This window comes from Carica papaya, chromosome 3 (genome assembly GCF_054855325.1).
Source record: "Carica papaya isolate Zhongbai chromosome 3, ASM5485532v1, whole genome shotgun sequence".
NCBI classification, from domain to species: Eukaryota; Viridiplantae; Streptophyta; class Magnoliopsida; order Brassicales; family Caricaceae; genus Carica; species Carica papaya.
Window position 1 is genome coordinate 17,216,615 of NC_142311.1, and position 60,948 is coordinate 17,277,562.

General features: G+C 33.3%; 1 protein-coding gene and 1 pseudogene across 1 annotated transcript; both read right to left on the reverse strand.

Annotated features, from left to right (window-relative positions):
- Positions 1-4,710: 4,710 nt before the first annotated feature.
- Positions 4,711-13,699, reverse strand: LOC148266762 (uncharacterized; annotated as a pseudogene).
- A 24,354-nt stretch (positions 13,700-38,053) lies between these two features.
- LOC110824848 (Long-chain fatty alcohol dehydrogenase family protein) lies at positions 38,054-52,288 on the reverse strand. The gene is made up of 3 exons (XM_088216176.1): positions 51,960-52,288; positions 51,623-51,892; positions 38,054-39,955 (listed from the first exon to the last, which is right to left on the reverse strand). Exons 1-3 carry the CDS (start codon positions 52,182-52,184, stop codon positions 38,192-38,194), a joined length of 2,259 nt encoding a protein of 752 aa, XP_088072302.1. The 5' UTR covers positions 52,185-52,288; the 3' UTR covers positions 38,054-38,191.
- Between the last annotated feature and the right edge of the window lie 8,660 nt (positions 52,289-60,948).

Consider the following 60,948-nt stretch of genomic DNA (forward strand, 5'->3'; position numbering starts at 1 on the left):
TCAAGATGTTTAAAGATGATGGCGAACTTCTGAGTGATATCACCAGTTATCGGCGACTGATTGGAAAACTGTTGTACTTAACCATCTCTCGCCCTGACATATGCTACTCTGTCAATAGATTGAGTCAGTTTCTGGCTGCTTCTAGGACCAGTCACCTTCAAGCCGCTTTACGGATTCTCCAGTATATCAAGAGGACACCTAGACAAGGTCTTTTCTTTCCTTCATCATCTGCCATTCAGATTAAGGCATTTTCTGATGCTGATTGGGGCACATGTCCTGACACTAAAAGATCCCTTACTAGTTATTGTGTTTTTCTTGGGTTTTCATTAGTCTCATGGAAATCAAAGAAACAGCAAGTCGTTTCTCGGTCATCTGCTGAAGCCGAGTATTGCTCCATGGCCAACACTACTTGCGAAATCGTTTGGATTCTGAAATTGTTACGAGATTTAAAGGTGCAACATCAAGGTCCTACATTACTTTACTGTGATAATCAGACAGCTCTACACATTGCTTCAAATTCAATGTATCATGAAAGAACAAAACACATTGAACTTGATTGTCATTTTGTTCGTGAGAAAATTCAAGATGGTACCTTGAAGACGATGCACATATCTATTCGAAATCAACTGGCAGATTTAATGACAAAGGCACTTCATCCTATGCAGTTCAACAATTTGTTGAGCAAGATGGGTACAATAAATTTGTACTCTCCATCTTGAGAGGAAGTATTAAGACTAATTAATAAATTAGTTAATTACATTGTAACCATTTTTGCTCTTCCTTCTTTTCTATCAAGTTTCTATCACCATGTTGAAGCCAAAACTTTTTAGCTCTTTGTTTCCAAAAGGTGCTATCTTATTCAAGAATCTGAGTATACTCTTTTGATAATTAGGCCAGTTTGTCACTCCTACCCAAGCGTCTCTCCAGCTTATTTTTGTTTAAAAATGATATTTACTCATTAATTTTAGTTTAAAAAATTTGAGTTAATCTCTTTTATTATTAATTTTTAACACCATCTGAATCTTGATCCGTGAAAGAAATTTATGTACGGACCGGACTTAATAATTAATTGAGGTTCCAACACAACAATAGCAATAGAAAATTTGAGTTGTTTTTAATCTTATATTTTTATATTTAAAATTTTGTATATTTAGATAAGTATGTATCTATTTAATATATATATATGTAATAGGATAAAATTGACTCGACTTTTTTAATAAAAAATATAATCGAATTTAATTGTAATTTAATTAATAAATAATAAAACAAACAATAATTATTGGATTAAATAATATCCGCTGTTATGAATTCAGATTTTATATCCTTCCATACTTCACAAGTAGCAGCTAATTCAAGACACCATTTTTAGCATAACTTGTAATATCATTAATTTCATGAGCAAGATCACATTCCTCGTTACGAGCTTGTACACATTTTTATGTTCTAATTGAACATTTTTTATTTTTGATTATTTTGAAAATAAAAAATTATTATTTTAGTAAATATTTGTAGATTTAATCACACAGATCTTATAATAAGAACAAAAGATTTTCTTCGATTAATCTCTTTGTCCCTCATTTTTTGAGAATCAAATAATATTATATTAAGTTTAAATTTATTTATTTGAAATCTGAATTCTTTTAAAATAAAATAAAAATAGAAAAAGTTTATAGAACAGTAATATGAAAATAAAAATCCCAAAAAATGTTTATTATTATTTTGGAAAGACACATAAAATATATCAAATACAAACGTAATATATAGGCAAAAAATAACTGAAGTTAAATTCTTAAAAATCTATAACCACTATAAGAAAATTTTTAATTAAATAATCTGCAACCACTATGAAAAATTTCAACTAAATTTATAACTGGTATTTCATGATCTGACTTTATATTCCTATAAAATAGAAATTAATTTGTTAACTTGGTAATTAAAAATAAAATAAAAATAAGATGCACTTTCTTTTAACACTTCCCCTTAGTGCATGCTTACGATTAAGAACTTAAAAGTGTAGCTATGAAACTTTCAAACTTAGGCTTTACCAAATTCTTTGTAAATATGTCTGCAATCTGATCAATTGCGAAAATTTTTTTTAACTCAATTTTTTGATCCAACACTTTCTCTTGAATCTAGTGATGATGTACTTCAATATGCTTTGTCCAATTGTAGAAAACTGGATTTAATGCAAGCTTAACAGCACTTTCATTATCGCATTTGATTTGAACAGCATAATCAGGTTTAGACATCATGTTTCCTATTAATCTCTTCAACCACATACACTCTTGTGCAGCCATAGTTGCTGCTATATATTTAGCTTTGTTGCTGGATATAGCGACCCCGGTTACTTCTTGCTGCACCAGAATATTATTGATGAACCAGTACTAAAACAATTGCCTGAAGTTGAAAGTCTATCATCTGCATCTCTAGCCCAATCTGCATCAGTAAAACCACTTAACAAGAACTTTTCATGCCTTTTGTACATAAGACCATAATCAAGTGTGCTCTTTACATAACGAAGAAGTCTTTTTGCTGCTGCTAAGTGAGGTGTTGGACACTGTATAAATCAGGAAACTACACCAACATAATAAGCAATCTCAAGTCTTGTGATAGTTAAATGGATTAAACTACCAGCAAGTTAAAATTTTTTAGTATCCTTCAATGGCTCTTCTTCATCTTTCACCAATTTGAGATGTGGCTCCATTGAAGTGGCTTTCTCTTTTGACTCCCCCATGCCAAAACTTGTAAAAGCTTTCTCTTGTAGTTTTTTTTGATAAATAAAATAATGGTATTATATTATTCTTCAATTTTAAGATAAAGAAAGCAGCTTGGCTCCCTCAAATTTTTCATCTCAAATCAAACCGAAAGTTCATTTTTTTTAGCTAAGCATGTGGTGTTTGCTTAAGGCCACATAATTTCTTCTTAAGCCGAAAAATATGGTAAGGATACTGCTTCGAAACATATCCTTTGGGTTGTTCCATAAATACTTCACGATCTAATTCTCCATAAAAAAAAAAAAAAACATTTTTTACATTAAGTAGCCACATCTTTTGAATGCTGTAAGAGAAAAAATGGTTCTTATTGTTACCATTTTTGCAATTGGGCTGAATGCCGCCTCATAATCCAGCCCATAGTTTTGAGAGAAGTCACGTGCAACAAGTCGTGCTTTGCATTTTTCAACAGCCCATAAACTCATTTGTAGGTGATAAGCTTGCAATTTTCTGGTTTTGGCACTAAGTCCCATGTCTGATTTTTGTTTAAAGCTTCAATTTCTTCTTGCATGGCTGGTTGCCATTTTGGATCTCCATTGGCTTCTTCATAGCTGGCTCTTCATCTAATGCTCTAATAAAAAAATGAAGCAACGATGCAATAATTAAGCTAAACTTCATAATCTTTGAGGTAATTTGGTTGTCTTCTATTCCTTGTGGACCTCATTTTAGCTTGTTTTTCACCATTATTTAGATTGCTTGGAGTTGGAGACTCATTAGTGTTTAAATTACTGTTAAGAACTAGTTGTGAATTTTTTATATCACCATCAAGAATGGTTTTTTGAACTAAAAATTTTTGGGCTACATAATGGGAGGATATTTCATTGAATAAAACATCTCTAGAAGTAACAAACTTCTTGGTTTCTGAATTCATACACCTCCATCATTTCTTTTATGAATCATAGCCAACAAAATATAAACATAATAAATTGAACCAAATACCTGAAAGTAATTTATATTTAGCTTTACATTGTACAAGATCTGAAAGGAGAATGTTCTTTACCTGCCCATGAAGATAAATGATTTATTACATGACATGCACATTGAAAGGCTTTAGCCTAAAGCTCTCAATGGAGATTTTTGTTATTTAACCGTGCAGGACTTGTTGAAGCCATATGTGCCAACTTCCTTTCTGCAGCCTCATTTTGGTGAGGGGTATTGAGACATGTCATTTGTCTCTGAATGTCATTCTTCTCACAAAATTAAAAAAAAAAAAAAAAAACAGAGTTAATATAAATTTACCACCATAATCACTCCTTAAACACTTTATTTTCTGATCAAATTATTTTTTCACATTATTGTGAAACTAATTGAAGTTGGAAAATGCTTCATTTTTCTTCCTAAAAAATACACTCAAGTAAATCTGAAGAAGTCTGTCCACCATTACCATTGCATATTGATAGTCTTTACAACTTGATGTTTTTATTGGTCCCATCAAGTTAGTGTATATCAGCTCAAATGGAGCTGATCTATGGTTGGATGAATTTTTAAAGTAAAGACGATGTGATTTGCTATATTGACAGCCCTGCCAATCACATTTTTGTTTATATTTTTCAAGGTTGGCATGCCATCTATCAACATTTTTGAAAAAAATTATTGTAACATTTGATAATCCAAATGACCCAACCGAGCATATCAAATTGCAGCATTATTAATTTAGCTCGTTTTCTTCACATAACAAATAAAGAGTCTTTCTTTTTTACTAGTTAAAATAACATTCACATTATTAAGCACCTTCATATCATTTGGCCCAAATAACATATACTTTTCAAAATTTGTAATTTGAGAGACTGAAACTAAATTTTTCTTCAAACCTAAAACATGATAAACATCGTTTAATTTGATGTTTGTATCAATAACACAAATCCTCATAATTCCTTTATTCACTACTACTAGATAAGTAAAGTTGTTAGTTATAACTATGACTCTTTTTCCACCATGTTTATATAGCTTCAAAAGTAGCAATCATTTCCAGTGACATGATGAGTGCAGTCAGAATCAATAATCCACTATTGCTTGCAGCTTTCACTGTTGAAAAAAGGTTGAGCTGGTTTAGCAACAACGTTTTTCCTCCCTTCAACTATTTCAGTGTTGAAGCATTACTCCCAACTGAGAGATTTATTGTCTTCATTTGCAATGTTTGCTTTGGAAAGTTTCACCCTACAATTCTTCTTAATATGCCCATTTTTTTCACATCTGTAACACTTGACATATTTATAGTTTTGTGAGCTGCGACCAGTGGATTGTTCAACACTTGACCATTTTTCATTGATCTTGTTTCCAAATGCTAAATTTTATCTTGTTTTGTTTTCCTTTTGAGAAGAGGACAACATTTAAATCAAAACTCTTCACTATTTATTTTGCCAAAGCCTCTTAGTTAGAAAGGAAATTTTCTAACTCTTTTATTGAAGGTTACTTGACCCATCCCTGGATTGATTTAACCAAAGGTGTGCACTCCTTTTTCAGTCTTCGAATGAGAAAACATCGTAGTTTTTCTTCATTAATTTTTTCATCTGGGTCTAATTCTGAAATTTCAACACAAATACTTTTAACTCTGTAATAAATATTCAGAAATAAACATACCTCCTTGTGTTAGCATTGCCAATTCATTCTCCAACAATTGTAATCTAACTGAATTCTTTTGGGAAAACAACCCCTCTAGTGTCTCTCGAACTTGTTTTGATGAAGTAGCATCACGAACGTAGTTAATAAACTCTTTACTGATTGAAATCTTTAAAGCAAAAACAGTTTTTCCATATTTAATCTTTCATTTCCTCCCAAGTTCAACATTTTCTTGATTATCGTCAAGAATTATTGTTTTAGCACCAACAACAAGCTCCCACAGACCTTGACTTTCAAGATAGGCCTCCATACACACTGTCTAGCACTTGTAGTTTCTCCCTACAAGATTCTCAACACCATATTGTGCACCTGAACTATTAACCCCATTTGCTAACTCTATACTGCATAGAAAAGAGCTTCCCCTTCACAACTTTCAGTCTTCTCCAGTAAGACAAACAACTTGATAGACAAGAAAAAAGAAAGAATTATAAAAGTGCCAGAACCTAACTCTGATATCATAAAAAAAATAAAAAAAAAGGAAGTTTATAGAGTAATAGTATGAGAATAAAAACACAAGAGAATGTTTACTAATGTTTTGGAAAGACACAAAATAAATCAGATACAAACTAAATATATGGAGAAAGAATAACTGAAGTTAAAATCTTAAAAATCTACTGCCACTATAAAAATTTTTTTAACTAATCACTATAAAAAAATTTCAAATAAATTTATAACTAACATTTTATTATCTGACTTCATGTTTCAGTAAAATAGAAATTGATTTGTTGACCTAATAGACCAAAAAGAAAATTAAAAAATAAGATACACTAATTTTTAACATCTTTTACTTATTTATTTTTTATTTTCTCTCTCTTTCTTTTATTCATTTATTTTTTTGTTTTATTCCATTCTGTCATTCTTTCAATAAGTCCCATTATTGAGCAAAAGATATGAAATAAATTAAATCAGATAAAACAAACAATGTGAAATCTTCATTCCAACAAATAAAAACCCAAAATATATCTTAACCCTTCCCCTCTAATCCTTAAGTCCCTCGTCTGTCAACCCTCCCCATCTCTGTCTAGTACGAGACAAGACCGGACCTGACACTGTTGCTTCTCTGTGCAACACTGAAGATTATTAATCAAAGACCTTCTTCTTCTCTCTATCGAGCACGAAGAAAGATCCCTGCCTACACATCGTTGCTTCTCTGTGCACAATCAGAGGTTCCCTCCATCGAAGAACTTCTTTTTAAATCCTTCTTTTTCCATTTATTGTGCACAGGTTTATCTTTTTCAAGTTTGAAGCCAAGGCCTCTGTTTCCATTCGTGTGGACCAAATTGATGCTTCTTTTTCCACCAGTCAGTGCTCAACTTTAAAACAAGTAGAAGTTAACCTTCATACTCGACAGAGAGATGAGGAGATAGATCAGATTACGTTCATATAAAAATGCATTAACACATAATAATTATATTAAAGTATATAAAATTAAGCACACAACCAACTAATTAAAATTCTATTAATTTAATCTATAAATATTTTTTAGTATGTAAGAATAAATAATAAATTTTTTGCCGAAATCTTAAATTTTTCCTACATTTTTTCCTATTCTAATTCTTCATCTTCTCTCTTTAGCTCTTTCTCTACCTCTCTCTCTCTCTAGAACTCTTTGGTGGATGGAAGAATGAAGTTGGAGTGGTGAGGAAATGGTGAAAGAGGGATCCTTATTTATGAAAAATGGGGACCGTTAGATTTGTACAAAGTGGTAAAATCTTGTGTGGAGAGAGAAGAAAAAAGTGACTTGACGCCATGCGACAACTGATGGATGACCGACGTGACGACGACGTGATGGCAGTGCAAAGACCCGAGGTATGCAACCTAAATGATGGTGGTGCAAGCCCCCTAAGGGGCAACGCTTGTCGCCCAAGGGGCGGTGTGCACTACTCGAGGCAACACTCGCTACCCCAGCCTGCCGTGCGTAGAGCCGCGCACCAATCTGTGTGTGATGTGGTGCGCGTAGACTGCTCGCCTCACTCCCCGCGCGGATTGGATGGACGCATAGGCACATGTCCCACATTGGCCACATATGGGGCCCGTGCTAGCGGGGAGGCCTTCTCGTGGGCTTTTTTTGTTAGATTTTTCTACCATTTTTTCTTGGAATATTTTTAAATCAATTTAGACAATGTTAATATAATCTTAAATAGTTAAATATCCAAAAAATATGTTAGTTTTTGTAGAAATTCGTAAATACAAAATTTAAACCATTTCATTTAGAAATCAAAGCATAGAATTTAAAGAGTTTAAATGGCCTTAGAACACGAATAATTAGGGGTTTTACAATATAATTAAGCACAAAAGTTTTCGAAGTGTTACATTCCCCCCTACCTTTAGAAAATTTAGTCTATCAAATTTGTAATGAATAAATGAAGAAACCTCTCTCGCATTTCACTCTACAGTTTCCATGTCACCTATTCTACAATGTGATGTTACCACTGCACCTTCATCATCGAGATCTTTTTGTTGCGTAGAACTTTATCGATCCAACTAAAGATTTTTGCGAAAGTGCTCCTCATAAGTCATGGATGCTTGGACCTGCATTTCTTATTGAAAAATAATGTGAGAAGGGCTAGTGTGGTATCTTTTGGGCATGGAGACATGGAAAATATCATGTAGCTCCACAAACTCTAGAGGCAGAGTGAGGTGATATCACACGGCTTCGAACATTCCACGATCTAAAAAGGTCCCACATAGTGGGGGCTCAGTTTACCCTTCTTACCGAATTATATTTTTTCTTTATCAAGAAAGATCTTAAAAAAAATATGATCGCCAATAACAAACTCTACGGGTTTTCTACTGTTATCGGCGTATCTTTTCTGACTACTCTAAGTGGTGGCTAGGTTCTTTTGAATAATGGTGACTTTCTCAATAGTCTCTTAAAAGTAAACTAGTCTCAAGTGGTGCTGGTTCCTAACTTCATTCCAGCAAGTGGGGGAACAACAAGGTCTACCATACAGGGCTTCATATAGAGCCATGCTGATACTGGAATGATAACTGTTATTATAAATAAATTCACATAAGGGAAGGTACTCATACTAATTGTCACCAAAGTTGAGGATATAAGCATGCAACATATCTTCGAGGGGCTGGATGGTACATTCAAAATGACTATTGGTTTGAGGATGATAGGCAATACTGAAACACAATTTCGAACCAAGTACTTCCTGAAACTATCCAAGAAATGAGAGCTAAATTGGGGATCTATGTCTGAAATGATAGATGAGGGAACACCATCGAGTCGAATAATCTCCTCAATCTATAGACGGATTAATTTGCAGGTGGAGTTTGTTATTCTGATTGGTAGGAAATGGACAATTTTGATCAACATGTCAACAATGACCCATATTGTGTTGCGATTGGAACATGTTCTGGGTAAACTGGTAAAAAGTCCATGATCATATGCTCACATTTCCATTTTAGAATAGGGAGACCTTGCAACAAACTGTCGGGTCTCTGGTATTCAACCTTAATTCACTAACAAGTAAGGCATTGAGAGACATAGTCAATAATATCTTTCTTTATTCTAAGCCACTAATATTGACGCCTCAGGTTCTAGTACAACTTGGTACTTTCGGAGTGGATAGATAACTTAGAGGCATGGGTAACCTTGAGAACATCCATCCTAATAGTGATATGGACCCAAATACGATCTCAAAATTAACACAATTCATCATCGATGAGCTTGAAATCAAAAAATTCATCAGAAGTAAACTTACTCAAATTTTTAGTTATCTCTAGATCGATAGATTGAGCTTCCACTTTATGAAAAGATCAAGTAAGGCCTGAATCTAGGTGAGGTAGGCACCATTGCCATAATGGTTAAGGTAGAGTGCCTGCATTACATCAACTAGCTTCCAACTAGAGGCCATTGTCTGAGTTAACAAAGCAGACCCCTTCTGGGTTAAGGCATATGCAATCACATTACCTCTACCGAGGTGGTAGATGATCTTGCAGTTATAATCCTTCAGGAGGTCCATCCAGCGCCTCTATCTCATATTTAATTCTCTGTGTAAAAATATATATTTTAAACTTTTATAATTAGTATAAATTTTAAATATCTGACTATACAGATAATAGTGTCATATTTTCAGAACAAAGACTATGGCCGTCAACTTCAGGTCATGAGTGGGGTAGTTACATTCATGAGATTTTAGCTGTCTAGATCCATAAGCAACTATCCGACTATGTTGCATCAAAACACATCTCAAACCTACGTGAGATGCGTCACAGTAAACCTAAAATCATTCAGTATTGTCAGGAAGGATCAACATTGGAGCAGAGGTGGGACGATACTTCAACTCAACAAAACTTTCTTCATATTCATAATCTTAAACAAAAGGTACACCTTTCCTGGTAAGACGGGTCAATGGAGTTGCAATCTTTAAAAATCCATCAATGAATCGTCAATAATAACCAGCTAAACTAAGAAAATTATGTACCATAACAATATTTATTGGTGGGCTCCAATTAATCACAATTTCAACATTGGATGGATCCACAGAAATACTTTCACCAGATACAATGGAATGAGACTTGATTCAAACAAAAAGAGTATTTGCTGAAATTTGCATACAAATGATTTGGGTGGAGGTTTTCCAATACTCAGAAAAAGTGATCTGTGTGTTCTTCGTGACTTTTAGAGTATAACAGGATGTCATCAATGAACACGAAAACATATTGATCGAGTGAGTGCCAAAAAATCCTGTTCATAAGATCCATGAAAACAGTAGGGGCAAACCTAAACAGCTGGATAAATCAAGTTGCATATTAGGCAACAATCATTTTTCTTTCGCAGAGGTCCTGAAATTCCTCATTTTTTTTTTCGAACATAGACAGGAAAGAAGTTTTCAAGAAAGGTATCCATAAAAGCCTCCCAAGTTGTTGGGGTAAGTAAAACTTCTTTCTTAAGTCGCCACCAATGTTTGACTTCTTCGGTTAATATAAAGGCTGGTAGGGGAACCTTTTATTCCTCAATTAAATCTAAGACAGAGAAAAACTTCTCTATCTACAGGATCTAGACTTTAGCTACTAAGAGGTCGAGGCTTCCTTCAAAGTGAAGTGGGTTAAGTTTTCTAAACTCAACTATGTTATGGGAGATAGATCTCTTAGCTAGGCGATTGTTAGGGGCAGGAGGGTGTTGGCAGTGATTTGCTTAGTTTTAGCCTACAGTTACAGTTAGATCTTTATAGCTTGGAAAAGCTTGGTAAATTCGGTCGTAGTTTAATGATCTTGGATCTTGGGTCTCCCGGTTTGTTCTACAGAAGGTTTTCCTCGTGTCATTCCTACAAAAGAAAAGGAAGACACAAGTTGGTGGTCTAGTTTTTAAAAAGAAAAAATATCCTAAGTATTCTAGAGTGGTTTTCTAACTACAGCCTCAATTGTAAGAGATTATTTTGCGTAACTACTCTGATACTATTTGTGACATCCTGAATACTAATTAAATTATAAAGGTGCCAGATACAGAAATAGATACGAGCGCATATAAGATTAATGTGTGCAGAGGAATAAAATATTACAATACCTTACAAAATAATAATAGAGTTCCCGTGCTTACAATATTAAGGCAAAAACAAAATAAATTACAAGCTTATAAAAAAATGGACTTATCAGAGTCTGGGACAAAGTATGCACTCATAACGGTTCACAGATCTATTGAATTCTTGAAGGCTTTAAGGGGTAGATCAACGATCTATTCCTCACTATCTTTCTCATATGAGGGGAGCATGTAAATCGGTGAGTTGCACATACTCCCCTCAGATGAAAAAGATAATATTTAAATAACATCACTAGATTTTAAATATAATTTAAAACTTGAATAAAGTACCATAATCACTTACCATCGAAAATCATGTCAAGAGTCAATTTCAATAATTATAAAAATAATTTACTTTATTAAAGAAAATATCAAATCAATCATGTCACATCATGTCATATTTGTATCACATCAATTAATCTATTATGCTGAAAATAGAAAAAATCAAATAAATCATGTCTTGCTTTTATTTAATTTATTTTTTGCATAAAGTCATTCTGACTTCCGTCTACTGAAAGTAATACGGATTTTCGACTATTCATGTGGAATGACCAATTCATTTTATATTATGTCAGTAATTTGTGGTTTGCTAAACCAACAACACATTTATAATTTGCCAAACTATGACACAATCTAAAACTACGATTGTACCAACCATATTGGTCTTACATGTAAGCTATGGTCACAGTCGTACTTTGCCAAATGTGACCTCTACAATCATATCGTGTCAACACTCTTGTCAAAGAGTATGTTGTTATTCACAGAGAGCGGTCCTCTCACATCTTTTTAGACCAGATAGAGGAGAAACAGAAACTTTTCAGAGATAAAAACGCTAATAAAATGTATTATCTATGAACATACATGCCAATATCGATAATTATTTCTTATACTTAAGGCACAACATCGTATTTCATTACTTCATCTTGCCATCATGCATTAACATTTATCATATGCACAATAATTATTATAGTTAAACATGCAAGTAACCGGTTTACATACATTGATATAAACATGCATTGACACATAATAATTATATTAAAACATATAAAAACAAGCATACAACCAATTAATTAAAATTCCATTAATTTAATCTATAAATACTCATTAGTATGTAAAAATAAATACTAAATTCTTTACCGAAATCTTAGAGTTTTCCTACAACTTTTCATATTTTAATTCTTCCTTTTTTATATCTATCTCTCTCTCTCTCTCTCTCTCTTTAGAACTCTTTGGTGGATGGAAGAATGAAGTTGGAGAGGTGAAGAAATGGTGAAGAGGGGTCCTTATTTATAGAAAAAGAGGGCCATTAGATTTGTGCTAAGTGACGAAATCTTGTGAGGAGAGAGAAAAGAAAAAAGTGACTTGATACGACGTGACGACTGACAGACGTGACTAATGGATGGTTTACATGACGATGATGATGTGACGGCAGTGCAAAAACCAGAGGCATGCCACCTAAATGACGATGGCATGCTGCCCAACTGAAAGTGGTACGTCGCCTAACTAGCGACTCACGACCCCCAAGGGGCGGCGCGCACTGCCAGAGGCAGTGCTCCTTGCCCCAGCTTGCCGTACGCGCTGGCTCGTGCACATGGATCATGGAGCCACACGCCCATTTGTGCGCTATGTGACCCTCGCAGACCACACGCCTCATGCCCCGCATAGAGTGGGCGCTTGCGAGCAAGGGTCCCGCACGTCCCGTGTTGCGGGGAGGCCTTTCTACGAGCTTTTTTTGTAGAATTTTTTAGTTGTTTTTCTTCTCCGTTTTCTTAAAATTTTTTTAAATAAATTTAGACAAATTTAACAATTACTAAATAATTTTAAATAATTAAATATCCAACAAATATGTTAGTTCTCATAGAAATTCGTAAACACAAAATTTAAACTGTTTTATTTAAAAATCAAAACATGGAATTTAATGAGTTTAAATAGACTTAGGGCCCGAATAATTAGGAGTTTTACAATACAATTAAGCACAAGAATTTTTGGAGGGTTACAAGCCTCTACATAGATACAATCATGACTCTTCATCCCAAATAGTCTATAATCTGATATCAATACATCTCAACATATTTAAAGCATAGACATTAGGAAACCTCAATTCTATGACTTACTCAGCACGAGAGAGCATAACTTGCTTTGGGTATTTATTGATTAGCCCCATCAGCTTCGAGCTTAGAACGCTTATAATATAATTTATGTCCTATATAGCCTTATGATTATCCTGAAACTTAACTTTCACATATATTATTTTGTTAATGAGATTGTCAAAAAAGTTATCCTCAATGTGCATTACATCAAAATTATGTCTTATTATTAGATTCTTCCTATAAGATAGATCCCAAAAGATACTTTGTTTTGTCCAATTATGTAACTGCGCAAATCTTTCTTCCTATTGTAGGCGATGCTATATAATGTCATCAACATATATACTTTTTGGTATATTTCATTTCTTGATAATCTCTTTGATATGATGTCACGTCCATTCTGTTTTTAGAAAGTGATGTCTTGTTATGCCACCATGGATGATTTTTTAGTAAAAAATGATAACTACACTAACAAACACTACTTCTTTGATATAATCGCTCATTTTTCGTACCAAAGATGCAAGCATCATGAGATTTTCTCTTGTTGACACACCTCATATTGATACACCATGACAAAATGACATATGCAACTCCTTTAGTAGAGGTTTGATATAGACAACTATCTTCTTCTTTAGGTTATATGGTATAAAAATAATCAACTTTAGGAATATTACAGAAGTTTTTGTGCACATTAGTGGTGACAAGCTTTAGGGGAACACAATAACGGGCTAACATGAGTAAGGCTTTGCATTTTGATCAAATGGCCTAAAACCATCTATGTAGAGACCCAATCCTATATTCCATGGTTTCCACATAAAATTTGGATACCTATGATTAAGTGTTTTCATGCCTTTCCATCAAACGAGTGTACCATTAATTCATGCAGATGATAAAAATGACATATCATGTGTTACGTAGTTGAAGGAATACATACAACCATTACAATCAGGGCATACATGCCTAATATCTAAGGTACTTTTGTGTTACTTTTTTATCCTACCTTATATTTTTCTTATTTTTCTCATTTTGTACGGATCTTCAATATAAAAAAAATAGTCTTAAGTTCTTAGACCATTTCTAGTATCTATTAGGGTGTGAATCAATTTTCTCAACTAGTAAAACAATCTTGCAACCAACTTCTTTGTAGTATAAAAATCTTTGGCAAAACTTGTATCTTTTGGATTTGAATAAATCACTAAGTAAATAATGCAATTAAAGAATTTTGTTGGGGGGTTAAAATAAACCTTGATAATTAATAATTGAGCAACTATTGATAATTGAGAGTATGTTTCACATCTCGATCATAAAGGTTCTTTAGTAGCTCTATCCATACTGTAAAATCTTATAAGAATATAGATTCAAATCCCCTTCTAAATATTGATTTTTAGGCTAATCCCAATTAGTTTCTTTATCTCCATTCTCTCACACATAATGAAATCTTCATCCTACTACATCCATTACCATTATGTGGTATTGTGTAACACCCAATTAATTTTTATTATTTTTATCTTTATTTTTCTATATAAATATAAATATGTATTAATTGAATTGAATTGAATTGAATTTATTTTAATTTGATTAAATAAAAATAATAGTAATAGTAATAATAAAAAGAGTAAAAAAATAATTGAGAATTTAATTGAAAATAATTTTGAGAAAAAAGGAGTGAAAATTTGGATTCTGGGGGTATTTTTGAAAGAAAAATAAAAAAACGGAGGTTAAAACGCAATTTAGAAAAGTTACGCTACATCAGCTGCCCGGTCAGTAGCCCCGACCAACCAGGACGCACTAGGTGGTAGAGATATTGATGTGGGAGGCCACGCGGGGAGAGCCACGTGGGCGATCCGCGTGCTCGTGATCGAATGACTGAGATCCGTTCCCCTGCACACAGACGACCCAGATAAAAAACACGCACGGACGGCCCAGATTTCATCATGCACGGATGGCCCAGATTGAATCGTGCACAAACAGCCCAAATTGAATCGCGCACAAACAGCCCAAATTGAATCGCGATGAACGGTGCAGGTTCACTCCCTATTTAATCGCGATCGGACGGTCTAGATTAAAAGCGATGGACGGCTCAGATCAAAAACAGATGGGTATAAATAACCCTATTCGCACCCAAACCCTAACCCTAGCCGCCAGAGCCCCTCGTCGGATAAGACAACCCAACCGCCGGGGAGCCGACCGCTGCCACCCGCTGCCACACCAGAGCAATTTTCGACTGCAAAACGAGGCAAAAATTCTACCATTTGCTCAGAATTTGATTTCAAACCCACCCATGGCCAAATCAGAGTGAAAGAATTGACCAATTAACCGAAAGATGCCTCCGAAGCTCAACAGCGCCGTCGTAGGGTGTTTCAATTTTGCCTCCGATGAAGCCCTTCTCGATTCCTGTTCGATGTGATTTTTTCACCGTTGTGACCACTGTTTCCTTCTCTACAGGTTGACCGAAGTAAAACGCCCAACTGCAACGTGAGCCGGAGGAGCCGTCGCACCGGAGAGTCCCACCGCCAGTGAGTTTTGATTTTCTATATTTTTCGGCCCACTGAGGGTCCTAAGTGTGTTTTCTCGCAGGAGCCGGTATAAGTTCGGCTGAATTCAGCCAAAAACGACCGAAAATAGCCGACTCATGGCAGATCACCACCGCGGGCGGTGACGTTGTCGCTGGAGCACGACGGAGTCGCCATGCCGAAATTTTTGAAATTGGCCGAGTAGGTCCTGGGTCTGATTTTTGGATTTATTTGGGACACTTGTAGGTACTGTAATCGCGTTTCAGTTCCTGAAGAAAAATTTAGGGAACCTAGGGACCAGCTGTAAGCATAGTAACTATCTAGTTTTTGGTGCCGAATCAAGTAAAGACCCCTCACTCTATTTCCTATCATGGAATTAAAGTTTGAATAAATGATAATACTGTATTTTGTACAATTAAATAAATATGCATAATTAATTAAGGTTGCTAATGGAGCTCGAACCGGACATTATTCTCTATTGATTCCTGCTTGATTTATTTTACAGTTTAAATGTATTATGGTATTTGGTTTATTTATTCTATAGTTTTAAATGTATGTATTACTGTTTTACTTGACCACTGTGTGATTTTAGAATTTAAGATATGATTATATTACCGGGTGCATGTTTATTGTTTATGTGATTATGTTTAACTTGGTAACGGATACTAAAAAAAAAATAGATAAGGTGACAGTCTTACTAGATATCTTGGGAGATGCTGGACGGACCGGGTTCATAGGGAACCCTACTGTGAATGTTGTCTTATGCCAGACGGAGTATGGAGACTTGGTCATTTAGCGCTAATACTGGACGGGTATGGGGACGACCCGCTTTACCCTCATACCGGACAGAGTATTGAGGTTTAATGTCTTGACACTCATACCAGACAGGGTATGGGGACGGCTCTGGAATTAAGATTGTTAAGGAGAATGGTTCATGTGTAGCGGAGACACCCCTATGGATCCCCATGGATATTAGTAGGTTGGTGAAAACGAGAAACGGTGATAATCAGTTATTGTTAATAAATACAAATTTATGATATGTTTTATATTACTGATTATGCATGAAATTGTGATCTGTATGATATTACTGCTTCTGTAATTTGTTTCTATAAATTCTCCGATGGTAAGAAAAAGGGTAAATAGTTTTATTTTAAATAAATATATTGGTTTAAATTTACTGCTCCATTGGTTGTTTTGATTTTCTACCAGCCTTTGCTTCTGTGACGGTGATATAGTGTGATGTCCTTACTAGGCTAGTGTAACTCATTCCTTATTTAACCATTTCAGATCAAGAGGACCTAGTTCCCGAGCCCGATCCACAAGAAGACTGCGAGTAGATGCTAGATGTTTTATAGTTTCTTTTATTTTTCTCATTTCTCATATTTCTTCTAGAGAACTTATTTCGTGATGTTGTTTAATACTTTTAAGTTATTGTGTAAGGGATGTTAATATTAATATTTTATTTCGCTTCCGCACTTAGATTATTATATATATATTTTTTTGAATTTCTGGGGCCGTTACATATTGGTTGTGAACATGCTCGTTAATAACTTAATTAACAGGTGTTCAACTGAGTCCATCAACATCATACACAACCTCATTTGGTCTTGTACTTTTATTTACAAAGAAATCCTCCCCATGTGTAGTCCAGTAAAAATAGTCTTGTATAAACTCTTGTTTACAAAAATGGACACGTACATCATTTGAGTATTCAAATTTAGATTTTTATATTTTCTATATACAAATCGAATCTTTTCTTTTTTTCTAGTAAACCCATTATTGACATGCAATAGTCACAAACTACTCAATTCTCAAGAGAAACTCATTGGTAGTTCTTTTATTTTCAAGTCACAGTCTATTGTAAATTCAAGTATGGTTATGACTCATATTAAACTTATGTTGGACTTGGATGAAATTGGAAAGATGTGAGACGACGATTAGGAGAAGATGTCCAATACGTGTACGTTTAACTTACAAGTAACTCCTTAATTATTTGTATTTTGGAAGCTAGCTAATTATTTTAGTAAATGACAAACTTTGAACACATGAAATTTATTGTCTAAATATTTGGAACTCATTTTTTTAACACATACATTTTAAGACAAATATTCTTGTAAAAAAAAGGAAACAAAACAGAAGGGATGGTGACACGGATGACAAATCCATATTTAGTTGATAGTTGTTTCTTAATTTCTTTTAGGTGTTTTTTTGTAGTTGGAATTAATCCTGACACTTTCAAATAAGGTACAGCAAGTTAGCACAGTTTTTCATATGCTAAGACCATAAGATGTAATACATTTATTTCCATCATCAAAAAAGAGTTGACATTTTCAACACAATTCCTCAGGAATTATATATATATTTATTTATTTTTTTTTCAAATTTAATGTTACATACATAGCATGATTATTGTGCCAAACATGATCAGATTCATGATTACGTACTTAATTTTTTTTTTTTTTTTGGATATAGCTTTGGAAAAATTAATTAATTACGATTAGGAGGTACATGAGTGAAAAATTAGTCTTATAATCTATTCGATCAGAAAACTTATTAGGTACTATTTTATTTGGTTTAGTTTCAAATTTTAATGTTCATTTTCTTAAATGCATTGTGCTTTAAGCTTATATATAATTTTTTTTAATATAAAATAGAATTATACCTTTTTTTTTTCACTCTCCAAAATTTTTAAAATTACACAAATTCAAATATTCTAAAATTTAAATTTCCCAAAATTTGTAAAAAGTTCCATGAAAATATCAATATAATTAATCTAAACATAAATATCCAGATCCTCTAATTTAAAATGTTTCAAGCAACATTTAAATTTCTCCACGGATTACAAACAGAGGGCAAACACAAGTTTCTTTCCCATCACATTTCTTTCAAGCTCAAAAACATACATAATCAACTACAAATTAAAACAAAAATTCGATACATACATACATATATATATATATGCAGGAAATATAAACCAAAAGGAAAAAAAAAAAACAAAAAAAAAAAAAAAGAGCAAAGTGAGAAGAGTTCATAATTGGATGACGATTTTTTCTTCTATGAGGCGTTGAGAATAAAAAGTGAGAAAGGTGAGAGAGTTTTGAGAAAATATCAAAGATTTTCTGAAAAGAGGGAGTAAAAATGAGGGGAGGTTCGAGCTTTCCTATTAAGAGAGTTAGGTGTTAGTGATGAGATCAACTACGGTCAAGATGCATTTGTTTCTTAATTTTCAATTTCATGAGTGAAACCCTTCATGGGAAGTTAGATGAAGTATGAGCGAGCAGAGTTTTCATACATCCCTAACATACATGCATGATTGAAATTAAGTGGTTTTGCTCTCCTGAGCCACCTTTTTGATCCAATCCTCCTTTCACAGTAACATGTCTCGGACTAATTTCTATGCAAAAATTTGCATGTTTTAATGTTTTCTTTCTTATAAATTGTTAGTTAATTTGTTTAAAAATTTTATTGATTATCTTTGACGTTGGTAAGTATTGAAAATAATTTAGAAAAATTTGAATGCTATGATTTACTTACTTAAAGATTACCGAGTTAACTGAAAAATAAAGATTAATATCTTCTCATCTAAGTTTATTCTTATTTTATACTCTCATTTAATTTCAACAAACAAAAGGCAAAAAATCTTGTGTTTGGCTCAACTCACTCAATAGTGGAATTTTTTGAAAGGAAGACTGAGGGAAGAAGAGTTAAAAAGGCAAGATGAAAAAGAGAAGATAAAGAGCAATATTTTTGTGAATTTCGACTGGAGAAAAGAGAAAAAAAGGAGAGGAACTAACTTCAAAACCTAGGAATTTTGAAACAAATAAGTTTTGTTTGAGCTCGACAGCTTTTAGTGACAAAACAAAGAAAGTGTCTGTACCAACAATTTTCTGTTTGTATAGGCTTAACTTTACTACAAATTTTAAATAAATCTTCACTTGATTTTAGAACAAGATTGTGCATGTGATATCGAAAAAAGGAAGATTTATATTATTCTTGAAAACAATATGATAATAAAACTTCTCACTCTCGGATATTTACTTTAGCTAATATTTTCTTCAAGTACAAATAAGAAATTTAAGTTGGGAGATGATAAGAAGTAAGAATATATTGTATAATGTACGCATATTTGAAATGTTAATCAAGATGAAAGTATGTGTAATTCACTAGTTAAAATAATTACAGGCATTTGGGGTTGGGGATTTGAAAGAAAGAAAAACATAAAATAAAAAGAATTACACAACTCACAAAACCTCTTCACTAATACTTATTTCTCCACCACTCCTTCATTAAGGACCAGAGCCAATGCAGTAGCAGTGTAAGAAACTCTCATGGTTTGTGAAATAACTTTTTTATTTTTTGTGTCCGTTTTTCATGTTGATGAAAATGCAATTTTTTTAGAACAAAAAGGTAATCAAAGTATTTAACTAATTGAATATAATGAAAAATGCAGACTAAGAACCGCATGTTTTGATTAAATTGAGAATAAAGATATAATCTTAATGATGAAATAATTAATCTTTCTCCTGTTTGTTTATATATATATATATATATATATATATATTAGTTTCTTGTGTTCTTTTTTTTTTTTTTTCGTCTCATTTTTTCTATTTCTTCTCTGTTTTTTTTTTATTTTTTATTTATCTCTTTTTCAACTCAGATAATAATAATAATAATAATAATAATAACAATAATAATAATAATACTTTCAAATTTTTTTAAAAAAATGTAAATTAATACAAATAAAAATGACGCATTATGATTGTGCCAAAAATGTACTCACAATGTCGTGAGAACATTATTAAGACTTATTATTATACCTGCTCTACTTAGAGAGTTTTGAGTTTGTAACAAGCATATGTTTTTTGTAATTGTGTTAAATTTGTGCAGAAACTAAATAAATATATTTGGTTGCTTTTGAGTCAGGAAAAGCAATATCAGTTATTTGCGGGATCGGAAAAACAACACCAGTTGTTTATGAGCTAAAAATTAAATAATCATTGCCTGTGAGCTAGGAAAAACAAGACCAATTGCCTGTGAGACAAAAACAAAATAAGCTATTACCCCTTGAGAGCTACAAAAAGTGAGACCGATTTCTTGTAATTAAGAGATAAAATAAGATATAATAATTTACTTGTAAGTCGGTTATAAAACGTGCACTATTAATTGAGAAAACTTTTAGTGAAATTCATAACAATGGTTGCATGATGGGAGTATGTAGGCAATGGATTGAACTTTTATAAATCATTTTGTGTACTTTTTCTTCCATTACTCATTTACTTTAATTGTTGTGGGAATGAGTTAATTAATTATTATAGTTATATTTTAATGAATATGTGATAAGTTACATAAATATATTGATCTTCACATGTTTTTAAATATTCAATCATTTTTTAAGTTAGATATAAAATAAAAACTAAATATTAAATGATTTATCAGTTTATATACGAACAAAAGTCTTATTGATGCCTTCATACCATGAAATAAATATGATATTTTCTATGATCTATCAGTTTATATACGAACAAAAGTCTTATTGATCCTTTCATACCATGAAATAAATATGATATTTTCTTAAGAAAAAGAATGGAAGATATGAGTACTTTACCATCTTAAAGTGATATTGAGCTGAGTGCAAACAAATATAAGGATGAATGAAAATAATAAGGTTCAATAAACTTGCAAAAATGATAATATATGAGAAATCCAATTCAGGCTCGCCATTGAGTTGCTATACAATTAGGGCCAAACACTTAGTGGTTGAAGGAAAGTGACGTAAGGTGACTGTAACACCAGTTAATGGGATTTGTGGCTAGTTTCCCAACACATCTTATCAAGGTCACTATGGCACACTATCTCTATTTCCATTGTCCATAGTGAGGGATTGGATAAAATTGTTAGTGTGGATTTGACTATTAGTAAGTTGAGCACCCCATTAGATTGGGTCTAAGGACCAAAAAATATATGTATCAACATTTTACAAACATGAAGACATGTGTAAAAAACATACATGACAAGGAAAATTGAGTATAAAGCCATGCAAGTCAAGTGTGTCTCACATGCTCATTACCATGGTCCCTATCCTTGTAAACGTGCAACCTTTGTGATGTGATCATGAGAGCTTTCCAACCAACCCCAAGATGGTGCAGATATCATGCGTCTGCAACATTCTTCATTCAAAAACATGTAACCCATGAGAAACACTTAAGTTCTCCAAACTTTTTAAGCATTATATTATTTTTGTATGTCATAAATAGAAGAATATGAAGTGGAAAACTACATGCCTTAGCAAAAATGCGAAGAGATGTGATCTCCCCTCACTATCGACAATGAAATTGGACTTCCTCAACTAACACCATATAAATGAGATGATTTGGAGCTAGAGCCCCGGCTCTTTGTGGTCCAGAATGAAGATTGACATAGGAAGGCGAGATTCCTAGAATGCATGTAAAGATTGATAGAAAATCAAAGATAGACAGGAAACTCTTGTAGTACTAAGCACTTGAAAAAGATTCTCATGCATTAAACAATGGAGGATTCTAGAAGTTTGAGAAAAAAAAATCACCTGCTCCAACTTTTAAACACAAAAGTTGTTTACCGCAAACCATAAAGGAATGAAAAACTTAAAGGTGACATCAAGAAAGATAGAACAATTAAACTGAGGTGCTAAATCCTATTTAAGCTATGTCCAATTGTTAAGTTTTTATCGTCTTGTTATTCTATATGCTTAGTTCTCTATTTTAGCGTGCTTTCTAAAATATTTTTAGTAAAATACACAAACCCTATCAAATTAAGAAATGTTTTTACTGATGTTGCTAACAATGAAGATATGACAAAATGAAAAGAGACAAGGCTAAAGCAAATTCACAATCATGGCAATGGAGAAATAATGTTTTAAAAAGGTAATATGCATATTATTTACAAGGGCCACGAGGCAAACACTTAAACCTTGCAATCCCTAGCATGCTGAAAATTAATTAATTATTTTTGTATTTAAGTAAACAAGCATTAAAAGATACGGATATATCAATTGTGGTCAATGTAGGTTTAAAGGGATTATAGAAATTACCTAGTAATCTTAGAATATCCCTGATAATAACATAGTGGAAGAAGCATTTGGCTTTTAAATTATAACTGGTACTAGATATGTCTGCTTGAAGAAATCAGTCCTTCGTAATCATATGTAAAGCATTAGTATTAATGTTAATCAAAGTGTTTTTGGTGTTGTCTAATCAAAATAATATCCTCCTTAAAAAACTTCGTGATTCAGATATATTAAAAATGCAATCAACGGCTGTGAGAAATTTTTATGAATTTGACTGCTATGATATTAAAGAACTAAAAAATAAAAAATAAGCTTTGCCATTTATAGTAACTATTCTCCTTTGCAGCTTCTGTATATTTAAAAAAAAAAAAATGATATTCATCATACAGACAGTAGCATGTGAAGCAAACCCTTATTTAATGTCGATGTTAAACAGTTGAAGACTAAAAAAAGCAGCAAGTTGGTGCTTTACAATCCCCTTAAATAGCAGTCTTAAGTAACCACACAAGAATCAAATCAATCAGTGCTGTAGTTAAAAGACTTGAAGTATGGCTAGCTAAGATTTGCTTAATAGTAGTGATTGATTACTGAAGAGAAGGTATATTCAGAGCCTCCTCTTTGGATCCTCCAATGGCATACAAGGCTAGTCTTGTTGTTTTCTTTTTGCTTCTCCTTGTACTACAAAAGTTTACCTTCATGGTTGAAGCGAGGAAGTCAGGGTTTTATCCTCCACCACCTGTTCCGAGAGGAAAGCAACGGGAGTCTCCTTCCATTGATGATTTTCACTGGTTTACACTAAACCGTCACAAGCTGATGGAGGAAGACGCTTTTCGGCCAACAAGTCCTGGACATAGCCCTGGTGTTGGCCATGACCATCCTCCAGTATTCGCTCCTTGACTTGCAGAGAGATATATATATATATATATAGATACAAGGGGAAAATAAAGTTTGTAGTGAAGGATTTTATCTGGTTAGTTAGTCAGATTTTTCAAGTAGCAGTTTTTCCACATGGCAGTGATGATGAGATCGTGTGCATGCATTTGCATGTGCTGTCCTCTTTAATTCGTTTATGTAAGCTTATGGATCTGGGTGTCATTGTTTCTTTTTTCATTTATGCTCTAAAGATCATGAGTTTTGTCATTTGCAAGATATTCCTTATGATTTATATCTCTAAGAACGAATTAACCACCTAAAAATGATAGAAATTACACTGACTAAACTCACTTCAAATCATTATAGATTTGGTTCATGTTTCATCTTAAACATATATGTATATGTGTATGTATATTGGATACTCTTAACTGGCAGGTGTCAATCATTTTTATGAGTAGAAAACACTTGGACATTAATCCTCAAAATTATAATGCATATGTATATATGTATATATATTATTCCTTGATATAAAAAAATCTTTCTTTGTCAGTACATAAGCAGTCGACCACTACTCTTTTAGTAACCTTTTTGACTAAGAAAATATTAAATAAATAATTGATTAGATCAACTTAAAAAAGATGAGAATGATTCTATAGGCCCCGTTAATGATTATATGTATAGATGTGTATTATATAATTCTGGGTTCTCCCATTGTGCTTATTTCTTTACAAAACGCACGAACAATTGTCCTCTTGTTGTGTAATGTAGTTATAAAATAGGCAGATAAGCTTTCTTTTCTCCACAATCAGATATTGATGATTAAAATACATCCTAAACCATCTTTCCAAATATTTATTCCCAAGTGGTGTGGGTTGGCCCTCCATCACTGCAATTACGATTTTCAAAGTGATGCACCACATAATTTTACATTTTGTCTTTTTTTTCTTTTATTATATATGACATACTCAAATGTTGGAAATAAAGGAAAAGTAAAATGCTACTTTTATAGGTGAAGATGTTATAATGTGTAATAGAAAGTATTGACTCGAAATTTATTTCCATTTCTTTTTCAAATAATTGGTACATTAATTAAATATTTTGTGAACATTCCCAAAGTGTTATGTACTAGATGGAGAAGATTAAGCACATTTCACAAAATCTAGGATATACCCTAATTAATGGTTAATTAGGAGGTTAAATAAGTTAAGAAACTGTAAACCAGATCAGAGTAAATAATCTAGAATTACTATCAGAAAAATGTCTTATGGTAACAATCATTTTGACAAGTAAATACTATTCTTATTAAAAGATAGACCGATACCAAAGGTATTCTAAGAATTAAAAATGTTGAGAAGTCAATTTCACCTACACCGTTTATTAAGAATGTTCATGACTTGAGTTTAGTTATTTATCATACATGTGACGGTAGGTTCCTTATAATTTAACATTTACTTTCAAGTTGTGCTGATGACCTTATGAGACGATCAATCTTGTAATATTCTTTTCAAGTTGATTCATTAATTGAGACTAAATAAGATAATTATCGCATTTAATAAAATTTTTACGATTAATTGTCCCTTCCAAATTCAGCTAAATTGGCCTTACAAGATATCCTAAGATTCCTTTTGAGACATTGCTTAATCAACCTTGCAATACATCATACATATTGCTTGAGTATTCTTCTATACTCATTGATCCATTTAGCATGTAAATGAATTCAATAATTAGGATTATTCTCCCAATACCTTATCATAACAAATCCAATATCAGAATATTAGAAATTGTTAAATAAAATAAGGTATAATTATCACGCATAATAAACATCAATTTATTAGGCTCAAAACATAAACTTCAAATCCATTAGTACGTAATGAAACAAAATTAGTTTATAATAGCAATTAAATGGAAAACTTCAAAAGAAAAATATATCCTAAATATCATAACTAAAAGTTATAAAGAAAGATAAGAAAACTTAGTCTTATGAAAGCTTCTCCTGAGGATTCCATAGTCCTTCATCTGAATGTTAAACTCCATGATGATTTATCTCCCTTGAAGAATTCTCCTTTCATAAATCCTAGATTTGGTTGAGAAAAATGGAAAAATATAGCTAAAATCTATATATATAAATGTTCTCATCAATATATAACTTTTTTGTGGCTTTTGAATCACATCCTCTTTTATAGATGCTAGAAAATTAGGTCATCATAAATTCTTAAAGCTAAAATTCTTATGGAATTGTTGATGCGGGAGGATATGAGGATCGAATCAACTCCTGTACCATTCTAGTACCCAGTGGGGTAAGAGTGTCCGATAACAAAATATATATGAGTGCATAAAAAATTTATACAGCAGAAGTAAAACTTATTCCTTACAAAATATAATGTTCCTATACATCTGAGGCCAAGAAGTTGGCTCACCAAATATATACAGACATTGTTCTAGCCAATTCTATCATTACAAAATAATTGTTCATTATAGTACAATTATCTACATGCACTCAAATATCTACTATTAGTCTACGAACGGATCTAAACAAGCTTCAAGGGACAACTCGGAGAGTGATTATTCACTCTCCTCATCGTCTGGAGAAAATAGATTGGGGTGAGTTCTACAAAACTCAGTAAGAGAAATAGCATTTAAACTATGCTACCAATGTTTCAAAAAGTTACATTTATTATTTTAAAAAATGTTGTTACCTTTATAGTCAATGGTACTTACCATTAGAGATTGTTGCAGATTGGGATCATTTAAACTACCGTTGAAAAACTTATGTTTTTAATTAATTAAAATCCATTTTAAAATACCAGCCTCAAAACATAAGCAATAAGACAGAACGGTTAAAAAAATAATTGATAGAAATAAAACTATCTAAATGTGGCATGATTAGATGGAACAGTGAGAAACATAACCAACTCAAGTAAGCAATCTAAACCAGATGACCAAACAGCAGTCCTACCTAGACAATCGAGTTATTCGGTTCAGTTACAGTGTTTCTAAATTTTCATGTGAACCCGTTTTAACTTATATCAGTAGAGGGCAGAGAGGATTCCCTACTATCAATGTGAATGGAAATAAGTTCAATTTGATATACAGTAATATAGTTGGAGACTATGACCTTGACAGTATTTCGCCACTATAGCCCTACAATCAGTCGTGATCTGCTCTCACCAAAGAGAAGAACAGTACCATTCACAGGGAGCGGTTCACCAATAGTCAATAATAATCATATTCAGTCACCTCTCAGTAAAAATGGTCAAATGAATTTCAATCACTTTATTATTCTTAATAGTTACGAGATCACAGTCGAAGACATAGTTCACAACATTCATCTCGACCCATTGGATCCATTAACAAGTCCCAATTCTTAAACTACCATAATTCCCAATCATTTTGGCTTACAAAGGCCCCAAGCCCTTACACCAAGACCCAATAGGGGTCTATTGGCCATAACTAGACCCCACCGGGGCCCACTAAACAAACCCAGACCCGATAAGGGTCCCTTGACCAAACTTGACCCAATAGGGGTCCATTGATTGACATGGCTCAATAAGGGCCCAACAGACTTGACCCGGACCCAGTGGGGGTCCACTTGATTTATCTTGATATAATACGGGTCTACGATGTAATACCTGGATCCGAAACTTAGTCTGAGATCAATTTTAATATTTTAAAAATAAATAAAAAAATTAATTATAAATTAATTTTATTAAATTATTGAAAAAAATAGGTATGGATGTAATTGAAAGTAATTTTGAAAAAAAAGGGTGAAATTTTAAATTCGGATGATCTTTTTGAAAGAAAAATTAGAAACATTAGGTCAAAATACAAATAAAAAAAGTTTGGCCAAGTAGTATTGTCCAGTCAGTAGCCCCAACGAACTGGAGCACGCCGCATGACAAAACATGCTGATGTCGGTGCCACGCGGGCGATCTGCGTGCCCCATGATCGAACGACCCAAGATTGAGCATGCGTGCGTGGATGGCCCGGATTTGTTTATCCTTTAGGCGCGATCGGATGATCAAGATCAATCGTGATATAAGGTCCAGATTCATTTTCTCCTTAAGCACGATCGGATGACCGAGATCAATCGCGATGAACGGTCCAAGTCGACGCATGATAGGTATAAATACTTCGTGTCATACGGGAACCCAAACTCTAGCTGCCAGCCTTTACCAGAGAAGAAGAATCAGGCCCTGGAGAAGGAGGCTGACCGCCAACCGCCGTAACACCAAAGCCATCGTCAGCCGCCAAAAAAGGTAAAAATTCTGCCTACCCGCTTGGAATTTAATTTCGAGCACCTCTATGGCCAAGTTAGAGTAAAAGAGACATCGAATGAGTTAGAAATCATGGACAAAGCCTGGCAGAGCTGCCGTGGCCAAAACTCTAAAATCCCTCCAATGAGCCCCTTCTCGATTCTTGTTTTACGTAATTTTTCGATCAGTGTGTTCAACGTCTTTTTCTGTGCAGGTTAACCGAAGAAAGAACCCCAGTTGCAAAGGAAGACCGATCGAGCTGCCGCACCCGGTGACCCCCTGCCGGTATGTTCAATTTTTTGATGATTTTTCAGCCAATTGAGGCCCCCTAACTTGTTTTTGCCACATGGATACGTGTAAAACCGACCACATTTGGTCGGAAAGAGTTTTGGACACTGATTTTAGATTTTTAGGGTATTTTTAGGTATGTGACAAATGTTTTAAATTCTGTAAAAAAAATTCAGGAAACCTGGTACCTGTTAGGAGGTATAGTAGACAGCGCGATATCTCGAAACACTGATCCAGGTAATGATCTTTCATCATATTCTCTGTTATAGTAAATTAGAGCTTAACGATGTACAATTTTATATTTTTATAAAAATTTAGAAAATTCTAAAAATAATTATAGGTCAGTAGTGGAGTCAAAACTAGTTAGTTCACAATTGTTTTGACTTTCTGTTTATTTTATTGTACTGTCCTACTTACTTGATTTTTGCATAGTACATATTCTTAATTTATAGTTCAATGGTCTTATCAACTTATCTAGTTATTTTGGTTATGTACTGTCAGCATGAATGTATTTTAAGCACGTCCTCCTTCTAGTTAGACCAGATCTCTTTTCAGAGACCCTGATTATCTCGAGCATTCTTCATTTAGAAACCATCATGTGGGCTAATAATGCTGAGTTCTTCCTACCAAAAACATCAATGACTACATTACCCTTACCTGTATGGTATAGATTCTTGTATTCATAATCCTTCAAGAGGTCCATCCAACGCATCTGTCTCATGTTTAGTTCCTTTTAAGAGAATAAGTACTTCAAACTTTTGTGATCGGTGTAGATCTCAAAAGTTTGACCATACAAATAGGGACACTATATTTTGACAGTGAAGAATATGTCTGTTGGCTCAAGGTCATATGTGGGGTAGTTTTATTCATGCGGCTTCGGCTGCTTATAACCATAAATTACTATCCGACCATGTTGCATGAGCACGCATCCAAGACTAATGTGAGATACATCACAGTAAACCTGAAATCGATCGTTACTGTTAGAAAGAATCAGTACCAGGATAATGATCAGTTGATGCTTGAGCTTGACAAAACTTTCTTCACAACTGAGGTCCCAATAAAAAACAACATCCTTCATGGTGAAGCGAGTCAAAGGAGTGGTAATGTGGGAAAAGCCTTCAATGAATCGGCGATAATATCTAACCAAGCCTAAAAAGTAACGGACTTTAGTGATATTGGTTGGTTGACTCCAATTAATTACTGCCTAGACCTTTGAGGAATCCATAAAAACACCATCACCATAAATAATATGACTAAGAAAAAAGATATGGTCTAACCAGAAGGAGGACTTGCTGAATTTCGCATACAGTTTGTGCCGTCTAGGTGTTCTTAGAACTTGAGCCAGGTGGTCAACATACTCTTGATAGTTCTTGAAATTCACTAGGATGTCATCAATAAAAATAATAATGTATTGATACAGTGCAGGCTTGAAAATCCAATTCGCAATGTCCATGAATATTGCAGAAGCATTGGCTAACTTGAACCCTGAATTCAAAGTGGTCATACCTATAACGAAACATTGTCTTGGGAATGTCTTCGGGCCTAATCCTCAACTAGTGATAACCCGACCTGAGATCAATCTTGAAAAAGATTGATGCATCCTATAACTGGTCAAACAGATCGTTAATGCGAGGTAATTGATACTTGTTCTTGATTGTCACCCAGTTGAGATCCATATAATCAATACACAACCGAAGGGTTCCATCCTTATTCTTGACAAATAAGACTGGAGCATCCCATAGAAAATTACTTAGTCGGATAGACTTCTTTTTTCGTACTGCTGCAATCTAATGACATAACTCCTGAAGTTTAACTCGACCCATTCAATATGTGGCTTTGGAGATGGGTTGTGTCCTAGAACTAGGTCGATAGAGAATTGGATCTCCTACTTGGGTGACAGACCTGAAAGCTCCTTAGGAAAAATGTCCGAGAAGTTGCAGAGATGAGATAACAACTATATTAAGAGCCATTATGGATCACTTGTTAGCATGACCTGATCGATCTACTTCATCTTCTATTGGTGTTGTGCTCTAGCATTTTGGATGTGCTAGTAACGAGCATCAATAAGTTCCTTGACCAACTAGGCAAATCCGAGGGCTTTAGCATAAGTGGATTTGGGTAGTTCCTTTAGTCTTTTACTTAGTCATTTCTATCGCATTTCCCTTTTTTTTATGATACTTATTACTGTTTATTTTGACTTTATTTAATATTTGTCACACCACAAATACACTTCCAACAATTTTTAGCTCTAACTTTGACAACTATCTTAGTTATTCTTAAAACAACTCAAATATGATAATTCAAATATTGAATTACAATTACAACCATCTTCTAGGAATTGTACCTTGTTTTTCATCTTTTCATGACTTGTTTGGGGATTGTTCATTCAAAATCGATTTTTTCTTATTATTAAGTGAATGACAATGCTTATGAAGAACTCTACTATAACTTGTCTTGATTTGTGTCTAGAATTTTATAATTCATGTGTAGGATTGTGAAATATGAAAAAAAAAAAGAAAAAAAAGAGAGTAGCCAAATAATCATCTACTTTGTTAGTCAAATAACTATGAGTAGCACTAGTAGCCACTTGAAATTGTAACCAGCTAAATAACCGGGTACATCCATCACAAATGTTTGTTCTCGCATCAAAAGGTTAGTGACATTTTAAGCCAGCAATAAGAATGCTCAAGTTTGTTATAAATAAATTTTATGTTTCTAGCATGAACTAAATGCATGAAATCTTTATATCTATACATGTTTGGTAGTTGTTCTACTACCTATTGATTGTTCTTCTCAACGAGAATAATTGTGTGCTAAAATTTACAAGACTCTTTCATGTCATGTTTGGATTAATTAAAGTGATTGTTCATTTATGCGATTGCATGAAACTCTATCCTATGAACTATTAGTTGATGGTTATTTTTCCAATTTAAAAATTGAGATGTAATAGATCGAGTTGTGATGGAATAGTAGGCGATAGATGGGCTAAAAGTGAAGAGTTGGGAATTGGTGATTTCTATTTTGTGGTGCTTGGGGGCAAACACAAGATAAGTGTGGTGGGGCTCTGATAGTGTATATAAATATCAATTTTGTTCCTTGGTTTGAGGGTATAATTAGCTCAATTACTACCTAACAAACGAAATTATGTTGAATTATAATACAGGTATAAATATAGGAGTCAATTTCAGAAAAGCCCCTAGTTGAGCTAATTTTCCCACAAAAAAGTTCGTTTGTACACGATTAAGCCTTAGGCAAGGCTTGCACCTTAGCGGCGGTAGCATATATTAATTTCTTTTTACAGGGTTGTTTTAAACTCAAAACTTTTATCTTTATCTGCAGGCGGGATACCAAGTCAAAGCAACATTTTTAAAAATAGAAAGAGAAGGCTGAAATTAAAGGATAAAAACCCTATCTTCACATAGCTCCACTCTTTAAATAGGTGGATTAGAGAAAAGAGGGAGGAGGAGAGAACAAGGAGTGAGGAGTAATGTAGGAAGATTTTTATTTTCTCAATTTTCTCTATAAATTTTCTTTGTCGGCTTTAAACAATTGTTAGTGTTCTAAACTTAATATGAGTGGCTAGAAACTCCAATTTACAATTGAAGATTTAATTTTAGGATTGTGAGATCGAATTACTTTATTTTTGTTCTTTCTTGTTTTCAATATTTATATATTTTTCTATGCATATGAAAATTACTATTGTTATCTGTTACAACAATGCGAGTTATGCATCTAGCATAATAGTATATCACTAGTTAGGATTCCTGAATCTGTAATTATTCAGTTATTATAATAAGTAGTAGTAAATTAGTGTTCACATTAAGAAAATATATTTATAATCTGAATGAACTGCGCAGTTGAGTTTGTTGGTTAGAATAAGGTCTTTCTACTTCTTGATGTTGTTAATGAATTAATCTCTAGAAGTGTCTCCAGGATTGTTCATTAGTAAGGGGTTAATCAACGAGTGTCTCTTAGTTAATTTAAAATTAAAAAAAGATTGGTTATTAAGAGTGTCTCCAATAACTAGAATTAATTTATTAAAAATTGATAAGAGTTATCTTTCCATCAATGATCGATCCTACGAATTAAAACTGATATTATTTCTTTGACTGACATTTATTCATAATTGATTCTTACTTTATTTAATTTGTTGAATTATTTTATGCTAATTTCAGTTTAATTGATTTTTATTTTATTTTATCTACTAATTTAAATTATATTGATTTATTATAATTAATTATTTATTTAATTTTAAATTAAAACAAAAACTTTCCTCTTTTTATTTTTATTTTATTGCTGGCTATAAAAGAATATTAGATTTTAATTCTCTGTGGATTCGACCATATCCACTACTACTATAATTTAATTTATTGTTGGAATATGAATTTGTTTTTGGTGGATTGGCACTCATCAAAATTTGAAGGGTATTTTGTATTTTGGGTAGTTATTTTTATTGCATTCTCTTTTCTCTATAATACTTATCACTGTTCATTTTGACTTTGCTTAATCTTTCTCACACCATAAATACATTTTCAACAACTTTTAGCTCTAACTTTCACAACTATCTTAATTATTTTTAAAACAACTCAAATGTGATATTTCGAAAATCAAATTGCAATTACAACCATCTTCTATGATTGTAACTTGTTTTTCATCTTTTCACATATGAATAGTTATTTTTTATTATGTTAAAAATGACTTGTTTGGGGATTGCTCATTAAAAATTGATTTTTTTTTTTATTATTGAGTGAATGTCAATGCTTAGGAAGAACTCTACTACAATTTGTCATGATTTATGTGTCTAGAATTTTATGATTTATGTCTAGGATTGTTAAAAATAAAAATAAAAAAGAGAAAAAGAAAAAGATAGCACAAATAATAGTCTACTCTACTAGTTAAATAACTATGAGCAATGTTAGTAGCCAGTTGAAATTATGACTAGTTGAGTAATCAAGTGCATTTATCACAAAATGTTTGTTCTCGCGTCAAAAAGTTAGTGACATTTCAAGCAAGCAATAAAAGTGCTCAAGTTAGTTATAAACAAATTTTTTATTTTTAGCATGAACTAAATTCATGAAATCTTTATATCTGGACATATTTGGTAGTTGTTCTGCTACATATTGATTGTTCTTCTCAATGAAAATAATTATGTGTTAAAATTTGCAAGACTCTCTCGTGTTATATTTGGATATTAGTCAAAGTGATTATTTATTTGTGTGATTACATGAAACTCTATCATATGAACCACTAGTTGATGGTTGTTTTTTCAATTTGAAAATCAAGATGTAATAGATTGAGTGGTGATGGAATTGTGAGGAATAGATGGGCTAAAAGTAAAAAGTTGAGAGTTGGTGATTTGTAATGTGCGGTGCTCGGGGGCAAGTACAAGATAAATGTGGGGCGGATTTAATAGTGTGCATCTGTCAATTTTTTTCCTTAGCTTGATGGCATAATTAGATCAATTACTACATAACAGAAAGAATTTTGTTGAATTCTAATGCAAGTATAAATATAGGAGCCAATTCCGAAAAAGCCCTAGGTGAGTTGATTTTCGCACAAAGAAGTTCATTCGTACATGATTAAGCCTTGGGTAAGGCTTGCACCCCAGCGGCGGTAACATATATTAATTTTTTTGTGGGGCTATTTTAAACTCGAAAACCCTATCTTTATCTGAAAATAGGATACAAAGTCAAAAAGACAATTTTTAAAAAGAGAAAGAGAAGGCCGAAATCAAGAGATAAAAATCTTATCTTCACATGACTTCACCCTTTAAATAGGGCTGGCTTAGAGAGAAGAGGGAAGAGGAGAGAACGAGAAGCGAGGAGCAGCACAGGTAGATTTTTATTTTCTCAATTTTTTAATAAATTTCTTCAGCTAGCTTTAAACAATTGCTGGTGTTCTAAACTCAATATGAGCAGCTACAAACTCTAATTTTCAGTTGAAGATTTAATTGCAGTTTCAATTTCAGAGCTATGTGATCGAAGTGCTTTATCTTTGTTTTTTTTTTGTTTTCAATATTTATAATTTTTTCTGTGCATACAAAAATTATTATTTATTATTTGTTATAATAGGGCATGTTGTGCACCTATTATAATAGTATATCGCGAGTTAGAATTCATGAATCTGTAATTGTCTATGTTATTCTGATAACTAGTGGTAAATTACTGTTCACACTAAGAAAATATATAATTTAATCTGAATGAACCTGGTTGAGTTTGTTGGTTAGAATTAGATCGTTCTAGTACTTAATACTGTTAGTGAATTAAACTCTACGAATGTTTCCATGGTTGTTCATTAGTGAGAGTTAATCAACAAACAGTCTCTTGATTGATTTAAAATTAAGGAAAGATTAGTTATTAGGAGCATCTCCAATAACTAGAATCAATTTACTAAAAATTGGTAAGAGTTATCTTTGCATCAATGATCGATCTGATGTATTAAAATTGATATTGTTTCTTTGACTAAAATTTATTCATAATTAATTCTTACTTCGTCTTTGACTAGAATTTATTCATAATTGATTCTTACTTCATTTAATCTGCTGAATTATTTTATACTAATTTTAGTTTAATTGATTTTTATTTTATTCTATTTGTTGATTTAAATTCTGTTGATTCATTTTAATTAATTAATTATTTAATTTTTACTCAAAACAAAAAACCCCCCTCTTTTAATTTTTGTTTTATTATTGACCGTAGAAGAATATTAGATTTCAATTCCCTGTGGATTCAACCTTTTTCACTGTTCTATAATTTAATTTATTGTTAGAATATGAATTTATTTTTAATGGATTCGACACCCATAAAAGATACATCACAATTTTTTTTGCAAAACAAACTTAAATTGACAAGGATAACTAGTGATATATGTTCGTCTAACGAAGCAATTTCTCATAGTAAATTATAACTATATATATTCTATTTGCTATTTAAGAAAAAAATCAAGGATGACATTTTTGTGAATTAACAAAACAAAACTAAGAAAATAAATAGATTACAGAAGTCTAGAAACAAATACTTGAAAACTAACAATGTGGCCTGAAGACAAGCCATTTTACATTGGAAATCTAATAAATCAAACTCAATAAAAATTCACCCAATTGTCCACTTTACAAATTTGTATAACCGTGATGGGCTTCAGTCCCCTTGCTTCCCTCTCCCTTAATGTATATATTTATGTATTCTATTTTACATATATATATATTAAGGAAAAATAGATTTTCATTTTCCACTTTTTACCCAAATGATTTAAACTACACACACACTTTAACACTCACATCCAACCCTAAACCATTTTAAAGCATAAATATTAAGTTTTAAAATTTTTAAGATGGGAACCAAACTTAACCCTAAGTTTAAGAAAAAAACAAATAACACATGGTGAAAACCCTACAAAATCAAATCAAGGTATGCATCCCAAAGTAGACTGGCTTCCAATAAAACCCTAAAGTTTTAATCTCACTCTCTTCAAAACTAATTAAAAATAAGAAAACCCTAAAAATTAATTTAACCCCATTCAGTTTAAACAGATTGAGGATAAATCATAAAGACTGGAAACCATGACCTGTTCACTTAATACGAATTGGAAATAAGTATACACCCTAAAAGTAAGGTGGTTTTTTCAAACTATATCGTGCGACTAGAGGGCTTCTTCGCCCATTTCCAACGAGGATTCAAAGGACCAAAGCCTAAATTTCAACAAGTGATAAAACAATAAAAATAAAGAATGGGTTAAAACATTAAAAAAAAGATAAAACAAGAGAATCTGGGATTAGAACACTACGTTGTTCTTACCCTCAGATCTCGGGTTCTACAGGTTAGACCTATAATAATGATGGACTCTCTTCATTGTGACCTGCACACACACACACAACTAATTAGGGTTTTCCTTGTCAAAACTAAAAGGGTGATAAACCTTTAAATAGGGAAAATTCGTACATTGAAATGAGGCACCATTCGTTCATGGTAGTGTTTGGGCCACCGAAGGGTTCTTAGTCAGACCCTTCTTTTGCCTTTCGCCTTTAGATTCTCAGATTTCTCTTCACTCTTTGATGTGATCCCAAGAGGCTCAAGTTTAGTTCCAAATATGGAATCTCATATCAAGGAATCTTGCAAAAATCTGGATTCTAGCAGGATAGTTACCCGTAAGTTTACAGTCGCAAGGGAAGAAGGGCATGCAGCGTGCACAACATGTTGTATAGCATGCAGATGCAAACTCGTGTGCGACACTCCCGCAAAGGCAAGCCGCACAAGCCAGCAGCTTGCCATGCATGTGCAGGCTACACGAGAAAAAACAGCACACACGAGCACCACAAGCGAGTGCATAAGACAGGTCACATGCGTATAGCAAGTGAGAGGAAATCGTGCATGCACAGAGGCATTGTGTGCTCGCAGAGAAGGAACACATACACAGCAGTGCAAGAGAAGAAGTCACACAAATAAGGGCAAAGCCGCATGCACGCACGAGCAAGCTCGCACGCATGCTTGCAACTAAGCATGCATGCGGGATTCCTCCCACATGGGCATGTGTGGTGTGAATGTGAAGCAGCCTTGGCCAAGAAAGTTGATATTTTCCCATATTTTCCATGTGAGTTTATCCAAAAATCACATGCAATAATGGCTACAATATTTTAGTATTTTATTTATTAATATTTTATTATAAATATATCCCTTAAGATTATCTAATTAGTATTTTTGGATTAAGGATTTGATAGAGTATTATTTATTATTTTTCAAGTATTTGTATTCAATTAGAAGTGTTTAGGTGAAAGACTATAAAAAAGCCTCACCATAGGTTGTAAATCACAACTTCAGAAATCAATAAAATCAAACATTTTGCTTTAAATGAGCTCAGCTAATTTTTCATGTCTTCAGGTGTCTTCAAGCTAGGAGCTTTAAACTACTTTGTTGAACCAAAGAATCGAGATCGACTTAAAATAAAAATATCGGGTAATTCGTGATGTCTTTCCTTATTCTTTTCTTTTTATGTATGAGTTATTTGAATAAACTTTCAATACATTGATTATGATTCTAGTAGGGAGGTTGAATTAAGGTAATTAAGTTTGAATTGTTTAATATAGTGGATTTATGATTGAGGTATTTTTGATTCGTGGAGTAATCGATCTCTACCCCATGTCACTCTCTCTCATACTCCAACCTTTTTCTCTCCATGACCAATCATCTCTCGATTCCCTTTCTCTTTTTTTTTTCTCCTTCGCTGAGCTCTTTCTTTCTCTAGGGTTAGGATTTTGACAAAAAGAAACTTTTATACAAGTTATGGTTGAATTAGGGCTATTAGATCTAGGGATAGATTTTTGATCATTTGATTTAGTGTTTCATTAAGGGTATTTTGGTATTTTGGCAAGATTGAATCCCCATCGTCTAATCTTTCTTATATGATGGAATAAATGTCGTTCATTTCCCCTCAATCTAGGTGACATATGGACCATTGAATCGTCCCTTCTTGCGCTTTTGTGATCGGAACAGGGTCGTTCTTTTTGGCTCATATTCTCATTTGTCAAATCGCCCTCTCTAGTTCCTGTGTGGCTCGATTCGAGCCATATGTTCCCACTCTCCTTGTGTGCCCACATGGCTCGACACATAGGTGCATTTGGTTAGTTTTATCATGGACACCTCACTTGCTAAGGTGTCACAACTTTCTAAATTTCAAAATTTCCTTGAATTTCTAAGTTTTTCTCTAATTTAAACCTTTTTAAATTATATTTTTTTTATCCCAAACTTTTAAATTTTTTCAATTTGACTCATGCATTTTATTTTATTTTTCTAACTATTTCAAATTTTGAATTATTTGTCTAAAAAATTTAAATTTTCCGAAGTTAGTTTAAATTAGTACTATTCTTTATCTATATTATTATTATTATTATTATTGTGATTATTATTTTATTAATATATATATTCACAAAAATATACATATTGTATTTATCTCATCAGTCTATTTCTGTGTATTATTTTATTAACATTTATATACATACAATAATTAGTCATCATATTTATCTTACTCAGTGATTTAGTTATTAATAGAAGTATACATATCATTTACTTGTTCATGAAATATAACTTGTTAAAATATAATTTACAGTTTCAATTTCTTCGAAGTTACTTGTGCATGAAAGAAACTACAGATATAAAATCTATAAATTTTATTTATACATATAAATAAAAAAGTAAAAGTAAATATCTCACTAAACTTAAGTCCTTATTCACGTTTTTTTCTCCTGAGAACGTCAAGCACAGATTGGGTAATGCAATAGGCTATTGCCTGCACAGTGACCATGGGGTTGACACCCAAAGCAGTAGGGAGAACACTAGCGTCTGCAACAAACAACCCTTCGACTTCCCACGTCTCTCCACTGGGTTTCACTGCCGATGTCCTCGGGTCGACGCCTAATCGACAGCTGCCCATCTGATGAGCTGAACATATAGGTGTGGACAAGTCACTCAATGCCCTTGAACTTTCATCTTTCACAAACTTTTCAAACTCATCCAAGCTTGCTTGCTTTACCTTTAATGTCTTTCCTTTGCAATGATGAGTGCCAATCTCTTCAGCCCCAGCAGCTGCCAGAATTCTCAATACCTTCTCCACTCCTTTCTTTAGGTTCATCTCATCTTCTTCTTCCATTTTGTAACTAATTGAATTGGGGGATTTCACAGTTCCTGATCCCTTATCTCTAGCCAATGCAAATATGTGGGCAGTCTTGGAAAATTTACACATTCTGCCTTTTATATCAGTGCCTGAGATCCACGGCATTAGTCCTGCAAACATTCCAGGGTGAAGAGCTGGTGTTTGTATCAACGCTCCATACTTAGATTTCTCAGAGCCTGCAACAACTTTAGACATGGCGGTCATGATCCCTCCTTCATAGGCTTTCTTATAGTGATAATGGGGGAAGTGTCCCCATGCCATTGTTACTGGATGAAGATGTAGATTGTTACCAATATTAGGGTTTTTTAGACCACTCTTCTTTAGTAAATGGGGAGTACAAAGAGCTCCACTGGCTATAACAATCACCTTAGCTTCTGCAATCCAGATTTGTTTTTCACCTTTCTGTTGGAATTCAAAAGCAACACCAACTGCTATTCCTTTTTTTTTTCCTTTTTCCCTTGCTTGTAGAACTTGTATGGCTTCACAACCGGGAAGGATTGCACCATGGCCTGAATTCATAACATCCACAAGCCATGTTTCTGATACACCAAGCTTTCTTCCATCTTTGCAGCCAAAACAACACCATCCACAGTAATGATCAGGTGGGGAATTCCGAGGGATATTCTCCACATCGTACCCTAATTCTTCACACCCTTTTCTCAGAATTTCATTGTTGAATCCTTCTTCTTGGATTTCGGATTGAACACCCATCTTTTCACATACTACATTAGTAGCTTCTCTGTATAAGTCACTGTCAAAAAGCTCCAGTTCATACTCGTCACACCATTCTTTGATTACATGAGCTGGAGTTTTTACAGAAGCTGACCAGTTGATAGTAGAGCCTCCACCAACAGTAGATCCTGCAAGCACCACCATGCCAAGATCATCACTTGCTAACAGACCTCCAGACAGATACATTTCTTGCATGGCAGGTCCTTCAAGAAGAGAAAGATTTCTTCTTGCACAATACTTTCCTTTCTCCAATACAAGGACTTTGTAACCTGCATTTGCAAGAACTCCGGCGACTACACCACCACCAGAGCCGGAACCGACGACAACTGCATCACATCCGATAATCATGGAAGGGTCTACAGCTAACTCTGGGAGCTTGAATTTCTGTCCATGAACACGGACGGTGAAACCAAATCGTCTCAAATCATCAGCAACTATGTCTGGTGGGCGTGCGAGATCAATAATGCCCTCATAGAGGGGTCCAAATGCTTTGTCTGTATCGTCATTCTGTGTTGATGAATGATCTGGATCAGGTCCAGCATAGCCTATTGCTTGCCATGACAAATTCTCGTTATTGTCGTTCACCTGGTAAGTAGAGTTTCGTTACTGGATAAGTTATGGGTAAATTTTGAATTAAACTTTAAGTAACTCTTACAATTGAATTTATTATTTATAAAATTATAAACTTATAAACTACTTTCTAATTTGTTAATAAAAATTAACTAGAGAATTAATCTCCTTTAGTCCTATCGGACTTCAAATTCTAAAGTGCTTGAAGTTTTAAAATGGTTGAATTATTTTAATTATTTTTTTTAAAGAAAATTTAAGACTGAAAACTTTCGAAGTATTTGGTAAGATTAAGGGAATTAACCTAAAATTTTGCTTAAATTAGTAGCTGGTTTTTTTGAATTAGAAAAAAGTATCTAATGAATATTTGGGAATAAGAATATTGGTCAGAAAATATTATGAATAAATTGGTTGAGCTACCTACCAAAAGACTTCAAAAATAAAAAATAAAATTAGTCTCAGGAACTTCCTTATTTTGAGCTAAAAGTTACCTGAGTACTTTGTGTATGTTGACAAACATGTTGTGACTTCTTTTACAGGCAATTTACAGGAAAAATGTAATTTAAGCACATAGAAAAAGTGATCAAACACTTTTACTTTCAGTTTGTATCATCTTCTCTCTTTTTACACTGTGTGAGTTGTCGTATTCTTTTACTTTCAGTCTTTAGTTCATTAGCTCTATCTCCTTATACTTCTCCTCATTTTTCGATTAAATTAGTCAACAAAATGTCTTTAAAATTTTGCCTAAAGTGATATAATTGTAATTCAAGTAGGCTTACCATTTGAAGCACTACAAGGAAGTCCTTTAGGTCTCAATTGTAATCCTACAAAAGGGATGACTTTATTTATATATTCCAAAGATCAATCTAGAGAAAATACACAAGATACTTTGAATGAAACTGAGCATCAAACTTTTAAAAAATTATCCCAATAGATTTTTAACTAAACTTTAATCATTTTTCTCATGACACTTCACAAAATAATTCATTTATTTCAAAAATGAATGAGTAATTGATTTAGATTGCGACACTTGATAATAATAATATGAGGTTGAGGCTTATTTCTTTAGCTTGTCAGAAGAGAACATTAAGTTGATAATATTTCATTGGACAAAAAATAATTTCTATTAGAGAAGTTAACACTCCTTATACCAGGAGTGTTGTTGCAAGTTTAATTTTAGAAACTAATAGGAAGTTTAACAGTACTTTTACATAAATGCAACTAATAATATCATTATCATTTCAATTTTAAACAAATGGTAAATTATTTCATTTGCTTGTTTTTGACACATTTTAATTTCTGTGTTTAAGATACATTTTTTCTAGTCAAACCAAATATTAAAAAATTAAAACAGAGTTAATCATACAAAATGAAGTGTTCATAAAACAAATAGAATTTTGTCTGAAAAACTACGTCAAAAATCTGTTACGAATATCAAACGTAAGTGAAATTCGAACTATCTTATTTTGAGTCTATCTAGAATATCAAGATATTTTAACAAATTGTACTAGAAATTCAAATATAACTACCTTTTAACATCTCATTGCCTTTGATAGGGATATGCCAAATTAATTTTCATTCTACAATTTTTTTATTTATATTTTTTGGTTTTTATTATTTTTTCTCATTATTATCTAACTAATTGTGTGAAAATTTTATGTATTTTTTTAAAGAATATAGAGATCATCAAACATTTTCTCATTTTTCTACAAAAATGGAAAAGAAATTTGCTTAATATTAAAAAGAAATATTTTTATACATTGTTTAGCATTACACATTGACCCTGAGTCAAAGTGAATGGATGAAATCATTGTCGAGTTTTTACAATGAGTTTAATAATATTAAAGTTAACATTAAGTAGGAAATCTCTAAACTTTAAACATATTATATTTGAATTGTATGCAACCTACGCGTCAATTTCATATTTTTTTGCAAGAACTCTCATGTCTTTTGTCATTTCAATGTCATAAAGTGGTAGGGAGATAATATTTTTAAATTTTATTAAAGAAAATATTCATGCATCATCTTCTTCTAAGTTTGTCTATAGTGGTTAAAACAATAGTAATTGTATAAGTATTATGAAAAAAAAATGAAACAAGATTTATTCATAAAAATTTTTTAAAATAATTTGATCTTCTAAAATGGTGGAATATGAATCAAGTGACATTCTCTATATTTCCTAGAATTACTCAAGAAATCTTAAATCCCCTTGCTTCTCTGAAAATATTTTAATATTAGGTAATGATTCGAAGCCAACAAGTTTAATAAATACTAGCTAATGGATTTTAAATCAAATGCCTTGGAAGTACTAACATTTTAAAATGATATAATGAAGTCATTATTGAAGATATACTACTTCTAGTGAATATAAAGTGGCCCATCATATTAGATATGGCTTTTGAAGTCAATGCTTTAACTAAGAATGTTATTTTTAAGAGTTAATGCCCTATTTTATCACTCACAATGTGGCTTATGATAAATAGGTTTCTTATATCAAAGTGAGTTCATAAGGGACTAGTGCTCATCATAAAGCTCATTTTGTGGCAAAAGACCTTCATTGACATTTAGGTATTAATTATTTTGACACTTTTAACCTACTTCGCAAGCTAGCTACTAAGTGCATTATATTTTTTTTTATTAAATAACACATATCATGTATTTATTAGATGGACGAGAGCAATGTGTTTCTCTAGAGCAAGCTAAATGACATATGTTGATGAGGCAATCTCTCAACTTTATTGGCAATTCCAATGCAACTTTTATACATAAACATTGTAAGGCCATCTACAATCTTAATCAAGATCTGAGGTGCGGTATGTTGCCTAATAAAGATTTTTTGCTATGAATTTTTTAACATCTTAAATCCTTTGCAATAAATGAGCTTCGAACTCTAATAGTTCGAGTCTTTGGTCATTAAAATTTCTAGAAAATGGGCAAAAAATCAACAACACGAGAAGCAGAACCCGTAAGCCGCAACCTGAGAGCCTGCAGTCTGGCCCGTAATCAGCCCGCGCGGACGAGCCTGCACACACATAATGCACTATTGTACACTGACAGCAAGCAACCGACAAGACGATTGCCTTGTCCCATCGACCATGTTTGGCCTTACTTGGCCATACCAAATGGGCCCCATTTCTACCCCTTTACTCAGTTCTCTGATCTCTGCCAAGTGGTGCAAATCCGACCTTCCTTACCCTTTATAAAGCTTTCTTCTCCTCTTCATTTTTCTCACCATTTTCTTCTTCAATTTATCAAGATTAGAGAAAAAGAGAGAACAGATTTTTAAAGAGATAAAATGAGCAAAAAAGAAAGGGAAGAATAGGAGTTTCACAAGCTTGTTCGAGGAATTTCTAGAAGCTCTTCCTTCACATCCAAAAAGACCAAGTCAACTTGGTTATGGTAAGAAGTTCTTTATATTTTTATCTACATTCGTAAGTGCTCTTTCTAGTTAATTAATTTGAATAAAATTGGATATTTGTTTAAATAAGTTCTATTGCTTGTTTGGTGACTTGTTTTGATAATTAGTCATGATAAAAATGTTTGGAATGATGGCTTGAAAAACACATGGATTTAACCCTTTGAAAATAGAGGATTATTGAAATGGATTTTCCTGCTTGCTTGGGTTCTTTACATTTATTCATGCTCGTACAATGAATTATTATTTAGATACATATATTCATGCTAGGATAGCTGCTAGTTTATATATATGGCATTATTAAACATGATGATTTGTGCATGAGTCCCCTTGAGGTCTAGTACTGTTTAATCCATGACATAGTTCGCATACTGCACGAAGACATGACGATTGGAAATTTGCATATGGGTTTGGCCCTTTGTTTTGCCTTGGTAATGGTGAAAAGGTATTCTAGTGAGTCTTGCCTCAAGAGGATGATCTGAAGGTCAAGTTTGATAAAAAAGCCTTCGGGTCGGATACAGGAAATGGACTTACGAATTGGACATATGAAAGGAAGCCTTTGGGTCAGACAAGCTACAGAATCTCAATGGATTCAAAAATAGTTGCATTGAGATATATAACATGTATAAGAAAAAAGTGTGTGAGATTATTGTAAGCATAAAATAGACAATTTGAAAAGAATGAGCAAATTCATTCGACTGTTATCTCCAAGGGGTTTTTGTTTCTCTATCCTCTAAAAAAATGTTAGTGAACCACTCCCTATGATAATCAGCGGTCTCTCTAATAAGAGTGAATACACATTAGGTACATGTATGACTATAGTGGTGAAGTACAACCATGGTCATAGTTTAGATGGAGAAATAAAATAAAATAAAAATAGCTCGAGAATGGGTCGGTGATTCACAGTTGAAGAACCCTTTTACCCTTAGTGGATATATATTGTAACAGTTTCGCACGAAGGTCAGTAAAAGACTTAATAAGCTTAGAAGTGATTTAGAATTCTAATCCTGATTGTATGATAGTTTTTCTGTTTGCAAAATGTGATACTTGTGTTACTAGTTTCCCTATGATGGTCAGTATGATGGACTTTTTTATTTATCGAGTATGTTATTGCTTTGGTTGTATATGAAGTAACAAGGATTTTGTGAAATGATTAAATGAGTCCATTCTACGACGATTCTCTAAAGTAAGAGGTACATAAATTATTTGTTCACGTCGTTCGCTTTTAAACCTTACTGGTGTGATTTTAATACTGTTTTCTTTATTGAGTTTACATAGAACTCACCCCTAATCTATGCCCTTCAGATGTTGAGAAAGTTGAGGGTTATTTTTCGATTCACCCTTGAAGCTCAACTAGACCTTTTATGGACCATTATAAATTGTCTATGACATCATTCAAGTGCAATAATTATTCTACACCCTAATGTAAAATCTTGTAGAACTTCACTTTGTAATTTATGCTTATAATTGCCATCTTATGGCCTTAATGTAATAATTTAACCTTAAATTAATTTGTAAGGGATTTTATATTTTCGCTTCAATGTCAAATTTTTGTTTTAGCACTCATAGCTATTTAAGTAGTTGGCTCTTTTTTACCCACAGGTATTTTGGGATGTCACAAATTTTTCTAATCTAATTTAGAGTCATCATTATTTATCTACACTAGTTGTATTGCTATCATGAAATTTCCATGTGTATGTGATGATGTGGTCATTAATATGGCTACGAATGAAGCAGCTTATGCAAGCTTTAGCCATTGAATTCAACCTTAAGGAGCCAACTAGGTCTAGGGGTTAAATTTATTATCAACCTCAAGGAACCCACCCATTATTTTAGTTGCAAGGTATTTTCATTTGTGAAGAGCATCAATATGTTGCCTCCATTGCGAATGGCTACAAAAATTACTGTTTAATCTTCATATCGAGCTTTTAAACCCTCCCATCATTTACTATGATAATCATGGTGTCATATACGTCATCTATTATCATATTTTACATTCTAACCTGGATTAAATTTCTATAGTTCTAATTTTTTGGACAAGGTAATAAAGGACTTTTTCCTAGTCATAACTCATGATTAGAGTGCATATTTACTTACTATTTCTTTTTCAAATGACAGGTCCATCTTCTCAACTCTCAAGTGAAAGTTTTATATCTCAATTTAATATTCCATCTGTGTGATCCTAGGAGGCCAAAAATTATTTCCAAAGATATAGTCTTACAGGTCTCGTCCTTGACAGACAAATAGTTCTAAAATCTTTTTGTTTTTTAAACAAGATCAACTCAAATGAAAAACTGAGTCCAAGTTTCCTAAACTGGAATGTAACTACATCCCTAACTACTTTCCTAAATGGGATTATTCTAAAGAATGGGTCAAGTTTGTTTAAACAGGAAGGCTTAAGGCTCAACTAGAGATTCATGGGCTTGAAGAATCACCAAAAAGGCCCATTGTTGGCCTAATCCGAGAGAAGCCCAAGTCTTGATCTAAAACTAGAAGGCATCAAGGCCTTACGGCCAATGAGAGGTCCGACATAAGGAGGCTGCACCAAGAGGAAAAAACCCAAGTCAAGACATAGGCTTTGAAGCCCATTAGGTGTGCACGAGAAGGCCCACATGCACGATTGAGCAGCCCGCGACCCAGCCAAGCCTGTACACTTGGAAGCATGCTGCACGTGCGAGAAAGTCGAAGTCACGCGCAGTAGGTAGCACATGTGTGGAACTACCACACACATAGCAACAAAGGCATGACCAACGCCTCGTACGCGCGAGAAAGAAATTCCAGCACCTATTCCACACTGTCTACGTGCCAGAATGATGTGACCCATGCACACGCACGAATCCAGCACTCGACCCACATATCTCCAATAAGCTACTCGCACAGGTAGCTTGATTTTGAGTCCTTTTGGACTTTCTTCTCTTGTTTTCCAAGTATACAATTATTCCAAGTGCAAGGGACTTCTTTAAAATTATCCATGTGATTAAAATGCCAAAATTTGAGCAAGATTTCTACTCAAATTAGAAGTTCAAGAAAGACAAATCTCCATAGAGATTTGGATGATGAGAGAAAATTATTTTATGATTTTGTTAGATTATTTTATTACTTAATTAGATTATTTTTTATTATTTTAATTAAGTTAAGACAAGACTTAATTATTTTATTATTTTTGTTTAAGTGTTTTAGTAGAATTAATGTTTAGAATTTCTATTTGAATTATGTAATCATATTTCTATTCGGATTAGAAAATAAAAGTCTATATAAAGGCTATGGATCCTATGATGTAATCACAACTTTCAGAATTAATAAAATTAAAGCTTTTCCTTTGTTTAATATTAGTTTTGGCTAATTCTTTTTGAATATCTTTAAGTTCTTCAAAGTTAGGAAGCTTTCTAAAGTCTTGCAAGAGTCGAGGAGTTGGAATCGACTTATCAGGTAAGTCATGGCGTCTTTCTTTTCTTTATTTTATTTCTTGATTATCTTGCTTTTGCATTACATCTTGGGTGGTTTTAGAAACATGACAGGAGGGCGAGTTAGGTGGTTAAGTTATCTAATCATATATGGTGTAAGGTTCCGAGAGTATGACGATCCTTCCAAATCCTCCTACATCACTATCTTATAGAGATATGATAAAAATAAGAACTAATCTACCTCATATTCGAACATTGCCTGTAATGACCCTGAAAATCTTCAAAGGAAATAAAAGATAATTAAATTGCGGAAGTGCAATAAATGTTTAGGGTTTATATTCCTTACCCAAATAACTTAAAGTACCAAACAGCATTACGGAATTCACTCTTTTGAAACATAAGAATAAGAAAAGAAACAGAAAATAAAGAAATCTAATATCTACTCACAATCTTCCTACAGATCAGGCTCTAGAACCTGATCTTCTTGATCTAAAATGGTTAAATAAGGGATAAGTTATACTAGCCCAGTAAGGATATCACACTATATTACCGACACAGAAGTAAAAGTTGGTATAAAATCAACACAATAATAGAGCACTTAATTTAAATAAATTTGTTTATCATAAATAAAGTTATTTACCATTCACTTACCGTAGTGGAATTCATAAAAATAATCTATGCAGACAATTAATATCATACATATCACAAGTCTATATACATCGTCAATAAATCAAACAATAAATGTCACTTTTTCACCAGCCTACTAGTATCAATGGGGGTTCATAAGAATGTCTCCGTTACACGCGAACCCTTTCCTTTAACAATCTCAATTACGGGATGTTCTCATATCCCGTCGAGTATGAATGCTAAATTATTAAATCTCAATACTCCATCCGGTATGAGGGTGAAGCGGGTCGTCCTCATACTCCGTCTGGTATAAGCACCAAATTATCATGTCTCCATACCCCGTTCGGTATGAGACAACATTCACAGTAGGGTTTTTTATGTACCCAGTCCGTCCACCATCTCTCAGGATATCCAGTAAGGCTACCGTTTTCATCTATTCATCTTCCCACACAACTTTCTCATTTTTCGTTAGTCTCCATTTTTCAAATTAACCATAAACACACAAACAAACAAACATGCATAAGGAAATAAAATCATATCTCAATTTTCCAACTAAACGGTGATTACGTAAGGCAGCAATACATGCATTCAAACTATAAAATTGATAAATCAGATATTATCATACTTTTAAACTATAAAATAAAGCAATAAAAATTAACAGAGAACAATTTTCGGTTCTGGCTTCATTAGAAATTGGTAATTAATTACGCACATTTATTAAATTCGCACAAATACTACATCATTATTTATTTAAACTTTAATTTTATGATAGGTCATAGGATGAGGGATCCTTACTCGATTTGATATCCGAAAAGCTAAATTATTTGACTACGCCTACGAGGGATTCCTGGGTTCCTTGAATTTTTTTTTCAGAAATTAAAATGCGTTAATAGTACTTATAAATATCCCAAACAAACACAAAATCAGTCACAAGGCCACTTGGCCAATTTCAGAATTTGGGCGCCGTGCTTCGGCGACGGCGGCGATCCACCTCGGGTCAACTGTTTTCACCCGATTTTGCATCAATCCTTACGAAAAAACACGTTAAAGGGTATCGGTTGGCCAAAAAAATACAAAAAACTGAAACTCACCAGCGGCGAGGCTCTTCGGTGCGGCAGCTCCTCCGGCTCACGTTGCAGTTGGGTGTTTTACTCCAGTCAACCTGTAGAGAATGACACGGTGATCACAACGGTGAAAAAATTACACATAACGGGAATCGGGAAGGGCCTCATCGGAGGTGTTTTGTAAAATTCCCCGCGACAATGCCGCCGAGCTTCGCCGGTATTTTTCGGTCAATTGACCATTTTTTTTGCTCTAATTTAGCCATGGGTGAGCTTAAAATTAAATTTCGAGCAAAAAAATAAGTTTTTACCTTTTTTAGCGGTCGGAAAGGGTTTTGGTGCAGTGGCAGATGGCGGTGGCTCCTTCTTAGCGGCCAGGTCTTCTTCTCCAACGAAGGGTTCTAGTAGTTAGGGTTAGGGTTTGGTGCGAATGAGAGTTATTTATATCTGTCCGCTTTTGATCTAGGCCATTCATTGCGATCCAACCTGAACCGTTTATCGCGATCCAATCTGGACCGTCCGATTACATTTGAATATAGTTGTTCGATTGCGTTCGGGAGGGAGTGCATCCAAGCCGTCCGTGCATGCGGGAACGGATCTAAGCCATTCGATCGCGGGTACGCGGATCGCCCGCATGGCACCGCATCAGCGCCCATTGCCACGTGGCGCATCCTAGTTCGTCGACGCTGCTGACCAGGCATCCTACGTGGTACTTTTTTTAAATTGCATTTTAACTCATAGTTTTCGATTCTTCTTTCAAAAATACCCCCAGAACCCAAAGTTTTACCCATTTTTTCCAAAATTTCTTTCAATTTCATCCTTCATCAATTTTACTTCCTTTTTTACTCTAAATTAAAATTAAAAATTAAAAAATTAAGAAATTATATTTATAAAAAAATCTTAAATTATATTAAAATTAAATTTAGGGTATTACATTGCCTATGTTATAAGGACATTCATATTTACATAGTTTTAGTTGTTATGTCTATCCTAATGCTTCTAATGAACCTAGGCTTTCATTAAAAGACATATATATATATATCAAAGAGTGTAATATAGAAAAAGAAAAGAAACATAATTACTGCTAACTAGGGTTAAAGATTCATATATTGATATTGCAACTCATGCATATCGACATTGTTAGTTATTTGTAAATTTTATCATTATTATTAGACTCTTATTCTTTACAATACAAATATATTTAACTTGTCTAGATGAATTGCTGCAATTTAATGATAACTCTTAATTGAATCATAATGATTTATTCTATGCTATTTAAAACTAAATCTAGTCAAAATTTTCATGTCATATATAAACATTTTCACATGAAAAGAAGATTATTCGCTCATACAGCCCCAAACAGTTATTATATAGTCAGTTGGGGGGGGGTATACTAATGAAAACATAATCTACAATAATATTTTTTTTCTTTACTATAGATCAATTTCTTTATAGTGTGACAAATAAACTATATGATGAATCTACGGTTTAATTGGTTTAGATAGATTTGCATGTTTCAATTGGAAAACTTGTATTTTTAATTTGATATTAGAGACAAATTTCAACAATTATTGTATTGCAATGATGTGCAGGGAAGTTTTGTAAGAGATTTAAGTGATCACTATTAATTTTATTTTTAATATTAGAATTGCTTGCTAAATTATTAAGTTAATTCTTCTAATATTTTTAAATATTTAAATTAATTTTTTGTTAGTTTTTGGCATTTTGAATTTATGTACTTTAAAAAAAAATTGATTAAGTGTTTGATAATATATTATACACTAAAAATGTTAGTGAAAGTGAGTAGTAGTAATAAGTTTTGCATGTGACTGTTTCTGATTGTATAGATTTTCATTTAAGTGACACCTGGCTTTCTAAAATTGAAAAACTTTCTATTTTTTAATTATTTTTTATATAATAAAAAAATTTTAAAAATTAAAAATTTCAAAAAATAATTTATCTTCTTGCTCCACCGCGGCGGCTACATCAAGCTGGCCTTCGACCACTTCTGCATCCACACCAGTTTGCGGTGCTCGACACCTCTTCTGGCTGCATTCGTGAATGTGTCAGAGCAGGCAACATTGACAAGTACATGGCTCTTGTCGTTCAAGTGGAGGATCTGGGCTCTCGTCCATATTTTTGTTCTCACGCTTGCTTGATCCAGAGCTTAGCCGTGTGGGCAGGATAAATTCTTCTTCCGAATTGGCAACGTATCCGTCGTCTCCTTCCTCTCTTCTCCTCATCATCTGCAAGCTTCGTTTGAGACTGATTTTATTTTGCTTAATTGTTTTTTCATTTTATTTTTATAACATAATTATAATTGGAGTAGCGGGTTCTGTTTCCGCTTTGTTGAACACTTAGGAGGAGGATAAGGAGAGAGAGAGAAAGAGAGAGAGCTGAGCTTCTCTCTCTTCTGGTTATGCAAATTCCACTTGTAATTTTTGTGGGATTTTGTTTTTTTCTTTTGGGGATATAAGGTCTGTTTGTAGATGGGAAAATGAACGCGATGCGTCGCTTCAAGAACATTGCTTCTTGTTGCTCTTCGATTTCTTCGGATCCCGTAAGCTTCCTTTCTTTTATTTTTTTAAGCTTCCACGGAAGCTTGCAAATGATGAAGGGAAGAGAGGAAGGAGACGACGGAGACGTCACGCACTTGGAGGAAGAATTTATTACTTTTTTATGTTTTTAATTTTTAATTTTTATATTTTTATTATATTTAAAAATAATTAATATTTTTTACAAATAAAATATTATTTGACATCTGATATAAAAATTTATTTAATTAAAAATAATTGAAATTATTTACACTGACACTTCAACTAACGGTATTAATATAAATTAATGGGGTCACTAAACTTAAAAACTTATAACGACCAAAAGTGAAAAAGAAATACAATAACTAATTTAAATATTTAAAGTTATATAGCACGGGACTAATTTAATAGTTTAATTTTTTTTATAATTAATTAAAAGGGTGATAATAAAATTGTCAGGCAAGTACATGAGAGAATATCACCTTTTTAGACTTTTTAGTTTAGGCAGATATTATGATGATAACCTTGCGTTCAATGTATCATATATATAAATATTAAAAACTGTGTGTGTGTGTGTGTGTGTATATATATATATATATGTAAATAAAAAATAAAAAGAGTTAATGGATGCTAAGCATTGATACCTGAGTAAAGAAGACGAGTAGAGTGAGAAGCTTGATGGATTTGAAGAGAGTTCTAAGGAGATAGAAGTAGCTGAAAGACCATGAAAGTAATATTTCCTCTCTCTGGTTGTAACACAATTCTGAGAATTTATGGAAGAAGGGAAACTCCATTGACAGGCTTCTCCTCCCGCATAATATGAAGCTCCCGATCCATGTAGAAAGCAGCCATAGAGCAACTCTCATTAGCCACTTCTTCGGGTGCTTCAATTTCTCACTTATTATCTCTCCCACCTACATTATTTTTTCTTTTTAGCTCTAACTTTTCAATAATATATGTCTATAATATATACTAACTTACAAGTTCTGGCGTTCCGGCCATGGAAGCCGACGAATGATAAAAGGTGGTGGTGGCTTGATCGACATCTCCAAGGCTGTCGTGGTTGATGGATGGCAACAGAGTATCACAAATGGCGACCAGAGACTCCATTTCACCACTCGACAGTCTCTGATCACTCTCTTTTCTTCCTCCTTCATTGCCACCTAACTCAATCGCTTGCTCTTCTGTTTTCCCACGCTTCTCCATTCTTCATCTCCTTAACATTCTACTTCTAAATAAAGTAACCTATTCATAACTATATATTCTTAAATTAAATTCTCTCTCTTTGTTTTTCTTGAAATAAGAGAAAGAAATGACGTCATAAAAAGAATTCAATAAGAGTTGAATAATTATATGTAATGAGTAAATTAAATGATGATTAAGACATTTTTTTAATATGCATGTAGGGCTTGATGTCCAAAGAGATTTATGTTATATTACCAGTACCTAAAGGTAATTAAGGAGAAGAAATAAGCCGGCAGATCTCACAATTACAATTAGTTTATTTTTAAATTTTTATATATAAAAGATAATAAGTTAGACTATATTTACAATAAATTTTACAATTTAATGTATGTCAACATTTACTTTAATTATTGGACCATGTAAAATTATATTAAAATATATAAAAAATAATATGACACGAAATTATATTAAATTTAAAGTATGTCAGCTATACTATAATTCAGTCATAAATCTTGTTTTTGTTAAAAAAAAAAAAAAACATAAAATATTTGTTATTGTGAGCTATATAGCTTAAGCAAATCAAATTAATTTTTGGTGTTAACTTTACTAGCTATAATTAATATTTAGTTCCAATCACTTCAAAACTCTACAAACAACAAATATGAGCAAAACAAAAGAATTTCTTATTTTTATAAATAATAAAAATAAAAAAAAAATTTACAATTGCATTTAAAAATAACATATTAAAATAATTTTGGAAGTTTAATTATCAAATTGTAGTAAATTTAACTTTTGGGACCTAATTGTTACATAAAAAGCAATTTTGTGATTAAAATTTTATTTTTCTGTTTTTATTACAAAATTACTTATTATGTTATTTTTTATTCTATTAGAAATATGTAAGTAATATGAAACGCATATTTAAGCATCACTTATTGTAAAATAAAAAATTAAATTAAATTAAATTTAAACCATTAATTTTAAGTTGCATCTCCAATTATTACATTTTCTCTAGAGATGATTATACATTTTTCATATTGGCATTACCGTCCATTTCAAAATAGTTAACAATTACAACTTTACTGTAACGGCCCCGGAAATTAAAGGGAAACGTATATATAAAATTTTAAGTGCGGAAGCGAAATGAAATATTATGATTAACATTCATTACACAATAACCAAAACGTATTAAACATATGAAAGAATAAGCTAACTAAAGTAAATACTAGAAATGAATACTATAAGGAAAATTATAAAATCTTTAGGCATCTACTCGTCGTCTTCCTGCGAAACGGACTCGGGAACCAAGTCCTCATGATCTGAAAGGGTTAAGTAAGGAATGAGCTACACTAGCCCAGTAAAGATGTCACACTATCTCACTGTCACAGAAGTAAAGATTGGTAAAAAATAAAAACGACCAATTGAGCGTAATTTATAACAAATTCATTTATCAATAATAAAATCTTTTACTGTCCACTTACCTCGGTGAGATTCATGAAAACAACTTATGAAAACAATAACATTATAATATCATGAAATCATACGCACTCTGTAAGATAACACATGTCATACTTTTAATATTTCAATCATCAGGCAATAAATTTTCTTTTTTACCAACCTACCAGTATCCATGGGGATCTATAGGGGTCTCCGCTATACGTGAATCATTCACCTTAATAACTTAACTTCAGGGCAGTCCCTATACTCCGTCCGGTATGGGCGCCAAAACCATAAACCTCAATACCACGTCCGACATGAGGGTGAAGCGGGCCGTTCTCGTACCCCGTCCGATAAGAGCGCCAAAACATTTGAAGTCTCCATACCCCGTCCGGTATGAGAGACAACGTTCCCAGTAGGGTTTTCTATGGACCCGGTCCGTGCACCATCTCTCAGAATATCTAGTGAGGCTGTCGACTTATCCATTTATCGATTCACATACATTTTCTATTCTTTTCTTAGTTTTCTGTTTCTCACATAATCATGAATATTTAAACCAGTAACGAGTATCCAACAATGCAAACATATCATCGAATTCAAAAAATCAAGCAGTAGTGAAGTAAACAATGATTCATGCATTCAAAACAATAAAATAAATAGATCAGAAACCACAATGCCTTTAAAACTGTAAGATAACTAAAACAGCAACTGACCGAAAATATATCAGATTCGGGCTCCATTAGCAACCTTAATCAATTATACATATCTATTAATTCATAAATTACCATTTTATTATTTATTAAGCTTTAAAGTCGTTATAGGAAATAGGGTGAGAGATCCTTACTTGATTCGAAGTCTAAAATCGATTTTTCACTGTGATGTGGCTGCTGACGTGGCGTAATTTTTTTAAATTACGTTTTGACCTCCAGTTTTTTATTTTCTTTTCAAAAATACCCCCAGAATCTAAATTTTTACCCATTTTTTCCTAAAATCATTTTCAATTAAATCCAAAAAATAATTTTACCCCTTTTATCATTATTATTATTTTTATTTCTATTAAATTAAATTAAATTAAATTAAAATCACGTAATTATTACCTAATAAATTAAGTATTAAAATAAAATAAAATCAAAATAATTCCAATAATAATTAAATAAAAAATTTGGGTGTTACTGTAACGGCCCCATAAATTTAAATGAAATGTATGTATTAAAAATCTCAAATACAGAAGCGTAATAAAAATTTTGATTAACATACCTTACACAATAACCAAAACGTACTCAAAACATAAAGGAACAAACTAACTAAAAGATATACTCAAAATAAGAACTATAAATATAACTATGAAGTCTTTAGGCATCCCCTTCGCCGTCTTCTTGCGGAACGGGCTCAGGAACAACGTCTTCCTGATCTGAAATAGTTAAATAAGGAATGAGCTACATCAGCCTAGTAAAGACATCACACTATCTCACCTCCACGGAAGTAAAGGTGGGTAGAAAACAAAAATGACCAATGGAGCATAATTTATAACAAACTCGTTTATTAACATAAAAACCTTTACTGTCCACTTACCTCGGTGAGATATATGAAAACAACATATGAAAGCAATAACATTATCATAATCATGAAATCATATAGACTTTATAACATAACACTCACCATGCCTTTGCATTTCAATCATTAAACAACATATTTTCCTCTTTTACCAGCCTACTAGTATCTAAAGGGATCCATAGGGGGTCTCCGCTACCCGTGAACCATTAACATTAATAACCTGATTTCATGGCCGTCCCCATACCCCGTCCAATATGGGCACCAAAACCATAAACCTCCATACCCCGTCCAATATGGGCACCAAAACCATAAACCTCCATACCCCGTCCGGTATGAGGGCGAAACGGGCCGTCTTCATACCCAGTTCGGTATGGGCGCTAAAACACATAAGGTCTCCATACCCCGTCTGGTATGAGAGACCACGTTCCCGGTAGGGTTTCCTACGGGCCCGGTCCGTCCACCATCTCCCAATATATCTAGTCAGGCTGTCTACATTATCCATTTATCAATTCACATAACCTTTTGCCTTTTTCCTTGATCTCAATCATCCAATCATACACAACATGTAAACCAGTAATTGACACCAAACAAGACAACACAGTATTGGGTTCACCATAATACAAACCATAATAAAAGAAATCATGATTCATGCATACGAGACCATAACATAATTACATCAAACATTATACTGCATTTACTACTGAAAATTAGATCAAACAACAACAGACCAACACTGTATTAGACTCGGGCTCCATTGGCAACCTTAATCAATTATGCATCTATAAAGTCACAAAGTACAGTTTAATTATTTATTTAGCTTTAATACCATGATAGGAAATAGGGTGAGGGGTCCTTATTTATTTTGGGGTCTGAAATCGACTCTACAGTGCGCCTACGGGCTGTCCCTAATTTTTCTGAATTTTTTCTGAAAAACTGAAACGTACTACCGGTACCTGCACGTGTCCTAAAAATTCCCAAATTAGACCTAGGGCCCCTTTCAGCCAATATCAGAATTCAGGCATGGCGGCGGCGGATCCGCCTCGGGTTGGTCGATTTCGGCCGAATTCGGCCAAACTTGCATCGATCCCTGCGATAAAGCAACCCTAGGGCCATCGGTTGGCCAAAAAATCACGAAAAATCAAGACTTACCGGCGGCGGTGCTCTCGGGTGCGGCGGTTCCTCCGACGTGAGTCACGTTTTGATGTTTGGCTCCGATCAACCTGTAGAGAAAAGAACAGTGATCACAGTGGTATAAAATTTGCATTGAACGGAGGCCGGGAAGGGCCTCATCAGAGGCAAAAACATAGGGGAGTTGCAGCGGCGGCGCCAGACTTCGGTTGGGTTTTCCGGCCGTTTGGCCGGTGGTTTGGCTCCGGTTTGGCCATAAACAGACTCAGCATCAAAAAACGAATCAGGAGGAGAAAATTTACCTCGATTGGCGGTCGAAAACTTCTCCGGTGCGGCAGCGGATGGCGGCGGCCGGCTCCTCCGGCGTCTGGTTCTTCTTCTCCGGCGAGGCACTGGTGGCTAGGGTTTTGTGGTCAGGTGTGGGTGGGGTTATTTATACCCTTTGCCTTTTAATCTCAACCGTCCATCATGATTAAATTTGGACCGTCCGATCGCAATTTAATTGGGATTAAATCTGGACCGTCCATCGCGATGCAATCTGGGCCGTCTGTGCGCATGAATCTGGGCCGTCCGTGCTCACGTTTGATCTGGGCCGTCCGTGCGCGCGGGAACGGATTTGGGCCGTCCGATCGCACGCACGCGGATCGCCCACGTGGCTCGTCCCGTGTCAGCGTTTCCTTGCCACGCAGCGTGTCCTGGTTGGCCGGGGCTGCTGACGTGGCTGTTGACGTGGCACAACTCTTTTAAATTGTATTTTGGCCCCCCGATTTCTGATTTTCTTTTCAAAAACACCCACATAATCCAAATTTTCACCCCTTTTTTCCAAAATCAATTTCAATTAAATCTAAATAATATTTTTACCTAATTTTATCATTATTTTTATTTTTATTTTCATTAATTTAAATTAAATTAAATTAAATAAAAATCTAAAAAATTCAAATACAAAAAAAGAAAAATAAATAAAAAATAAAAATAATAAGAATAAAATTAAAAATATATATATACTTGGGCGTTACAGTTACATTTAAAATATATATAAATGTGGATATGTAAACTTGCTCCATAATTGTTTTCTCCCTAATTCTCCTATTTGGTCCTAGGTTTAATAGGTCCACTGGCCCTTGACCTTAGGTGCTCAACTTAGGTTTAGATTGTTTATTGTATGGTGTTAATTTTAATGTTTCTAAAAGATTATCAAAAAATAATAATTTTTTTATGGTTAAATCTCGTCATACATATTTCATTGGTAAACATGCCACATTTAATTTTTTTTCTCAACAAAAAGAACATACTAGATAACATTAAATAAAAAAAAATGTTAATAGTGCTTGCTGTTTGCATCAAACAAGCCTTAGATAAATCCTATAAAGATATATAACCTCTTAATTTGCCCTCTGAAGGGCAAACAATCCTTTTGTCCACCTCGATAACCATAAGGAATGACATTTTTTTAATTTAAATCTGCCCAAACTAACTTGTACGAAGTTGTTTCGTTATAGTTTTACTATTAATCAATAGCTTCTAGTTAGATCATGTTTTGCTTGATGGGATAATAGACCAAGCTAGGTAGGTTTAGATTTGGCATGGCAAAACCTAATTGAACTCAACTTGATATATATATATATATATATTGGTAAAATAATTAAATATAACTATAGATATAAAGAAAATCTAAATCTAATATATTTTTTTTAATTCACTTTCCAAAACACTTTGTCTCCATTCCTTTACACTTGACCAATCACCAAGCAACACCAATAACCTATAGTGACCAGCTCGTGAATGTCTTTCTCTTACCCCTTAGTTAATTTATACCAGACACTATTTGCTTATTCTCTAGCCTTTAGCTATACAAATGTTTTTTATTTTTTGTGTTTGTTTCTTCTTTCTTAGGAAAAGGTTAAACTTGCAAAACCAACATATAAGTGGGATGAGCATAATACTGATAATCTGTAAACCTAATACATCCTAAAGAACTTTAAAAATTTGCTCTAAACCTGGGGTTATGTTCTATATGTAGAAAACCATCAATATTTGACCATATTTGCCTCAAACCCAAACCATTGTGATCTCTAATAAAGACATATAGTTATCTTACTTATGCTTTTGGATTTGATAGTCTTATTTGTCTATCTGTCTTAACCTACTTGCACCCATCTAATGATCTTATGTCCTATCTCACTAGCAAAATGCTCATCATTTCTAACGGTTAAAGCCACAAATAAAATTGATTACCTTCAAATCGAACACCACACCTACTCACTAAGCTAAGTCATTCCCATAAGTCATTCCCTAATGGCAACATTTCATGCATGAGGAACTTTCTGCTCTGTAAAATACATGTACCTGGACCTTAGATCTCAAACCTCCTACAACTAATATCGTTGGCAATAAATGGGTTTACAATATCAAAAGAAAACTAGATGGCTTAATCGATAGATACAAGACTCACTTAGTTGCCAAAGGATATCATCAACAATCTAGTATTAACTTCAAAGAGACCTTCAGTCCAGTGATCAAAGCAACCATCATCCCCACTAGTTTTTCCTACGCAACTACTCAAAGGTGGTCTTTACTCCAACTTCACGCTTTCTTACATGGCTTCCTCAATATGGATATCTACATGGACTGGTCCCAGGGCCTTGTTGATCCCTTCAAACCAAACTATGTTTGCAAGCTTGCTCGGTCATTTTATGGTCTTAAACAGGCTCCTCAAACCTAATTTGAAAGGCTACGCTCCTTCTTTATTTTTCTTGGTTTTCATGATTCTAAAGCTGATACCTCCTTGTTTATTTACAAGCATAACTACTTTCAATGTCTTTCTCCTAGTCTATGTAGATGATATCATTATCACCAACTCTTCTCCATAGGTGGTTCACTATATTATTTCCTCCCTTTAATAAAAATTCTCAGTCAAAGACCTTGGCAAGATTTTCTATTTTTTTGGAGTCTAGGTCACTCATACACAACATGGTCTCTTCTTAAATCAACAACAATATCTCCTTGATATTCTTGATCAACTTGGCATGACTGACGCCAAAGGTTGCTCCACACCAATTGCCATACCATTTTTTGTCCAAAACAGACGACAACCTCTTCCTGATGGAACTTAATACCGTAAAAAAATTGGTGCACTCTAATATGTAATAATGATATGATTGAACATATCCTTTAAGTCAATAAACTTTATCAATTACTACACTCTCCCACTGACGAACACTAGAAAGCAGTCAAAAGGTTACTTAGGTACCTACCTCACACCATATGTTATGGGTTATTTTTCACATTAGATTCCTTCTGCCAATTTTAATGCTTCACTAACAGCGACTAGGGTGGTTGCTAAGATGACCATCGCTCCACCAATGGCTATGCTATATACATGGGTCATAATCTCATCTCCCAAGTCTTTAAAAAGAAAACAACAATTGCCCGATCGTCCACCAAAGTGAATATAAGGCACTAGCAAATGGCACCTACGAACTAATATGGCTTCAGGGTTTGTTTTCAGAACTTGGCATTCCACACTCAAGTCCATCAATTCTCTAGTGTGATAATATTATAGTCATTTACCTTTCCTCTAACTATATGTTTTCTGCTCACACAAAATATATCGAGTTTGATTACCACTTTGTACGTGATTGAGTCACCGTTGGCTAACTTTCATTCACTTTATCTCTACTGACGATCAAATTGGTGACATCTTCACAAAGCCATTGTCCACTGCTCGGTTTCTCTATCTCAGACAAAAATTCTGTCTCCTACCTTGAACAGCATTGACTTGAGGGGAGGTGTTACAAGATAACTCTTCCCTGCTTAATTTTAGCATGTGCAACCCATCTCTTCTCCTTCTGAGTGTATCTAACAAATCTTCTCATGTTTATCTCTATATAGTGTATGTCTATACAAATCAAATGCCCTCGTAATAAGTAGTGAACAACAGCTCAGTTTCTCAAATCTTAACATAACCAAATCATCTAATTATATGATACTCTATAGAAAATAAGGAATAATGGAGACTATTATTGAGGATAAAAATTGTGTGTTATATTTTTACCCGTAAATGTTTATACATATTATTACATAAAAAAAATATTTTTAGAAATATGAATAATTATAAAAATAGAATGTTGTTCTTTTATATTAAGTTTAACAAAGTTAAAAAAATGACGAGGGTACAAAATCATATCCTTATAATACTTATTTAAAATAATTCTATAATTTTAAGAAATTGATTTATTGGAATGTGATAGCAGGGATAGAAGAAAGCGAGAACACGTGGTGGGGGTGAAGAAGTGAATCACATCATGCATGCAACTGGTTTGAGAAAATTAATGTAGTACAACGGTTTTTATTGACTCTGTCTTTAATTAGTAATGATCCTGCCACCCTAACATTTAATTTTTCTGAATTTTTCCGACTTCTTTTTCCCAAAGTCGTAATCATTAAATTGAAAGCAATTGCATGCGGACAAAATCATCCTTAAGGATATCTGGTTGAGAGTGTCATGATTTATGGCTGGTATAAAATTACTTTTAAAAAATTTATTTATTATTTAAATTTTAAAAATAATGATGTTATCATTTTCTCATCCTTAATCAGTGCATGAAAGTAGTTGTAAGGACGAAAATTATTGATCCTGCATCAATAAATACATTTATAAATCGTG

Coding starts and splice junctions, on each gene's coding strand:
- LOC110824848 (XM_088216176.1), bottom strand. CDS start 52,184: ATGGAGAAGCGTGGGAAAACAGAAGAGCAAGCGATTGAGTTAGGTGGC. Junction 51,893..51,959: donor TGGCCGGAACGCCAGAACTT/GTAAGTTAGTAT, acceptor AAAATAATGTAG/GTGGGAGAGATAATAAGTGA. Junction 39,956..51,622: donor TACTCGTCTTCTTTACTCAG/GTATCAATGCTT, acceptor TCTACTTACCAG/GTGAACGACAATAACGAGAA.